The 70,679-nt window shown below is 47.5% G+C and overlaps 1 protein-coding gene, 1 non-coding gene and 1 pseudogene across 2 annotated transcripts; 1 reads left to right on the top strand and 2 right to left on the bottom strand.

The window, feature by feature from the left end:
* Positions 1-12,936: 12,936 nt before the first annotated feature.
* Positions 12,937-40,849, top strand: LOC137843569 (zinc finger and BTB domain-containing protein 40-like). The gene is given in 11 exon segments (XM_068658962.1): positions 12,937-13,099; positions 23,212-23,345; positions 30,628-30,823; positions 31,402-31,469; positions 32,285-32,293; positions 35,771-35,783; positions 36,426-36,833; positions 37,308-37,514; positions 38,334-38,498; positions 38,931-38,983; positions 39,573-40,849. Coding segments are annotated over 11 exon segments (1,614 nt in total). The 3' UTR covers positions 39,771-40,849.
* LOC137843583 (U1 spliceosomal RNA) lies at positions 20,206-20,366 on the bottom strand. Its single transcript, XR_011089582.1, has one exon. It is a non-coding gene; the product is annotated as a U1 spliceosomal RNA (small nuclear RNA).
* Positions 40,850-48,426: 7,577 nt separating the features above from the next.
* Positions 48,427-51,145, bottom strand: LOC137843471 (ubiquitin carboxyl-terminal hydrolase 42-like; annotated as a pseudogene).
* Positions 51,146-70,679: the final 19,534 nt, after the last annotated feature.

Genomic DNA, 70,679 nt, shown 5'->3' with positions numbered 1-70,679 from the left:
CCCTGTTTGCCTGGTGGTGTCCTCTGTTCCCCATACTGTAATTTCAAGATCTCTTCTAGGCTTCTGTGGATGGATCCTGGCTTGCCAAAGGATGAGAAGGAGGTGCTCATACTGTCTCTGCCGGTGAGCTTCCCAAGGAGACTGAAGGGTTTTTACATTCAGGAATGGTTTGACTGGTATGAAAGTTAAAAATATTAATTTTCAACTGAGAAAACCTGAAATGACTAGTGGTGGCAAGAGAGAGATACTCCATCATCAGCACATGCTGACATGGTGGTAAGGCTGGGCTTGGCTTCTAGTGACGTTGGCAAAGGCAGACAAGCACAAAACAATGCTTGCTCTGTGTAAAGTCCTACCTGATACTGCAAAACTTCTGCTATTTGAAGCTCCCTTTTCTGGTACATTGATTTGGGTTGATTCTTTCTTCTTTTGGCTCAATGCAGTGCTGCTGGGAGCTTGTTCTGTATCTGGCAAACATCAAAGAATACTTTTTTTGCACCCACCCAATACTTTGAAAATGTACTTTGAAAAGTATTTTCATGAGCAGAAAATTCCTAGGAAGTCACCTATAGCAAAACTTCCCAAAATAGGAATGTTATGGCTGGGTTTGTTACAGTTCAGTTGCTCCTGCCCACATTCAGCACAGCTCTCAGCTTCTCTGCCGTAAACTGGCTGTAGCACTGCTCAGCTCAGCCTGACAAGGATGATATTCCATGCAAGATTTCATGAACTCATGGATTGTCACCTTGTTCTGTGTTTAAGTTTCTGCAGTTCTTCCATAACCCAGACCTAGACCTAGACCTAGACCTAGTCTTAGAACATAATGGGAAAGGAGAGGAGAGGAGAGGAGAGGAGAGGAGAGGAGAGGAGAGGAGAGGAGAGGAGAGGAGAGGAGAGGAGAGGAGAGGAGAGGAGAGGAGAGGAGAGGAGAGGAGAGGAGAGGAGAGGAGAGGAGAGGAGAGGAGAGGAGAGGAGAGGAGAGGAGAGGAGAGGAGAGGAGAGGAGAGGAGAGGAGAGGAGAGGAGAGGAGAGGAGAGGAGAGGAGAGGAGAGGAGAGGAGAGGAGAGGAGAGGAGAGGAGAGGAGAGGAGAGGAGAGGAGAGGAGAGGAGAGGAGAGGAGAGGAGAGGAGAGGAGAGGAGAGGAGAGGAGAGGAGAGGAGAGGAGAGGAGAGGAGAGGAGAGGAGAGGAGAGGAGAGGAGAGGAGAGGAGAGGAGAGGAGAGGAGAGGAGAGGAGAGGAGAGGAGAGGAGAGGAGAGGAGAGGAGAGGAGAGGAGAGGAAAGGAGAGGAAAGGAGAGGAAAGGAAAGGAAAGGAAAGGAAAGGAAAGGAAAGGAAAGGAAAGGAAAGGAAAGGAAAGGAAAGGAAAGGAAAGGAAAGGAAAGGAAAGGAAAGGAAAGGAAAGGAAAGGAAAGGAAAGGAAAGGAAAGGAAAGGAAAGGAAAGGAAAGGAAAGGAAAGGAAAGGAAAGGAAAGGAAAGGAAAGGAAAGGAAAGGAAAGGAAAGGAAAGGAAGAAAAAAAGAAAAACTGTTTTAATAAAGCAAAAGGTTGTTTTTCAGAGCAAAACTAGAAAAAGAGTTGAAAAAGAGTTGCAACAGTTTGCCCATAGCAGCTGTTGATGCCCAATCTCTGGAGGTGTTTAAGACCCAGTTGCATGAGGCCCTGGGCAACCTGATCTAGTGGGTGGCATCCCTGCCTAAGGCAGGGTGGGTGGAACTGGGTGATTTTTAAGGTCCCTTCCAACCTAAGCCATTCTGTGTTTCTATGACTCCACAATCCCAGTGATCTAGGTGTCAATGGGCAACTCAGCTCTGCCTCCCTCCACAAATGCACCTTGCCTAAGTTTACTCTTGGAAGTTCACTCTTCCCTGTTATACTGGAAGATTATAGCACATATGCAACTGAACAGACTCATCCAGCAAAAACATGCATCTGTGCCATTTGCTGGTTGCTATTCAGCGTCAATCTAAGCAGCCCAGTCGGGCATCATAACAAATAAACAATAAATGAGTGAAGAACTCTGAAAATAGCTTGAGGTTAAATATTATTTGTCCTGGTTGCTTGACCAAACCTCCTGAATAAGGAAGCCACTGACAGGAACTGAGATCAGCCTGGGAAGCATTCAGGAGAATGAATTCATCAACTGAAATGAATCAACTCCTTTGTCTCACTGAGCAATTAGCAGTGTTTGTCCTCTATCAGTTGTGTTTTGAAATGCAGTTGGATGTGGATGGCCTCAAGGCCTGGACATGGGCACAGCACATGCTCCCCCATCTATTTCTCCCTGTCTGTAACAGCTTGTCCTCACCACAGTGAGTGCAGAGGTTGCCCTTATGAGCACGTCCCTCAGCTCTGTGGCTGAGATGCCCAGTTAGATGAGCATTGACTGGTGGAGAAATCCTGAAGAACCTAAAAGGAGAACACTGGAACAGGAGAGGGAATAGGAATATAAGAGATGCCTCACTGTGTCAGAGCAACAGCCTATCTTAGCCTGTGTCCAACAGGGATGGTAGGAGATACTCTTTTTTGGTGAGTCTTCTACAGTCCAAACAGCTCATACTTTAACATCAACAGTCTAGACTCTAGCATCCACAATCTAATCACAGGAAAGCGACAGTACAGGACATACCCCTGCCCATTTCCTCCTTTATTCCCATTCATTAACTGGCCTAATCCCTTTTTGAGCTTGCTGACAGTATCTCCCTCCACAGCCTCTTGTGGCAGCAAATACCTGAAGTTTTACTAACTACGTGAATAAATCTTTCCTTTTCTCAACTTGAAAGTGATATCTTCCACCAAGACCCAAGTTCTTGTCCTTGAGATTTGATTTCATTTTCACCTAATTCACCACCTTGGGGATTTTGTAAATTTCAAACACATTCCTTCCAGCTTCCACCTTTCCAAAATGAATCCCAACCTTTTTAGTGCCTCTTCACAAGACTGCTCCAAACCCTCATTTTAATTTTTAATTGAATTGCCCTTCCTGTAAGAATGTTAAAGACACCAGATTTATTTCTATTCTCTGTTTAGTTCTGGAGATCTGGAGGGTCTTTTCTAAGGGCTGTAATTGTGCAGGGTGAACATTCAGCCACTAGGAAATATATCCTACAAATATTAAATGTCTTGTTTCTGATGCTGTCTTTAGTCTTTCCGGAATTATAGTTTCCTTATAGGATATTACTCTTGCTCCAAAAACCTGTAATGGTATTTGAAGACATGAGTGAGCTACAGCTAAAGAAAATCCAAGGAACTGCTTCAGCACTTGTGGAAAAATAATAATAAAAATAAAAAAATAAAAAAAGAGCTAGCTCTGTTGTGGTTTAACCTCAAGGCTTAGGAGCAGCAAAATCGTAAAGACAACCACAGACTGAGGTCAATAATCTCACAGGCCAAAGTCCCTGGTGGCTTACCATTAACATGCATTTATTTAACACTGGGAACACTGGGCTGCATGTAGTGCTGGAGCACTCTGAGAATAGTCACTTTGTCTCATTCTGCTTCCAGAACTGTCTGGAAAACCCAAGTCCTCACTCTGCAGAAGCACAGCTGTGCTTAAGAGTCTCTTAAGGTTCCCTGTAAAGGTTAAGCTATGTCAAAGGAAGCTGTTTTCCCAGAGGCAGGGTTGAATGATAGAACTCTGGTGTACCAGCATGTAGTTTGTGTGGTTGTGATGGTCCATCAGGACAACAGAAGACCTTTGGGATACAGAAGGCCAATGATTGTTTTTGTACATTTTCTGGTGTCCTGAAATACTTATTGGTGAATGAATGGATGAAAACTAACTCTTGATCATGTTTCATTTGCTTCACTTTCTCTAAAACCATAAATCTCATTCACAACTGAGCAGGTTAAGTTCACCTTGAGCAGAGTATCCACCTGAGCATCTCCCCTATTTCATGTCCACTCCATATCTGCTCCTTCCCAGCCCCATCCTCAGAGAGATCAGGCAGAGGTTGCACTTGGGTACTGAGCCTGGTACCTACTGTGGCAGCTCCCCAGTGAGGATCCTCATGGCAGGAGGACAGTCAGTCAGCCACAGGGCAGTGCCAGCATCCATGTGCCTGCTTTTTGAAAAAAAAAAAAAAAAAAAAAAAAAGTAAAAAAAAAAGTGCAGGCAGCAGTAAAGGACCATGGTACAGGGGCTGCGGTGAAGGGCCTCACCTGGCCAGGCACTGCTTTCTCCTGCCTAGCGAACCATCACAGACAAGCATGGAGTCAGGGGCTCTCTCCTCCTGGGGAAGGAGGTGTTCCAATCAGGTTTGTGATTTATGAAGACGAATAGGGAAAGGCCTCTCCTCCCTTTGCTGTGTCCACAGATCCCTGGAAGCAGAGGGTGGTGGAAAAGGAGATACCCTTCTACCCTGCTCTGCTGCTGAGACTTGTGTCCCACATGGGCAGATGCAGGCCTGCCCTTGGCTCAGCAGCTTGGCTTTCTTCCCACGGACCGTGTGTAGTGTAAGCGGGATGCTGGCCTCTCCCTGCATGTTGGCTCAGGAAGGCTGGACACTGTGGTCTGTGCTTTGGGACCCGCTGACTCATGCCTCTGACTCACTTGAAGGCTAAATTTCCATTGCCCCAAGTTACTCCATTTTGCTAATCCTTAGATCCCACCCACCCACAGGGATCCTGTCCCTGTGATAGGAAGGAACAGCTTTAGTGAGAGTCAGCATTGCAGTTGAGAAATGACAAAGGGGTTCGTGCTTTGTCTGTAGCATGTGCAGAACAGTGTCCTGGTGCACAGCTATCACCTGTACTTACTACCTGCTCACTAGGGCATGGCAGGGGAGTTCAGGAGGCCAACTCCAGCCACCTGTACCCAGGAAATCCAGAAAGAGGTTGCCCGGGACAGTGCTCTGTGTGAGTGTACTGATCTGCAGCCGTGTGACCTCTTCCCAGGGCTCCAGCCCTGCAGCCGTCCAAGTAGTTGGCCATGTGAAAACCTGACAGTCTGTGTGGCTAGTGCTGCCCAGTGCTGCAAGGCAGGCTTTTCTGCTTTCTACTTCAGCAATAGGGAACGTGGGGACACATGGAGCAATTTGTCTCCTTCCTTGGGAAGAGACGCAGAGCCTTGCTCATGTGGTAAAAGGAGCTGTGAGTTGCAGGGCTCACTAGAAAAGGTGAGACCAGAATGAGCTAGCCCAGAGCTTGCTCTGGCTGACTAGTAAGAGTGGCTTGCCTCATGATTTCCAGTGTGCCTTGTTCTCCAAAGCGCATCTCACACCGTCTCATGCTAATCCTGGTGTCTCTCCATGTTTCTTCTGCAGCCCTGACCAAGTCAGACACACTAGTCCAGAGAGATGCACAATCCTCCAGCATGATGGTCCTCCCACAGGGGCCTGTGCTGGCTGAAAGGTGCAAGAACCAGCTCTTCCCTTTGGGTCCAAGAAGAGGACCTGCCTGCGTCAGGGAGAGCAGCACTGACCTTATAGATGTCCCTAGTAGACACAGGAATGAGGTCTCCTCAGCCCAGTCTCCTCAGCCCAGCCCATGCTACAGCAGCACTGGAGAGCTGTGGTGGTATATGCCATGCACTTCATGGTCCTCCCAGTGGCAGCAGACACACTGTGCTCTGCAGGCTGGCAGGCTGGATCTTACCTAGTTGCTTTGCACTAGGTGGTGGGGTTCTCTGTTGGGGAATTATGTTGGGCCACTGCAATGAATGACAGTGGAGAGCTGGCAGCACAGATAGCTGCCTCCTGACTTGTGTGATGCAATGGATGAACATTTCTGTCCAAAGATGGTATGGCATTTCTTACATCTGACTGGCCAGTCACTAGTGAGGATTCCAGGGTTCCATTTTGGGGCTAGTTCTCTTCAGTGGTTTTATCAATGACCTGGATGCAGGGCTCTTAATGTCTACTAAGTAAATTTGCAGATGATACTAAATTAGGAGAACCTGTTGCCTCCCTCAAGTGTGGAGAGGCTTTGCAGAGTGATCTTGACAGAGTAGAGGGATAGGCAATCACCAGCAGTGTGAAGTTTAACAAGAGCAAGTGCCAGATTCTGTACATGAGAAGGGGCAACCCTGATTATACGTACACACTTCGGGATGAGAGGCTGGAAAATGGTGCCACAGAAAGGGATGTGTGTGTTCTGGTCCATCCAAGTTGAATCTGAGCCAGCAGTGTGTTCTGGCAGCCAAAAGGGTCAACCATACCTGGGGGTGCATCTGGCATGGCATTGCTAGCTGGTTGATTGTCCTGCTCTGTGCTGGTGCAGCCTCACCTTGAGCACTGTGTGCAGTTCTGGGCACCACAATATAAGAAGGACATAAAACTATTAGAGAGCACCCACAGGAGGCTACAAAGATGGTGAAGGGTCTAGATAGGGAGATACATGAGGAGTGGCTGAGGTCCTTGGGTTTGTTCAGCCCAGAGCAGAGCAGGCCAAGGGGAGGCCTCATGGTGGCCTGCAGCTCCTTCATGAGGGCAGTGGAGGGGCGGACGCTGAGCTCTGCTCTCTGAGGACAGTGACAGGACCCGAGGGAACAGCATGGAGCAGTGACAGGGGAGGTTCAGGCTTGGTGTTAGGAAAAGGTTCTTCACTGAGAAGGTGTTTGGGCACTGGAATAGGCTCCCCAGGGCAGTGGTCACAGCACTGAGCCTGATGGAGTTCTAGAAGTGTTTGGACAATGGTCCCAGACATAGGGTCTAATTTTTGGGTGGTCCTGTGTGGAGCAAGGAGTTGGACTCAATGATCCTTGTGTGTCCCTTCTCAGAGGATTCTGTGATTCTGATCAGGCCAGATCAAGGTTTCTGGTTTCTATCCAGATGTGTCTACCCAGTGACCCTCCACACAAGAGCAGTGTCCCAGCACGTGCCATTCTTTTGCAGCTTAACTAAAACAACTCCCAAAAGCAGCCCTTAGCGATTCATGGGCTGGAGTAGAAACGCTATCTCGGTCACACAAGCCACCCACAAACTTTCTAGAGCTTTGCAAAGCTCTGGAAACCTTTTGGCATCTTATTTTTGCGTCTCCCCTCCATTTTTGAGATGGCACAGATGCCTGGGTGGTACAGTCTGAGGAGGTGCAAGGCGGACATGGTGGTAGTTTTTGCAGAGGGTGACTGTAGCTACAGATGCCATGCACAAGGACAGAACATCGCATACAGCCATGCAGCATCCTGCTGCCTGGAGCCAGTCCCAGAGAGAATGGGTGGGTGGCACTGTACAGCCTGCCCCCAGAGTGTGGGGAAGGGGCTCCTTCAGTCAGAGGGCTAAATCACTTCTCTTGCAAAGAGCTGTCTGGCAGATGGACCTTTTCCAGGTCTTCCCTGCCCAGAGAGACCCCAGAATAAACACCTCCAAGACACCAAGCCCCTGCTGAAGTGCCAAGGGAGAGAGGAGCAGGAGCAGGCAGCAGTACTGGGCTGGTGTACTCAGCCCTGCATGCAGGGCAGCCACACAAACCCACACTGTTGACAGAGCCAAAAATAACTCTGACATCTCTTTTTAATGCTATTTAGAAAAGCCTCCCTCTCCAAAATGGTTAGCTTCCCCAAAGACAAGATCAATATTTATAAATGCCGTAACTTCTGTGACCTGGTGATTTATAGGGGAAATGGGCTGTCAGGCAGGGTTGTTGCAGCCCCAGCCATGTCTTTGAGCATTAGTAGTGTCAGTCAGGTTAGCTGTGCCCCAGGGGAGCTAATTGGGACTGGAGTGGCTGGAGGAAGATGGCTGGACTGTGTAGGGAGGTTGATGGGCAGCTCACACGATGGATGAATTTTCCTGACATGAAAACGTAACAAATTCTTAATGAAATTCAGTGCCAGAGCTGACCCAGTCATGCTGGAGATGCCAACTACCACTGGCTAGTGGTAAGCTGGGGGGGTCATTTCCTGTGTCAGTAAGGGCTGTGGGCTCCTCTGTGACAGCAGACAGGGAGTATGGGGCACCCCTGCTGAACAGTGACTGTCCCCACTTTCCTGTGTCCAGACAGATCAACTTTCCTCTTTTCAGGAGCATGCCCTGCCCACACAGAGAAGAGGCTTGTGTTTAGCCTCTTGTGTGTGTCAGCACATGGTAGGGACAAGCAGCTGTGGCATGATGATAGAGAGATGATTACCAGCAAGTCCGTAAACCAATTTTCCCTGATAAAAGAAACTGCTGTGCAACACCACTTTCCCAAGTGTCCTGTCAGGCATTTGGACTAGGATACCAAAGGTATAGCATGTGGGCAGCTGGTTGCTCTGCCTGCATCAGCTAGGGGTAGGTCCCACCTTGTTAGATGCCACCAGCAGGATCTCTCCCACTGGTCCTTCATTGATCCCAGGGGCCAGATCCCAGTCCATGAGAAATGACCCTTTTGAAGTGTTTGAGGCACTCCAGTAAAAACCCTCCTCTGTGAAGCCTGGAAATGGGACTCTTCCCAGGCAGGTGCACAGGGCACAGATTTACCCGTGTGGCTAAGCAATAGAGAACACCAAGCCATTCTTTCTGCAGTTCAACCCTGCCAGCTGGAAAGAAGACCGTGAGCCAAACTGTGGCACTACCTCTGCATTTGGCACCAGCAGAAGGTTGTGTGAGTCTCCATGCTCTGCTTGTCCACCAAAGAAAGCAAAATGTGGTTGTGGGAAAGCTGAGCACGCTTTCCTCTTCCAGGCAGCACCAGGCATTGGCATGCAGCAGCCTGTGTGTGATGAGGGCTGAAAAAGGGACTGGCAGGAGTCTCTGCCCTAGCAGGAACATGGTCCATGCAACAACTGGGTTGGGACGTGCAGAGGGACATGTGCCACGGAGGTCACTTTGGAGGAAGAGCTGCTAAGTCAGCATGCGAGCACATGGCTGGAGCCCTGCCAGCACCTGCCACCTCTGGAAATAGCCCTTACAGAGAAGCGGGTTACAGGCATGAAGTCCCCTTCCCTTGTGTTATTATGCAGCATGTGATACATGAAATGCGTTGGCTGCAGTCAGTCTAGGGAGAGTTGCAGGGAGGGAGGGAGATTATTAGGAAAACAAATCAGTATCTAGAAACAGAACAAATGGACAACTGTAGGGACCCAGACCACTGAGGATGCTGAATCACGGACAAACCCATGTACATGTATGGAAGGTAAAACAGGCTGTGTGCAGGGCTGGCCACCAGGATAAAGACATGAAAATGAAAGAAAACCCCTTTGTTATCTAAATGGGGATATGATTTCTGGAAGAATAGACTCCTCAACCCTGGAATGGTGTGTGAAGCACGAGAACAGCTGAGAGAAGTGTTGATGAGTGCTGTCACCAGAAAAAAAAAAATAGGAAAAAAAAAAAAAGAGTATAGAGATATAGTTTTTTACTCAAAGCCAAGACATAGGAGAAGAAATAGATACTTGATTCTGTAGCAGAGAAGTCTGCATCAGCATGGGCCTACAGAGGTAATAACAAGGAATGTGTAGGGGTGATGCCGAGAGAGGGAGCTCTAACAAAAAGGAAATGTCACAAGACTAACAGTTATGAGAAATGATTGACAAGTGGTAGCTGCTGGTGTTGAGACACAGTGGCTGATTGCTGTGCAGTAGACAGAAGGGAATAGAATGGGTAGAAAAGTGTGTGGCCTCTGGCCAGCAATGTTGGAGGGAGGGACTGCTCTGTACCCAGTGCCCAGCACAGCTTGTGGCTTGCAGACAAAGCAACAGGGATCCTGCTGAGCCATAGCCTTTGCTAGCAGAGCATCCACAGATAAGAAGGAAATTGTGCTTAGATAGAGAAGAAGCTGCTGACTGTGTCCTTTGGAAGGCACTGAATGCACCAGCTCACCACAGTGCATACACTGAGTGATCCCTGAAGAAGCCCCTATTGAGGGGCTTTGGAGATCACCTCTGAGATCACAAATACAAGTAGGTTGATCTGGGCATACCTTGTGCTGCACATGCAGATAACTCTGTAACTTGTTAGAGCACCAGCAAGGCCAGAAGGAGAGGCTCAAGAGATGCTACAAAGATCCCAACAGAAGGAGGAACTGGAGATGAGACAGTAATTTGTACTGCAATGTTGGTGAGAAGACAAATAATCAGTGTGACAGATAACAGCAACTCCTACCAGCACGTGAGGGGTGAGTTCTGGGCTACATTTAGGGTGGGATTTTGATTAAAGGAGGCCAGGCACTAATACTATACTGTAGGACTAAAGAGCTGACATCATGGACAGATGCCTAGGCATGTTGAGTTGAGAATGAAGTCATGCCTGGAGTGGCACCAGGGCTGAATACTGATGCCCAGCTAAAGATAAGGGCTGTGCCCCATCCTGAAAGAAATCTCTGCAGCCTCCTGAAACTCTGACCTATCTGTGAAAAGATAGGAAAAAACCTGATCACATTTAGTAATAGATCACAGGTGTGTGATCTTCCGCAGAGCCTGGGATTTGGATTTTCTAGAGATGATTCCAGTCAGATATCTGATGGAGAAGCTGAAGATGCTCTTTGCAAAGTCTGATGGCATGTTCTTGGTTATGTTCTTGGCATGTTCTGCTCAGACAGTGGGCCATCACACTCAGTAGAGAGGGTGCAGTCCAGCCTCCTGGATGCAAGACATCTTCCCCTACATACCACACAGAAGGGAGCAGGCATGGCAAATGCCAAGGAGATTATCCCCCTTATAAATCATTGCAATAGATTACAGTGAAGCCCAAAGCCCAGGAAGCCGGTGGACCAGAAACTACAAGCAGGCATTAGGAAATTAGTATAGGCGCACAAAGTTGTGCTAGTGGTCCACCTCTTAAGTGAAAATTCAGTTTGGTTGGAGAAACACAGAAGTGAAATAATAAAAAATCAATTTTACAGTTCCAACTTCTTAATATGAATGTTGTCTTCCCCAAAAGACCTCATCAGACTGAGTTTTGTGTGTGATTTACCTGGAATAACAGTGCAACTTACAGACTCTGAGCACAACCTTGGGTTGTGCTGGCAAAAGCAAGAGGATAGAGCCAAAAGGGGTGACAGAGACTACTCTGCCACAAAACAGCTGGTCTTGTGGGAGGAGCGGGAAGGACTGACATGGGAGGAAATGTGGAGTTTGGTACACGGAGAGTGCACTTTGCTCAGTACCTCCCAGTGTCTCCTCCAGGACAGCTTGGAGGGGTTGTGCATGGTGTTCTGCTCCATTAGTAATTACTTTATACCAGCACATGTAAATAATTATTCTGGCACAGCTTCTCAGCAGAGTGCTGTGTGCAGTCCTTTGGAGCCGTCGAAGCATTGACCCTGGAGCACAGCCTGCTCTGCTGGCTCCCTTGGAGGCTGATAGCAGAAGCAGATCTGTGTTTGCACACAAACAGGCTGCAAGTCCTTGCATGAACGGCACTTAGGAAACATATATTGTATATGCAGGTGAAGCATATTTCCACGTGATCAAACTTGCTGCCTTTTAAGGTCCACTTCCTCCCAAGAACTGACTGTACAACCGACTCCTTTCCCTAAAATCTGACCCTCAGGGGAAGCTCTGGGGTTAAAAAAGATGGAAGGGAGAAATGCTTACAGAAAAAAAGAAGGTTGAAGAAGTCTTAATTACTTGATCACAGAATCACAGAATCATCTAGGTTGGAAGAGACCTCCAAGATCACCGAGTCCAACCTCTGACCTAACACTAACAAGTCCTCCACTAAAACATATCACTAAGCTCTACCTCTAAATGTCTTTTAAAGACCTCCAGGGATGGTGACTCCACCACTTCCCTGGGCAGCCCATTCCAATGCCTCACAACCCTCTCAGTACAGAAGTTCTTCCTAATATCCAACCTAAAACACCCCTGGCACAACTTCAGCCCATTCCCCCTCATCCTGTCACCAGGCACGTGGGAGAATAGACCAACCCCCACCTCGCTACAGCCTCCTTTTAAGGTACCTATAGAATGTGATAAGGTTGCCCCTGAGCCTCCTCTTCTCCAGGCAGAACAACCCCAGCTCCCTCAGCCACTCCTTGTAGGACTTGTTCTCCAGGCCCCTCACCAGCTTCGTTGCCCTTCTCTGGACTCGCTCAAGCACCTCGATGTCCTTCTTGCAGTGAGGGGCCCAAAACTGAACACAGTGTATTTTCTGAAGAATCAGTTTTTGCCTGAGACAGTACACTCATGCCAAAGTTATATTCCCCTCTGAACAGGAAGGTTTCCAGTGGAAGCCACAGTCCTTGCAAACTGATGTGCCTCTGCATGGTATGACTGGAAACAGATCTTTCACCCCTGACATCTGCCTCTTTCCAAATTCCAACAGTGCCCTCAAGCGCTCAAAGTAGAAGCCACAAGCAAGGGATAAAGCTTGCTGCCATCCAGGCTCCACTGCACAGGAGAGATTATGTATGAGCTAGGAGGGGGAAGATGCAATTGCACAGCGTTGAGCTTGCACTCATGTCACAGAGTCACAGAAACCTGTTCTCACTGCTGTCCCTGCCTGAGCTAAGCCGAAATGGCTGCATCTCTGTCTCATTGTTGTTCCCCTCTGTGGGGAGAATTGCATGATATGACAGCCCAGCTGTCACCAAGAGATGCTCTAAGAGACCTGAGAGGCCAAAGCAGATTTGTGGGCTGTGCTGCCTGAAAAAGGTGCACGTCAAAATTTGTGAAAAAAGCATGGTTTGGATGTGGCCACTGGAGAAATCCCACTGAGCATCATATCCTGGATCTGTCCCTCTGGAAGACATGACTGCTGGAGAGGAGAGGGCTGAGTTTTAGTGACAGATTCCCTGCTTTGGAGGGGAGGTTGTTTCACCCCATGTCTCCCTGCCATGGACCTTCCAACGTGTGAAGACAGATTTGGCACAGCAAGGTGAGGCAGTACACCCATTCCTGGGTTGTGCTATTCCAGTGAACTGTGCCTTAGCAAGTGGAGCTTTCAGGGAACAAAAGATACACCTGTTCTGATCTGTGGAACCTCTGCCTGCTCCCAGGTAGCCAGAGGGAGTTGGAACCACTGTCCTGTGACACCTAAGTGATCCCTGACTGGATGGTGCACTTAAAAACACATCACCATGGTCAGGTCTTCCCATGAAGGCTCCCTTGCATGGCACCTGGTGGAGCTTTATCCTATGCCCCTACACTTTGGGGAAGTAAAACTCCTGTGGTACCTCACCGCTCAGCACTACTTGCTGGACAAGAGACAACAGGGTGTTACTGTGATGGGAACTAACACAGGTACATTGGGACACTGCTGTCTCCTGTTTCCTCACCTTTTCCTCATTTGGGGAGGTTATTCTTAGTCTGGATTATGACATCAGTTTGATTTGCAATGCCCCCAGACCAGTTCACTCAAGCAGCAGAGGGGACAGAAATAGGCAGATGGGGAAGAGAACTTCTAGTTGGCTTTTGTACCTGCAGCCTGAATATCATGGGACTGTCCCCTCAGACCATCTTCCTTCATCCCTTGTGAAAACCCTGTCTGGTTTCAGAGATACTCACTGTTCTCTTCCATCATGCTACAGCTGTTGTCTCCATACACCATGTATCACCACCAAGGCAGAAAACTGTAGCTGCTCTCTCAGCAGGCTGCCATCATCCTGCCAGTCCACCTTGAATCAGATACTACCAAGCAAACATGAATTTCAGCTCCAGAGGATCCAGAGCTGGTTTCAGCAAAGAGCCATCCCGTTGTCATCTGTTGCTGCAGTGCCTTGATATGGGTAGTGATGGGTGTTCAGCTTTCTCCTCTCTGTAATCTTGGTGAAAAACTGCTATCCCGAGGCACTGCTCCCTGCCTCCCACACCTGCTCAAGATGTTCTCTGGAAGTACTGGAGCACAAAGCAGACGCTATACAGACAGGCCCACAGACAAAACGCCAAAAACCTATCCCTCACCAGACCCCTGTTTAGTGCCAGTTCTCATAGTATCAGCAATATCAGGGCTCTTCTGTGTCATCATAGACTTTGCATGAAAGGTTTTGCTGTTCCAGAGAACGCACCTACCTACAATGCACAGCTCTTACTCTTCTCTGGTTCATCATGGCCTCAGATGATGGCAGTGATGTTGTGATGCCTGGTGTGCTGGGCAATGCCTGCTGCCCTTTGTCTCATGGATGGTTGTCCTGGTATCAGTTAGAACAGAGTTAATTTTCTTCCTAGTAGCTGATAGAACGCTATGTTTTGGCTTAGGATGGGAAGAGTGCTGATAACACCCCGATGTTTTAATTGTTGCAGAGCAGAGTTTATACTAAGCCAAGGACGTCTCAGCTTCTTGCTCTGTCCTGCCAACAGGCAGGCTGGGGGTGCAGCAAGAGCTGGGAGGGGACAGACCCAGGACAGGTCATCCAAACTAGCCAAAGGGGTATTCCATACCATCTGACGTCATGCTAAACAATAGATAGGGGTGGCTAGCCGGGGGAGGGGGACCGGACTGCTCGGGGTTAGACTGGGCATTGGTCAGCGGGTGGTGAGCAATTGCATTGTGCATCCCTTGTTTGTACATATTATTATTAGTAGTACTATTATCATCATCGTATTATTATTATTGTTATTATTATTATTGTTATTATTATTTTCTTGTCTTATTAAACTGTCTTTATCTCAACTCACGGGCTTCACTTTCCATTTCTCTCCCCCATCCCAGAGAGGGAGGGGGAAGGGTGAGCAAACGGCTGTGTGGTGTTTAGCTGCCGGCCAGGTTAAACCACAACAATGGTGCCTGGAAAGTGCCAGCCCCTCACTGCAGCAGACGGGGAGCAGGTTTTTCATCTGACACACCTTTATCATCTTCAGGTCAGCAGCCATGGAGTGAGAGCTACTAGGGACCTGTGAGCACATCAGCATCAACTTGCTCTGATCACCACTGGTCTGTGGATAAAAATAAGCAGACCTAGGTTCAGTGCTTTTTCACAGATACCTCTTCAGTTTATAAATAAGAAGTCTTTTTTTTTTTATCATGCTACTGGCGGAGCTGGAATTGACAGCTCTAACAAAACAACTTATTGCATGAGACTGGCAAAGGACTGCAGTCTGAGCAGGAATCTCTCTTTGTAGCACTGCAAGAAAACAGCCAAGCCTGCCTTTTCTGTATCCTCCAGAAGTGACCTTGAAATCTGCTGTAGTGATGCCATTTGTATTCTAATGGCCAGAACAGTTGGCTGTGCCATTCCTGGCTGATGATCCCAGCCAAAAACATTTCCCTGGCAGTATGTAGAGGCCCCAGAACCGAGCAGGTCTCATCATGTCATTATGGGTTTCTAATTAATATCCATTTGTTTACAAGATGATCTGTCTGACCACATGCCAGCACCAGAATTTCATTCACATCCCGGCAGAGACAGCTTGACAGTAGACAGCACCCATAACCCCTGTCCCTGCCCGCCTACTGCTCTTTACCAGGTAACACATAGCCTGGTATCAAAGCTACACAGCCGAGGATATTATCCCCTTGCCCCATGCATTTATCCAAAAATTAACACTGGCTTATGCAAATATTGGCATATATTTGCATATATGCATATATTGGCTAATATTAGGTCTTCCCCTCAATCCATCAATTAGATGGCAGTGCATTGCCAGCTTCCAGAACTTGTTCAGGTATTGTTCAGTACTGTTTCAATATTATTCAATACCTGAACTTGTTACTCCCTGCACTGTTTGGCGATTTTTCGCACTCCTTTTCATTTTTTCCCTCTTCATTTTTTTTTTTTTCGTGCAAAGTATGGCCAAACTCTTTTGCTTCCACAATGACACATCAGACAAAACTTTCTGAGAGCACTGTTAGAGATGTGTGCAGAGGAATCAGCAGTTTTCAGGTGTGCAAGTCGGTACTATGTAATGGTTGATTAAGAATCCACAGTGTCGCAAACAGGAAAGGTATTACATCTTTGTTGGCTGGTGGGTCTCCTGTGCAGGCAGGGTGTGATCAGTGAGCAGCTGTGCTTTAGTGAGGCTAGCGGGGCCACTCTGTGGCCTTCTGCTGTTTAAGGTAACTCATTGGCCCATTCCTTGTCCACAATGAGATCTGACAGCACTGCTCTGGTGGGGTCCCATTTCTTTCCTGAAGGCTTTGCTTTAGTTGAAGTAAGAACCAGTTCAGGGCAGACCTATAGCAGGTTATACTTAATTATTGCAAACGATACTGCCCTCACACAGGGAGGCTGTGGCAAGGAGTCACCTGTGTTATAAATGAGGTCTCAACTCAATCTGAATTTTGTACTATTTATAAAACAAATATTTCTAAAAGGTATAAAAAGGCAAGTAAACAGTGCTGTGTGTGCGGGGAGTCTACGCTCCACCAACATGCACACACAAACATCAAACATTCTAAATATACAGAACATTGCTTTACATACTAAACCCGAGTATGCCTATACATATGTACAATCAGGAAAGGTAACAAACAATCCTTTCAGTTCCATGACTTAACAGTCTCCATTTTCCATTCCTTTTGAACAATATGTCTCACTTTAAGTTGTCAAGCAACTCAGTCTTCAGGCCTTATGTATCCTGTTCTTCCCGGATCGAAGAAAAGCATATCCATCTCCTTTTCAAGGCCAATGAGGCCTGGGTCAAAAGGCACATTCAGGTCAACAGGGGGCGTAACAGCAAAGGCATTGGATGGCTGTAGCAGCAGAGGGGCCCATGGCGTAGCAGTGGGATCAGTAAAGGAGCCCGCAGCTCCCTCACTGTTTGGCAAACCACACGTTTCTGACTGTGGTCCCACATGGCTCTTTAAGGCCTCAGAGACTGCTCGCCAGATGCCGAGCAATCCCGCTGCAACCTTGTCGTTTTTAGTTGCAGAGTCCCACACCTTGACCTAAGTTTGGTCCCATATTTCAGGCTCATAAACTGTCCAATTGGTAATAAGGAGAATAAGCTGTAAGGTTACCAGGACAGTCTTTGTTCCTAAGGACGTATGATTCCCCATAATGCACAACTGCTTACCAGCGAGAGGCAGTTGTGTGCACAGGTCCACTTCTCTCAGCTCGAGCTTCTCTCCAGCTCCAGTGTGCCTGTTTCCAGCGACTTTCTGTACGAGCTTCTCTGAGCAGTCTGCTGAGTTTGTCCGAACCTATCTTCATGAGGCAATCAAAGTGCCTGTTCCCGTCCTGGTCTCCATTCTGCCAGCCTGTTCCTCTTCACTTCTTTTTTCCTGCTTCTTTATTGATGTAACTTCATCGTGCTGCCTTTTTCTTTTTTCTCTTTTCTTCTTTTTTCTTCTTCTTTCTTGAGGGCAGGCTCCCCTCTTATACCCTTCTCTCCACAGCAGTTCTTTTCAAAACAACTTTTCATTGGTCAAACAACATTGAATGTGACAACAGCAAACACCCAGAAACATCCATGCCTTAATGGCTGGAGAACAAGAGAACCATCTGGAGAACAAGAAATCAGAGACTGCATGGAGTGTCCTGAATCACCCTTCTTTGTTCCCTCTAAACTATTTTATATTCCTGATGGCCTCGTTGTTAAGAGTCTAATGTTATCTCAACCATGGGGCTTTCCAACCCCCATGGCCACATTACCAAATCTCCCCCTTCTTTATTAATATCAACCATTTTCTCGACACGAATTACCACTCCATATATAACACCTGCAAAGCCAGCTCCCACCTGTCAGGACGAAGGCCACTTGGAAGAGCAGACACCTTCTTCTCAGTGCACCAGGCTCAGCAACTGCATATTTGAGTGACTCTCACAGGCTGCTCAGCTTAGGCACGGCCCCACAGTACAACACTGGCAGGTAACCCAGTCCTCTCCTCCATCCTGTCTTACTGGGGCCATCTGGAAGCTCTCAGAACTTGCTCAAGCTAAGTGCACCCTGAGGCCCTGTTTGAGCTATGAGCTGGGTCAGGTTACTGATGGACAGGGAACGTAAACCAAGGCCAGACTCTTTGAGAGGAACAAAGGGCAACCCTGGTATGCCAGTGCAGCTCCACACAAATACAAATTGAGGTCTCATCTCCTCTGACCCAATAGTAGGTTGAGAGCCCACACGCTCAGTGAAGACAGTGTGTTCTCACCCCACATACTGCTGTATGTAGGCCAGTGTACAGCACATGTGCACTGAGGACATGCATGGCCTTGAGAAGCACCGCAGTTTTCAGTGACTTTGTCCCTTGTGTTTCCTTGGGTCAGCCTGACACCTGTGGAGTCACAGCTGGGACCGTATGCGACCCCTCTGGCTCAGCCTCTGCAGATCTGCTGAGCCAGGTGAGTTTCCTGCTGCGGTGCTGGATCCTGCCTGGTGGCACTGCCCTCAGGAGAGGTGCAGGACTAGGGGAGCTGAGACGGTCACTGGGACAGAGCAGGCATAAACCACACCAGCCGTGTGCTGTGAAGCGAAGGGTTGGCAACTGGGCTGAGGGCAGAGCACGAGGACCTGGACGCACTGCCAGGACTATACGGTCCTGTGCCCCCCTCTCCCTGCAGGGCCTGCCTGCAGAGCACTCATTGACCTTCCCTCTGCGAGGCCCACAGGGACCCAGGCCTCCCCCCCGTCAATGTGGAACGCAGGTGGCCCACAGCCGCCTCTCTCCCCACCCCGCCACTCCTCCGTCACATGCCGCAGGAGCCGGCCCGCTGCCGCCTCAAGATGGCGGCCCACCACCACGGAGGGAGGGGCAGCCCACCTCCGCGGGGGAGCCGGGGTTAAGGGGACACTGCCCTGCTAAGTGGGGCGGGGGGAGTTGCCGTCTTCAGCGCTCCCGGTCGGCCCGGCCTCAGGCCGTGTCAAGAAATCAGTGGTCTGTTCCAGTTTCTCTTGCGATCACCAGTTTAGGAGAACTGTTGCAGAGGAGATGGGTGGAAGGGAGAAGCAAGGCTGCAGAGTCAGAATCAGCCTGTTCACAGGCTGGGTTAGATGTGTTATGGAAATGAAATGTGCTGTGGTGGGTCCTGGTTGATAAAACCCTTCTCCCCAGAGAGAGACAGGCTTACAGGTGAGTCTTGAGTAATTTCCTCTGGTGGAAAGGATGGCAACCTGATATATTGACCCAAAGATAAGGTAAGGCAGCAGAATTCTGCTGCCTTCTGGTCAGAACTTGGACCGTTGCTTTGGGTTTGTGATACTCTTCCCCTCTGTGATTTCCTTATCTCATTGGAGTAGCCCTATTCCAGGAATGAATGGCAACAACCCTTGCTTTGAAGGGTAACGGAAAACTTGCTGTTAAGAACTGTAGCACATCTATTTGTTTTTCAGTGTATCATATTTCCATTTAAATTATCAGCGCAGATAGCCAAAATGTTGCTTGTTTTTGTGATGCATATTCTGCTGCCTTTAGAGACCAGGGAGCACTGAATTTAGTTAAAGTGTTGCTTGTTTTCCTCTTACCTGTCTGCACTGATGCTCTGAACTAAAATTAAATAGATCGAAAAACAAATTGGTGTGCTCGCGAGTTCCTTATACAGGATTTTACATTATCTTCTGGGAATTCTGCTTGCTCTGGCCCTTTGGAGCGCCCCAGAGAATGGTAATGACCTCTCAACCTCTTTCAACTCTTCAAAGACAGTATTACTTTTGGTGTGAGAGGTAAGAAAATTGAATTGCGGTATATAATTTTCTGGCTTCCTAATAACCCTTCTTCTAAGGTCATCATCTTCTGTACTTCTGCATTGGATGTCGTAGGCTTTGTTGTGTGTGTGTGTTGCATTGTAGTGTGTGCTGAGCTGAGTTGGTAGCCAAGTGTGTCAGCAGAGGGAGCACAAGGCTGTGGGTTTGTACGTTTAAAAAGTGGTGTTATGGTATTGCTTAATATCTCGACATTGCAGCAATCTTTTCTTTCTTTTTTTTTTTTTTTTTTTTTAAGTGAAAAAAGCCTGTTCCAAGTGTATGTCAAACAAGAATTAACAGATGTGGAATACATCCTCATGTTGGTCACTGAGATCATTGAATCTTACAATCACAGAATGGCTCAGGTTGGAAGGAACCTTAAAGATCATCCAGTTCCACTCCCCTGCCCTAGGCAGGGATGCCACCAGTGGATCAGGTTGCCCAGAGCCTTGTCCAACCTGGTCCTGATCACCTCCAGGGATGGGGCATCCACAGTTTCTCTGGGCAACCTGTTCCAGTGCCTCACCACCCTCTGAGTGAAGAATTTCCTCCTAACTTATGATCTAAATCTCCCCTCTTAGTTTAAAACCATTTCCCCTTGTCCTGTCATTATCTGACTGAGTTGTTCTGTCATTATCTGAATGAGTTGTTCTCTATCCTTTTTATAAGCTCCCTTTAAGTACTGAAAAGCTGCAATAAGATCACTTCTGACTGACCCTTCCCTTCTCTAGGCTGAACAGCCCCAGCTCTCTCAGCCTTTCTTCATAGGAGAAGTGCTCCTGCCCTCTGATAAAAAGAGTGCAAATGGAGTCCCACACTACCACAAATCATGCATTTGGGTTTCCCACATTTGGAGAAGTCTCAGGGACAGCCCACCCGGAGTGCAGGGGATGAGCCTTTTCCTGGGAAAGCCACCTGCCTGATCACGGTATCTCTCTGGCCGGGTAAGTAAGATATCTTACTAATCAATGCAGAAAGTAGGTTTGGCCATTATTTTATTAAGATCAGCAGGTGTGTTGGTCAGCTCGTTGTAACAGCCACTAATTAGGGCAGCAAGCTGCATACAGGATCCTTTTGCAAAAGCTGAGGTGGCAATAACATTCTTGCAGTGCTGCTGATAGTGTCTTTGTAAAGGATTGAGAGTATCATGACAGCCTCATATCTATGAGGGAAGGGTGGTCACCAATCTTTGTAACATCTAATTGCTGAAGTGTTTAGTCCTAAATTTCAATTCACTTTTGGTGAACCTAGTGCCATGTAAAGCTTTTTGATCTGTTGAATCTGGATAGCAGAAACCTTACAGCTCAAAAAGAAGCAGGATATAATATGGGGATAACATATTTTGGGGGCCTCCCAACATTTTAAACATTTGCCTTTTGGGAGACTCGGTCAGCAATGACTCTCTCTGCCCAAGAATTAATCATTGTGTAGCAGCCGAGAGGTCAGATGCCTGCTGTCTGGTTGAGAGAAGTGACTGTCCTGCTCTGCGCTGGTGTGGGACACACCAGTACTGTGTATGGTTTTGGGCACCACAGTATAAAAAGTACAATAAACTATTAAAGAGTGTCCACAGGAGGCTACAGAGATGGTGAAGGGTCTACACTGGGAGATGTATGAGGAGTGGCTGAGGTCCCTGGGTTTGTTCAGGCCAAGGGGAGGCCTCATGGTGGCCTGCAGCTCCCTCATGAGGGCAGTGGAGGGGCAGGCGCTGAACTCTGCTCTCTGTGGACAGTGACAGGACCTGAGGGAATGGCATGGAGCAGTGACAGGGGAGGTTCAGGCTTGGTGTTAGGAAAAGGTTCTTCACTGAGAAGGTGTTTGGGCACTGGAATAGGCTCCCCAGGGCAGTGGTCACAGCACTGAGCCTGATGGAGTTCTAGAAGTGTTTGGACAATGGTCCCAGACATAGAGTTTGATTTTTTTGTGCGGTCCTGTGCAGAACCAAGAGTTAGACTCAATGATCTTTGTGGGATGATTCTGAGTTGTGACTCTGGATAGTCTATGATTCTGTGATCCCAGTCTTCCCTGTCTACTTGTCGTCCTAGAAATTAAAGCCTGAGGGGAAGATGTGGACCACATCATGTCCCTTGTAAGTCAATGTATTAGGACTGTGGTGTGCTAAGAAAGGAGGTGCTGACAAACCCAGGCTGCAAGCAGTCATCTATCTTCACTGCTCAGATGCTTCTGCTGATCTTAGCATTGATGTGGGGAGAAACTTAACTGCTCCCAAACTGCTTAGTGCTTTGTAGGTCAAAACCGACACTTCACATTCTCCTCTGCATTTAATAGTCCGAGCAGGTCTTCCTGCATTGGTTCCTTTAGTTCTTGGGTGCAAGTGTGTGGCACTGCAGTGCTTGATCTGAAGAGCACTCACATCTTAGAGCTCTGTGGCAGGAGTCATGTCTGGGAGTTTTTCTCCTTTTTGGAACTCCTGGCAGTTAATTTTCACACTTAAGGTCTTTCTGAAATATTTGTTTGAACAGTGTCTGGACTCTGCAGCTTTAGTTGGGTAAGTTGATGAATTTTGCTGAAATTTTCTCAGTTAAGAGTGGAGCCTCTTCTTGCTGTAACCACTAAACTGCAGTGTAATAAACTACTAGGGGCTGTAAGCTGAAAACATGATTTTTGCTTCCTTTTGCTAGTAGCATCCTTTGTTTTTTCTTTAGCTGGACCTTTAGCTCCCCCGATAGCCAGGACTGTTGATAAATGATGGTAAGCGGCTTGGCCAGCTCCTCTGCCAGTTCTCTCAGTACCCTTGGGTGGATCCCATCCGGCCCCATCGACTTGTGCACATCCAAGTGCCGTAGCGGGTCACCAACCAGTTCTTCGTGGATAGTGAGGGCCACATCCTGCTCCCCATCCCCTTCCACCAGCTCAGGGTACTGGGTATCCAGAGAACAACCGGTATTGCCGCTAAAGACTGAGGTGAAGAAGGCATTAAGCACCTCCGCCTTTTCCTCATCTCTTATAACTAAGTTTCCCCCCGCATCCAGTAAAGGATGGAGATTCTCCTTAGTCCTCCTTTTTGTGTTGATGTATTTATAAAAACATTTTCTGTTATCTTTAACGGCAGTAGCCAGACTGAGCTCCAGATGAGCTTTGGCCTTTCTAATTTTGTCCCTGCACAGCCTTGCAACATCCTTATAGTCCTCCCTAGTGGCCTGTCCACTTTTCCAAAGATTATAAACCCTCTTTTTTCTCCTAAGCTCAAGCCACAATTCTCTGTTGAGCCAGGCTGGTCTTCTTCCCCGCCAGCTCGTCTTTGGACACGTGGGGACAGACCGCTCCTGCGCCATTAAGATTTCCCTCTTGAAGAGCGCCCAGCCTTCCTGGACCCCTCTGCCCTTCTGAACCGCCTCCCAAGGGACTCTACCAACCAGTGTCCTCAGGAGCACAAAGTCAGCCCTCCAGAAGTCCAATACAGCGGTTTTACTGGTCCCCTTCCTGGCCTCACCAAGAATAGAGAACTCCACCATTTCGTGGTCACTCTGCCCAAGACAGCTCCAGACAATCACATCCTCCACCAGTCCTTCTCTGTTTGTGAAGAGAAGGTCTAGTGGGGCGCCACCCCTGGTAGGCTCACTAACCAGCTGCGTCAGGAAGCTATCTTTTCATTCAGGAAGCTATCTTTGCATTCTTTTCCTCCGGGCTGCGTGATATCTTTAGAAGAGATTTGTGAGTCACAGTTTTCATATTGCAGCCAATGTGTTGGTTACAAATTGATGCTTTTCAATCACATCATGCTTTTTGAGAATCCCTTCAATTAGCAAATAACTCATCTTGTTTCTCTCACACAGCAGCAGAAAGCAAAAGCTGTAAACTGGATTTCTTTCTTCGATATGAAAGTGTTTTCTCTGAGGCCCTTTCTGATGCCTACGCTGTTCTGAGAAGATTAGAAGAGTGCAGAGAAATTGATGCCTCTCAAAGGGAGGTAGGTATGTTTATTGGAAAAATAATACAAGTATTTTCTCCTCTACCCTGCTAAGGGCTAGAATAGTTTGGGCCCTGTCCAACAAATCTTTACATGGGGAATCTGCTTTGTTGTTTGAAGGGCAAATTGTGCTCACCTGAATGACACCCTTGAGAAGCATCTGTAAGAGCAAGCTGCTCATGCGTGTAGGTAAGGAAGTATATGTCCTGCCCGAAGGCATCTTCAGGGCCTGGTAGGAGAGTTCTGACACTCCTGTTTGTGGTATTTGCTTCGGGAGCTGTATCAGCACGGCAATGACTGACACATGAGATCCCAAAACAGACTTCCTGAGCCCATGGTGGTAGCTTGCTGTGGAGCATCTGCTCTGCTCTGCTTTGTAGGCTGTGCACCAGGAGTGTCACAGGTGGTGACGGATGTGTGGCGTGTTGGCCTGCTGTCCTATGACGCTTCTCCTGGTGGCATGCCACTTTGAAAGCAATCATTTCAGGTGAATTATGCTGAGGTGGGTGTTGGAAGATAGTTGAGTCTAGTGTTTGGTTAACGCTGAAGGGTACTGTGGGCTCTGAACAACAGATGCCAGCCATCATAGTAGCTCAAAGCCACCAAAGAATCACAGAATCATCTAGGTTGGAAGAGACCTCCAAGATCACCGAGTCCAACCTCTGACCTAACACTAACAAGTCCTCCACTAAACCATATCACTGAGCTCTACATTTTAAACGTCTTTTAAAGACCTCCAGGGATGGTGACTCCACCACTTCCCTGGGCAGCCCATTCCAATGCCTAACAACCCTTTTGGTAAAGAAGTTCCTCCGCTGGCGTAACTTTAGCCCATTGCCCCTTGTCCTGTCACCAGGCATGTGAGAGAATAGACCAACCCCCAGCTAATAAAAGGTTACACCTGCAGTGGCACTACGGGAGTTCCTGTATTTGTGTAGGGACCTGGGGGCACTGCTTGAGCACAGTGTCTGGCTGTCATGCGCTTGCTCTGCAAGCTCACTAGGAGGGAAGCTGTCTGGGTTTCAGTCACCTGGGCCCAGCAGTACCAGTCTGCCAGTGTGACAAGGGATGTTTTGGCCAAGGCAGCTTTCTACTTTTGGAAAACAAAGTCAACATCTTTACTAGAAGAAAAAAAAAGTATGACAGCAGGTACGCGAATCCCCTTGAGTCAGGGAATACAGATTTATTTTCTGATGAGCCTTTGAATGTTCATGGGAGCGAAGTCTATGTTCCCTTAGTGACTGACCCCTTTGATGTTCAGTTTATAAATGCTGGAGCTTTAGGAGGGAGATGTGGGTCCTAATTTGTGGTTGTAGTTGCAAGTCTGGCCAGGTGACGAGCACCTTTGAGTGCATTGCTCTCTGCATGCCTGCAGAAAGATTACATTTTTGTGTGTTGGTCCATCTTCCAGATTAGAAAACAACGTCAGGTTTAAGGTTTTACCGATTCCACACATTGGTATTTGCAGCTCGACTGGAGCAGCACCGCAGAGAGGGTGCCGTGCTCAGGGGTTGTGGACAGGTGCTGCCAGAGGGCAGCCTGTGCCAGTGTGTCCCCCTCACATGCTAACACCCTGTGCTGCAGGTAGGCAAGTACACTGCCTTGCTTCTGTAATGGCCTAGGAAGCCCCATTTTCTGTTGCTTTGCAGTAACTATAATGTTTGGAGTTTCTTCCAGCCTGGCAGATGAGGTTGGTGGGCCATGTTCGTTTTGCTCCCAAATGATTTGTTGCTGTAGGGCCCAAATGGGAAGCTGCAGAGCTCAGAGACAGTCTGGGTATCTGACTGCAGAATAGCACCTGCACAATTTTTCTGTAGCTGTAAATAAATGCTAAGTAAATGAGAAATGGATTTTCTTTAAGCCTTACAGAAAAATCAATTCTTATCTGCAACAAGCATGAAAACTGTCAGCCCCAAAGGCAGGGGGGAGGGGGAATGCAGCTCAGTGTAAGTCAGGGCTTAGGTGAAAAGTCTCAGCTCAGCCTATTCCGTTGCTCTCTGAGCTCCTGCTGGAATAAGCAGGATCTGTCGGCACTGGCACCGGTCTGGGCTCTGTTTTTAGCAGAGGGTGTCGCTTTTTCCCATAAGAGCCCTGCATTTTCTTTGGAGCCACCATACAGTGGTATATTTCATGCTTAAAATGTAAGTTCAGCTCAGAAGAGCCCCACTCAAGATATGTAATTAGGGCTGAAATTGTCAGTGGTAGGAAGTCATTGTTTTTTTGTTTGTTTCCTTTTTGTATTTTACCAGTTATTTGCTTGAAGTCTCGGGTGCCTCAGGGCAAGTAAAGTCAATTTGGAAGCCAGTGAAATGGCTGTAGATGCAACCATGGATGCAACCATGCAACCATGCATTGAGAGGAGCTGCCTTTTCTTCATGCTATGTTGTCTGGTGGGGGGTGCTTGGCGTGCTGCAGAGGAGAGTTCCCATCCCTCGTGCACGTCCTTCTGCTTATGAGTCTTTTGTGGGTATATTGTCTCAAAGCAGTGGCAAGCAGTATTGGGTTTTGATGCACAGCACTGGGGCTTGGGAGTGTTGGTGGGGGTTTTGCAAGCTGCTTTTAGAGCCAAGGCTGCTCTGGCTTTAAGCTCCTTAGGTTTCAGTGAGAGTTTGCATTAGACATCTCCCTCTGTTTCTGTTCCTTTGCTCATGAGCTCATCTGTGAATGGGTGCCTTGTTTCCTGTGGTGGGCTAGTAGCCCTGTGTTCTATGGGGTTGTGCTGTGCTTCCTTCAAGTGTTGCTGCCTTATTGCCAGGTACATCCAGTAGAAGTTTAAGTTGCAGGATTTTTTGCCAGTGAGGCTTGATTTTGTCAGAATTTTTACTTTTCTCTAAGTTTGTTGCTACCTTCTGCTCCCTGGGCTGACAAATGCAGATGTACCCTTATAAGTTGGTTTTCTATTTAAGATGATGTGTTTTTTTGGGGGGGTTGTTTTTGTTTTGAAGTCTCTGTGTAACTCACATAAACTATTCCTATCTAATTTGGTTCTGGACTGGATGAAACCTGCTTAAAAATGAGAACAGGACTCAAATTGCAGTAATTTGGGGAAGCATAGAAGAGCTTTGCTGGTGTCAAGTCTTATCTTCTTGTGCTCTCTTAGAGAAACACAATTCAAATTATTGCACAGCTCATTTGTTCCCTCTATTATTGGTTTCAGATGAAGTGGGGGAGTGTTGGTTCTCTAGTTCAGAATAAATGTCACTGTGCTTGTGGATCATATCCACTGCATATGGGCCTGTCCAATTATTGCTGTCCTTTGCAGTTGCAGGAACTTCTGGATTGCGGCATAAAAAGGTTTGCTGTTATTTTCTGTATCCTGATTAGGAGTGTGAGCTTGCAAGTTTGTCTGTTTTCCTGATGGCAAAGCTGTAAGAACATTTTCATTGCTTCATGGCTTTTTGCAGAGATCTCTTGCACCTAAGGCATGTGTCACAGTGGGAGCAGAAGCATAGATGAGATTTGAAAATCCACCTACAGGGAAAAGGCAAGGCTGTGGATTAGTAGCCAGCTGGATTTGTGGTTGCACTGCCTGCTGCTCTGCCTCTCTCCCCACATCCCTGTGTGAAATCTGCAGGCATGGTTGTGGGCCTTTGCACTCCCAGCATGGGATATGCACTATTTGCCCACCTGGCTTACGTGTTCTCCAGGTCAGTCAGCAGCTGGAGCTGCCAAATGCCTGCCTGGGACTGCACATGAATTTAGTTGGCTCATCTCTTGCCTCAGGCTCATGCCCTGTAGGGCTGGCCCCCAGCCCCTCCTTAGGCATCTCTGTCCCCACCCCAAAACCCTTACTCTCACAATCCTTTCCAGCTGTCCTCCTATGAATTTTGTGTTTCCTGTGAGGAGGGGAGTTGATGCCTTGCTGGAAGGTCACAGCACTTTTGCCCATTTCAAAAGCAAGTTGTGGCATGGCATGAGCAGCCTTGGGTGTCTTTGTGGCCAAAGCTCCAGGGAACGTTAGAAGAAGCAAAAGAATTTGGAGCATGAAGGAGCAATAGGGAAGAGCAAGAAGAGATCCTGCAGTGGGATGAGGGGATGTAGCAGCACAGGAACTGAAGACATTAGAAAAGAAATACCCCAAATATGGAAGATAACGTGGAGATAGGTCACCTATCTCCTGTGGTGTTTCTTACCCCGGGGTTGCTGTGGAATGGAGGAGTTTTAAGATGAGCTGGAGGGACATTCTCATGGTGTGTGATCATTGAGGTGCTGGTAAGACTGTGAGTAGCTGGGGTGTTGCAGGCACCACAACTGATACCTATAGTCAGGGCTGAATTTCTCAGTGGACTTTGATGCCATTTGGTGGTACAACTCAAGCTGAAGTCAGTTCTTAGTGACTTGGTTTGCCTGCCCCCAGGGAAACTGCCCCAGACTGTCTCTTGCCCCAGTCTGGAAGCTGACTGCATGCTGCTTTGTGCCGATTTGGCCATGAAGGGTTTTGCAAGTGTCCTAAGCAGTGAAAGCCTAATAGATAAGGCTATAACATGTGGGCACCTTACTACTGAATGGAAGCTGGGATTCCAGCTTAATATCACTATTTTTCCAGTTCTTCCAGGTTCTTTAGGAACTGTTTTTGCATCAAAGTAAGTCTTAAATGCACTGTGCACTCTTTCAAAATAATGGTAAAAGGCTGTTGCTCCCACTGAGCAATGTGTCTGAGGAAAGGTCTTCCAGAAACACACTATAACTAACAGAGCCTTTCAGTTTCTGAAAATTCATTTCCATTAATGAAAACCATGCACTGTGGAAGGGATGTTAAGTGGATCTCTGGGTAGTAATGCTGTGCTGATTTTAATTAAAAAAAAACAAAAACAATAAGAAGTTACAGCAATGCAAGTTACATTTCATACATATTAAAAACATGTATTTGGCAAGGTGCTGAGCACTTTTAGGAAGGTTAGATTTGAGATATTTTGCAGGATCAGTCTCATCTGGTAGGGGTGTTGTGTTAAGGGGTGTGGCTAATTAACTATTATGGGTCTGGTCAGATTAAGGTACTGACCTATCACAATCAGATTCACCAATAATGCATTAACCAATATGGGTTTAGTTGAATTCAGAGCACTGAACTACCACAGTCATGGATTCACCAATAACATGTAACTGCCCTTATTCTAGCCGTGTTCAATGAGAACTATCACAGCTAGGAACAATGCAGTTAAGTGCAATTTATTACAGCAACAGGTACACAAGTTCTTTGGATTGCCAGTGATAACTTACTGTCTGCAAAAGCAAGCTAGCATGCATGAAATACACAGGTGTGCAGCCTGGAAATTAACATGGTAAAAGGCACAAAGACTCTAAAGAGATTTCTAAGTTTCTGTGGAGACGCATGGTATAACCAAGTGTTCAGATCTCACCCAAAGGCATCCCAATGAAGGAGGAAGAGAAGCTCAGCCTGTTGACTGATTCCAAGAGTCAGGAGGTCCTCAGGATACTATCTTCCCTGACATCCTCTCTCTCTTAGGCCAATTTATATTATTTTCTATTTTTAGGTGGAGCTTGAAAAGCATGATTGGTGAAAAGTTTTCCTGTCTCCATTTAAAGGTATAGGCTCTGAGAAATACAGATTACATGCTCAGTGAGGGGTGGTTGTGCCTTGGAGGTGTGTAGCTTTTGGGATGGAGGTGTGTTTTGGTATTATAATGAGCAAAGGTGCGCTAGAGTACAGCATTTGTCAAAACATGACAGGTCCTTGACTCAGGATAGCAAAAGTGTGGTTTATTGGTCTTGATGTGCACAAGAACAATCGAGTCCTCACCTGGTCACAGAGCCTTGCCGTGGTGTCTCCAGTCCACTCTGTGCTATGTATGGTTCCTTAGAGCCAGCACACCAGGTTCCCCCACTGTGATAGCATCTAATGTTGGACGCCTAGGGAATGCTCAGGTAATGTAGCTACACCCTACCCTGAAAGCCTCTTCAATGCTGTACATTTTCTTTAAAATGTGAATGTTAGTTTTATTTTCCTAGTTACTTTAGGCAATTGCACCACAAGGGACCAGACATACAAACCTTGAGAACAAACATGATCTGGTTATCAAGTCTTATTAAAAATGGATGCTTGGATTAAAAAATACCTTTAAGCTTGTTCTTTGGCACATCTGTTACATCTTTTTTTTTTTTTTTTTTTTTTTCCCTCTGTAACAGAGCCCTTCATGTCCATGTCTCTCTGTCTGGCAGGAAAAATGTCGTTAGTGGGAGTCCTGCAGCTCCCCTTCTGTGAACACTCATTGTAATAGGTTATTGCATTGTCATGCTGCCCTAAAATATGAGCATTTACACCTGCCAGGAAAAGAAAGTCCACCATCTCCATGGTGTGTCCTTAAGCAATTACATTCAGTCTTTTTATCATAGAAATAAAAATGACAATGACAGCAGAAAATGGCCGTTATCTTAGGAACTGGGCTAAGTTCTCCACTTCAAAGGTACTTACAGCATCCCTGGAGTCTCTAATAAAGAATGCCTGCTCTGAAAGGCTGTTATCCCTTGTGGAGAGCTGGGGAGTGTGTATCTTTAGGGACAATATTTACATCATTAAAGGGCTCCAGAGAAATGGAAGCAAGAGTTCCAGCTTTTTTCTTTTCATTCATTTCCATAACTGCACATACACATTCTGGTTCCTATTTTGGGTCACTGGAGTAGATTTTGGAGCTCTGAGCTTGATAACCAGGTGTGCTGAGAGCCCACAACAGACAGCACTTGTGTGCCTAATCTCCAAAGCTTGCGCCCAAAGCTAGGAGATGTGACTCCATTGTGATTTGGGAATGGGAATTACTAAAAGTCCCACCTAAAATGCTCTCTGCTTTCTATGCAAGTGCTGTCCTTGTTCTGCACTGAAGTCTTATATTCTCTGCTCTAGTCATGGGCTTCTTAAATAAGTGTTTACAGTATGTTTTATTAGGTCAGTTAGTTATTGGTATTTTACTGTTAGGAGAGCCCTGGTCTGAAGAGGTGTGTTTGGTGCTGGAACGGGGCCATTCACCAGCTCCCACTGGCAGAGCTCACTGAAAGTAGAAGAGCTGGCAGGCATGGCTTTTTGCCCTCCTTGCTGGGGCTCATGGCCAGGTGGCCACAGCCTAGACATCTCCTGGGGCTGAATTCAATGCAGACAGGGCCTCAGTGAGCTCAACCTCTGTTGGTGTGCATGTGTATATGGGTTTCTGTGTTTTGTCTATTTTTTTCCTCCCCTCAACAAAACCCTCAGGATTCTTCTGCTTTTTGCTTGTATCAGATGGTTGGCTGTGTTGTTAAACCTCCCCTGAGCCTGTCTGTTCTCTTGTAGGCTCTGGTTGCCTGTCTGGCAGAGGCAGGGGAACAGTTGGTGTTCACAAAGCTGTTGGGCAAAGTGAAGGATGTGCAGCCCCTGGATGCACAGACCCTTGTGTCCTTACTGAAGCTGTTTCAAGATGTGAATCCCAACCTGAGAGCAGCCTTGCTGGAGAAGGAACAGGACAGTGGAGAAGCTCTGCAGCAAACAGGTAGAGAACTGGGCACAGTTATGGCAAAGTGAGTGGGTAGCCATACAGACAAAGCACCTTCAGCAACCTGGTCACGTCCCCCTGGCAGGCTGTAGTGCTCCAGCATTTGTTCAGTCCTTGTATCCGTACTTAGATACAGGAGGCTTATTACATGCTGGGTAAGATCCTGGAGTGTTTCTGTTCCACAGCAGTGGGTTGCAGGCAGCTCAGGGCTCTCTCCATTGTTGCCTGGAGGGTTGGATCGAAGGCTGCAAAACCAACGTGGGCCAGAGCACAGCTGAGCTTCAGGATTGAAAGCTCCTTTCTTAGTGGACTTTGACACAAAGTAGTGGCTTTGCAAACCTGGTGTTAACCTCCAGCTTGCTTTATGTCTTTGTGCTCTGTTAGATAAATGAGACGTTTTCCTTTCACAGAGTTTAAAGAGACTTGTAAAGTAGTTTTTCTCTGCTGTTTGTGCTTGGGATGAGCTTTGCTATTCACTTATATCTTACACAAAGTCTCACTTGCTTCAGGAGCCTGTCAGTCCCTTCAGACTGATTTGTTTTTTCTCTTGTATTTCTGAATCCCTTTCCCCCCAGAGAGCACGAAAGAGGGAGAGATGCTGACTGCTCGTTTGCTGGGATGCAGAGAGGAGCTGATCCAGAGCGTAACTTGCAGCAGAATTCCCAGGGGTGATCTCTGGATAAATGCCTTGGAGTGCAAATTTCTCCTGCTGCTAAAGTGCATCAGACAAACGTGTCTGCTTCTTGAGAGTTGTGGAGACTAACTGACTGGTATTCTTTAAGTGTGCTTGCAATTCTCCATGCTAGCCTTTGCTCTGGAGACATTTAAACAACTCATTTACATTGTTTGTATCTATGTTAGGCTATTTCTCAGAATTTTTATCCATACTTATTGGGTGTCTTTGATTCTTCTTGTTGCATACTGTTGGATCTATGTGAATTTGGAATTGCATTATAATCTGTTGACTTTGTATATATGTGGATGCTTCACAGGCTGATTGTGAAAAGCTCACATCTGAGTGCACTTATCTTGAGAAGGATGACAGTGATGGTGCAGTTTGTAGCCCCAGACTATTTTCTGAGTTAATTGTCTCACCATGCCTTAATTTGGTTTCGCTTCACAAAGCAAATGATCCCCTAGGAGAGTCCCACAGCAGTAGGGAAATGTTGCATACTGTACCAGTTTGACAAAGGTAATTTCCTGAACTCCAGAAACAAATGCATAGCAATAACAATGTGTGATGGAGACCCTGCCCTGAGCTGTGGGATGCTTTCCAGCTGAGCTGAATTGTGCCTCTGCATCTGTCATTTGAAGGAAGAATGCTTAACAGGATTTGGTGCTTTAATGGAAAAGAGGAGAGAACTAGAAAAGTAACTGCAGGTTTGCATTCTCTTGAATGCAAATGTGACTTGCTTATTCTGTTTTCTCACTATGTTTTTATGCCATTATGTTTCCCAGTTCATCCAGGTACAGATTTTTGGGGCTGCATAGCCTGATGGATGTACACAGTGTGTTTTTTATCCAAGCGCAGACACCAGTTCAGCTCAGTCTAGTTAGAGTAAATGTCTTTTAGTAAACTCTTGTCTTTTTTTTAGGGATAGGAAGTGTAATTGGTTGGTTTGAAAATTTACGTCAGAGCCATGATTGGTCTTTATGAATGAACATAAGCCTCCTGGCTTTGATACTTGCCATTGTTTCATGTTTGTCAGTAACAAGCAAAGGAAATGTTCCCTCTGTGCCAGGAAGGGGTAGAGAGAGAGCAGCCATTCATTAGCTTGTCTCATTCTTGAGCAATAGGGAAAGATTATTAGGGTGGTAGGTGGGATTGGGTGGCTCAGAGCAGTGCATGCATAGAAGAAATCAAGGACTGGGTTTACTGCTCCAGCCATAGGGCTCGGAAGGTCACACATCCTGCTCCTCTTCCTCAACTTCCTCCTACGTATTGACTTCTTTAGCCTTAATCATCTCCGGAGAGATGTCCTATACTGTAGATCCATTATTCATGCTCAGTTCAGATTTAGGTTTCCTCTTACAATGCCAGAAGAGCTGCTGCCAATCCAGTTGGCTTTCTTGCCTGGTCACGGCTCTGATGAAAATTTCCAGAATAAAGTTGATTCCTTCTTACCTGCCGTTCCTTCTCTGTTCCCTGCTGAAACTGTAGTCATCTGCTACACTTCTCTTGACCATGTCTAACCATGAGATCATAAAATCATAGAAAGGCTTGGGTTGGAAGGGACCTTAAAGATCATCCAGTTCCAACCCCCCTGTCATGGGCAGGGATGTCACCCCTAGATCAGGTTGCCTAGGGCCTCGTCCAACCTGGTCTTGAACAACTTCAGGGATGGGGCATCCACAGCCTCTCTGGGTAACCTGTTCCAGTGCCTCACCACTTTCTGAGTGAAGAATTTCTTCCTAACATTCTAGAGGATGTAAGCCAACAAAAATTGCATGTGTCTTTGAACATGCAGACCACCTTAGCTGTTTGATACCTTGCAGAGGGGAGTCAGCAGAATCGCTCTGGCAAATGCCTGTTTCTCTGGCCCTGATATCAGACAGCAGACTGCTGTTAGTGTCTTTGCAGGGCTTCAAGCCAAGGGAACAGGCTGCCCAGGGAAGTGGTGGAGTCACCATCCCTGGAAGTCTTCAAAAGACGTTTAGATGTAGAGCTTAGGGATATGGTTTAGTGGGGACTGTTTGTTTTAGGTTAGAGGTTGGACTCGATGATCTTGAGGTCTCTTCCAACCTAGAAATTCTGTGATTCTGTGAGAGGTTGAGACAAAATCAAGCAAGAAGCAACATGAAAAATAAGAGCCCTGGAAAAATGGTATTTATTTGGCAAAAATGTTTTTGTATGAATCAAACAGAGAAGAGTTGCCAGTTACCAGTCTCTCTTTGGCATTCTATTGATCTTTTACAATGAACTTCCTTACCTTAATTTTTACACTAGTCTCCTTAACTCTGGTATCACAGCTTACCAGCCCTGAATGTTGCAGATTGCAGTTATGGATCAACAACCATGTGGCTCATAGCATGAAATGTGAATGACAACTGAGAGCCTCATGGTTGAGAGATGTGAGCTTCCACTAAAAACAGAGGAAATCTCACATTTCTGAAGAACATATGTACCCCATGGAGACGCATGCGGTTTGCATTTCCATTTTAAAGCTATGGGGTTTTTTACATCTCTATCACAGAGAGAAAGAAAAAATATTTCTAATACCTAATGTAGGTGAGCTGAACCACATGACAAGCATCAGGACTTTCTGTGGAGGAAGCTTCATCCTTTGATGCTGCACTCAGCATCATCAAAGTAATAGGTTGGCTTCTCTGGCGGAGGTACACTGTGAAGTTTATTTTTTTTTTTTCCTCAGGTCTCTTCTGTAGCTGGGTTGCTTTTACTATTGGCAGCTGGTGCTTAAAAGGACAAGGTTTGTCTGTTCCAGCCAGCTCCACAATCTCTTCACTAGATAGCTGCTTTTCAGGTCTCTGTAGAGTCACTTCTTGGGACATCTTGTTTGTAAAAATATGTGTATGTGTAATTTTCAGATCTAAGAGATGTGTCAAGAACTCCAGACAAGAGGGTTTTTGTCTGCATAATGCTGTGTTTAAAAAAGACAGTTGGCATTTAACTTAGGCCTGAGTCAGCCATTGCAATTGTTAAATTGGAGGGTCTGCAAGTAAACTTCCATGCTCTCCTGTATAAGTTTTGTACATGGCTCCATGCATGTCAGCAAACATTTGAATGACCTTCATGTGCTCACTGGCACATGCAAAATGTAGGTGGGTTTTTCTTCCAGCTTAAGCTAAGAAATGGGAGACAGAATGGTCATACATCAAGAGGGTCTTTGCTTCTGGGGTCATGTACTCCAGTCAGCCACCAGAATGACAAACTCAGCAGACTACTTATGAAAGAGAACTTGCTGTGAAATATGCTGTAATTAACAGCAGGATTTTTCTTCCAGTGCTGAATGTCTTTGCCATCAGAGAGCACAAAGAGAAAAGTGTCAGAGTCCCAGAGGACTGCACAGTCAGCAGTTCCTGTCTCAGGCATTGCTGATGTACACAGGCTCTCTGGATCTGTAAGCCCCCCGGAGGGTCTGCCAGGGCATGGCCAAGGCAGTTTTGGTTCTGGCATGCTACATTCGTGTAAGGTCACGCACCCTAAAAGGTAAGAGGGTGTCTTGAAGATTGGTGTGACTCTGAAGTCACTTCTGAGGTGCTTCTGACAGCTTTAGCATGCTGACATCCCTTGTAATCCTGAACAATGCATCACAGGCATAAGAGCAGGAGGGCCAGGGGCTGGCTTGTAGCCCACTGGAGTCTGTGGCAAAACTCTTGTTTGCTTCAGTCTGACACAGGTTACACTCCTGCTGCCATAGCACTTCTAGACATATCCAGTTCTGGTTTCCTTAAAGCTGGTATCTTCATGTGCATTTATCTCTTTTCAATGTTCAATATTTCTGGGAGGTTTAAAGATTCTTATTTGTTAGATCAGTAAAACTGACTGTGTTGGTCACAGGAATGTTCAAAGAGACATTGGAGGTAAAGGGTGCATAGTGCTGTTTTGACAGAGGAGGGCAAACTGGAAAACAATCTTACGGTCTGTTTTTCTCCCTTGATATATTCAGGGGTTAGTGGGTCACTGCTTGACATCTTCAGATTTCTGAATCAGTGTGCATTGAAATTATGTCAACTGGTTTCTAGTTGTTTGGAAATTCGGGGTGATATCACCATGCAGGGAGAAAACTTTTCTGAGCTCTTCCCATAGTGAGGAAGGCAGAAATGAAGTTTTTCAAATACAGGGTGAACTTCCTGTGCATTGGCAAAAGAAGTCTGCAGTGGTTTCCATGGCCACACAATGCATGGTTCTCATTATAACAAAAGAAGCCAAATATATCTGTTTGTATTGCGATTTCTTCCATATGTGTATTCCCTTTTCTGTAGACTGAGATTGTAGGTGAGTTTTCCTGCTATTGCTTTTTGAGATGATGGTGTTACAGGGACGCAGAAAAGCATCAGAGTTTGTAAGAAGTGAATGTGATTTAAAATACCTCAGGCCCCTAACCAGAAGACTCAAAAAGGTTGTAGCAAGATTGTGTTCTCCTTCAAAGAGTTTGTGTTTGGGAAGTGTTCCTGAGGTTTCTTGTAATGAATGGCTGTATATCCACTCTCAATGGCAGAGTTAGTGAGGCAGTATCATCAGATACTCAGATCTTCAAATGTTTAAGCACGGCCATAACTTCATGTGTTTGAGCAAGAGGCAGACTCTTAGAAGCAACAGTTGTTCCCGTTCTCACCAGGTGAGGACCAAGCTCTTTGGAAAATCTGGTTGTTGCTCTTGTCACCTAACCCAGCCCCTAGTACGTGTGGTTGGAAAAGTTAAAGGACTGCTTCTTCGTGCCTCGTACCATGCATTGCCACAACTGCTTTTGGGCAGAGCCATGTGCCACCAATGTGGTGTCTCCAGTGTGTCCATTCATGCCCATTCCTGCTGTGTAGGGGTGACGCCCTGCATGGGAGAATTCAGGAGATGAGGAACCGGGGGTCTGGTGTTCAGTCCTGCTGGTCACCACTGAAACAGTTGCTGTTTTGTACACAGGGCTCTTGACAGAAGGAAGTGGAGAGGATCCTGGGATCAGGAAGTGGAAGGTGAACAGTGAGTCCCAAGTTGAAGCTCTGGGCAACGAAGAGGACAGGGCAGGAGGTGCTGGGACCAAGGAGCCAAAGGAACCACGAGAGAAAGCTTCTTCCAAGAAGAGCTTTATCTGCAAAGCTTGTGATAAAAGCTTCCACTTCTACTGCCGCTTAAAGGTGCACGTGAAACGTTGTCAGGTGGCCAGAGGAAAGCAAATCCCGTGTAAGGAGTGCACTGAAGTGAAATCCACAAAGAAGGAGCTGGAGAAACATCAGCTGGAGATCCATGGAGCAGTGGGGATAGCCAAGAAAAAGACTAGGCGGCTCCCTGTGTCATGTGACATCTGTGGCCGAGAGTTTGCTCATGCCTCAGGTAGGGTTGGTGATAACAGGATGGGAAAAGGGGGTATTTATTCTGGAGCCCTGTGCACATACTGTGAAGAAGCCTGAACAAAACAATAAAGTGATAGTCTGAAATCTCCTCCACCCTGCAGCTCTGTGAGTGCCACATGCAGGAAATGCAGCTCAGATTCTTTCTCCTTCCCCACTGAACACAACTACTTTCTGATTAGTTCTTCCCTAATTGGTTTTCCACTTGGCTCATCAAGGAAAAGTGGGGCTACTGGCAAATTTAAAAGCCTCCAAAAATAACTGAGCTGTTCCAATTCTGTGGCTGGCACAGCAGGACCGATAAGAGGAGTTAAGTCTCTTCACCCTCATTGTGGCCAGCTCGTGGTGCCCAGGTGGGCTGGGATGAAGCTGCGGGAGGTGCCTAGCTGTCAGAAGCTGTCACTGGGTTCCTGTGCTGGGCACTGGTACTGCCCTGCTGTCCTGTCCATGTCCCCAGAGATGCAGTACCACAAGCTGACGGAGCATTTTGATGAGAAGCCCTTCTCCTACAAGGAGTGCGGAGCCAAGTTTGCGGCCAACTCCACGTTGAAGAACCACCTGTGGCTGCACACAGGGGACTGGCCCTTCATGTGCAAGCACTGTCTGGTGACCTTTATGTAGACCTCGGTCCTTGCCTACCATACCAAGAAGAAGCACTCTGAGGGTGAGCCTTCCCCACAGGAGCCTGTCCCCAGGGGCATGAGGCTCAGCATGCTCCATTCACCCCTTTCTGCCCTGCTTCTCCATCTGCCTCCTGGCTGCTGGCCTTTTTCTCCATCTCTTGGGAGAGCCGTGGGCTGCTGGCCATTCTCCCAGCTCCTTCACCTGCATGTTTTTGGCTGGTGTCCCTACTCATTCCCAGTTCTGCTACTGCTCCATCCCCCTTTCCCAGGTTCTCCCACTAGCCACCCAGTGAGAAGATTGCCCTCTGTTAAGGGGATTTCTCTCTTTCTCTGCTTTTCCTTGTTTTACTACTGGTCTGTCCCTTCAGATCTAAACAGTGATGTGGTTGCCTCTGTCTGGTTCACCTGCTCTTTCCCATTTGTCCCTCTGACTGAATTTCACGTAGTGTTTCATGTCAATGTTTCTCCTGTCCTGGCACTCAGCCCCTTCCACAGACAGGGCTCAGACATGCCTCTTTCAGCTCACGGGTGCAGAGGATGCATCACTGTAATAAATATGCCCAGGCATTACAGTGTTGCATGGATGTGATGCAGTAGGGCAATTCATTTTGAATATGAGACATGCCAGTGTGTAATATCTCCAGATGCTTGAGGTCTCTAGTAATTTGATACTCCCTGTGCAGGTGTGGTTTTCTCCAGGGCCTCTAGGATCTTTTTGACCTGATGTTGAGTTGATCTGGCTACCCCAGGAAAGCCTGTGCAGTCTACAGTCTTTTTCCTCTCCCTTGAAATTAGGCATTGTCCTGGCAGAGGTCCTGTCCCCTGTTAGGCACAGGTTTTCACTTTGGATGTCCCTGCAGGAAAGATGTACGCATGCCAGTACTGTGATGCTGTGTTTGCCCAGTCCATTGAGCTCTCATGCCACATCTGGACCCACATGGGGGACAAGCCGTATGTCTGCCGGGAGTGTGGGAAAGGCTTTTGCCAAACCAATGGGCTCTCCATCCACCTCCGCACCTTTCACAGTGAGTGTGACTGGCCATCTCCCTGGCTTAGGCAGCCCAACCTGTGAAGCACAGCTTCTGCAGGGTCATGGCAGACCTGTCCCTGCAACTTGTGTGGGTGTTGTTAGTGTCCACAGACTGGCTGGGTGTCTCGTGGTGGGATTTTCCTCCAAGAAAAGCAAGACCATTTAGTGGTTTGATGCTGTAGGTTCCCTTATTCCAAAGGAAATGTTGGGGTGGCTTCCAACACACCACAGGCCACCATCAATCCACCAAAGGAACCTGTAAGTGAGTGGCAGTAGCGACGTGTAGGCTGAAACCTAGGTATTATTTTTCACTTAAGAAGTAACAAGCACTACTTTACCTTCTATTTTATCCCTCTATGAATTTTCCTCTCCATTTCTTTCTTCCCTGCTTTGTCTCTGGTGTTTTTGTTGTATCCCTGGTCACCAGACATAGAAGATCCCTATGACTGCAAGAAAAGACTCCAGCCTAGCTGGATGCAAGTCATCACATCACTGTCCCTTTCTTTACCTCTGTGCCTTCTTCTTCACAGGCTGCAACTCACATTCATAAACTGTTTTTTGGGAGCCGAGGGAGAGGGACTGACAGTGTGTGCAGAGGTGCCTGGTTACTCAGAGACTATTAAAAGCTAGATGACATACCCCATGAGATGATAGCTGTTTTCTTGGAGGCCAAATGCTAGGCCTGAACCCAGACTCTTTCTCTTAAGACCTCAGCCATCAGTGGAGAATAGCTCCTTGGATAAGGAAGCCTAGTTTGTAAGATCCCTTGGGCTGGCATTCCTCTAGTGTATAATCATAGTGTGTTTATTGTCTATGACTGCTTATGGAGCTAAATTATAGCAATTTTTTGGAGAGAGATTAAATTGTTCTGTTTTCTCTTTTGCATCATCAGTGTGTGTGGCTTAGAGTTTACCATTAGTCTCACACCTATTGTAATTGCAGTTCTTTGGTGTGAAGCTAAATGTTAGTGCTGGAGCAAGGCCAGGAAAGAAGGAGAGATGTGTGTGGCAAAGCGATTGTAAAAAAAGTGATGCTGTAGGTGTCTCACTCCATTTTGTCTTCTACACAGGTGATTCAGACATCAGAGGAAGGAGCAGCAGAACACATCATCTCTTTTGATGAAGCCCATGTCACTGTCTCCCAAGTCTTTGTGACGTTGCCTGAATCCCAGGTTAGCCAAGCTGGCTCAGAGCTGGTGACAGTGACTATGGAGGACTTGTTTGATGACAAAGCCACTCTGATTTGTGAAGAAACCAAAGGAGAGTGAGCAGTGGGTGCCCATGTGTGGCACCTGGTATCCACTGGACTAGTTCAGGAGACATACCTAGTCATGGTGCTCTAGCTGGGACATTCTTGGTTTCTGTGGAAAAGCAAGTCTGGATGGCACGTAGCAAGCACAGCATGGCCACAGGAAAGGTTTGTAGACTTTCATAAGGACCTGGGAAGTCTCACTGTCCCTGCAGTCAGCAGCTGCCAGCTTGGGTGAATGGGACCAGCCATCACTCCCAGCTCATGACAAATAAAGCAGCAGGAAGGAAGATGGGAAATGGGTTTTCTTCATGTATGGTCCTCCACTGCCCTGAGCAGGGTGGAAAGGAGGAGACTAGTGCAGCCTAGAATAAAGTTGAGGTAGGGTGGGCTTGTGAAACCAAATAAAAAGGTGTCCTGAGAACCTAGAGTAGAAGAAAGGGAGTTTTTTTATGTCTGGGTCAGCGATATTCTCACAGATGCCAGTTACTCTGCAGGGTGAGGAAGGGCTGCTTGTTTTGTCTGTTTCTCTTCCCTTTATCGTCTTGCTGCCACTGAGTCAGCTGGAAAAGTCCCCTAGTGCAGAGATGCTGTTTGGGCTTTTCTACTTGAGTGGAGTCGTCTTTGGGAATTGGGTTAAATGGCTCTGCAGCCATTTAGGTAGTACCTTGTGCAGTGCAGGTCTAATCTCATCCACACTTCAGAGGTGACTGTGTATTACAAAGAAGGGTCAGAGCACGGGCTGGGCAACCACATCCTCATTCTGAGCGGACAACAGCCCTGAGACCTTCCACCCTTTCTCTAATTCAGGGAGGAGGTGATGAAGATGCTACATCCAAGGAAGAAGAAGGTACTGTGCCTGTAAGCTAGGGCCCCTTGTTGCTTGGGTGTTTAATACAGTTACCAAGGGATTGTTGCTAATGAGGTATTTCTGTCTGAGTGACTGCAGATAGCTGTCCTCGTGGCACACAGGACATTGCTTTGTAAAATGCATTTGGATACCTGAAGTAAAGCTTGCCTCTTTGGTGCCAGGATGATGTAACGAATTTGTTGCGGCACACTGGTCCCTTTAAGAATAAATTTCATAAAGCCTTTTCATCTGCAGTTTCCTAAAACATAATCTGTTAATTAGTGTTTGATGAATCCATTATGAAATGCAATTAGTAGATGCAGGGTTCCTGTGGCTCAGAGGGGACTGATAGCATTTATCTTCCTTTCCCTAATGCCAAAAGGTTGAACTCTGCCACTGCAATATTTACATACTGAGCGGTGATCCCTGCCCCATAGAATCATAGAATATCCTGAATTGGAAGGGACCCTTAAGGATCATCAAGTCCAACTCTTGACACCGCAGTGGTCAACCCAAAAGTTCAGACCATGTGACTAAGTGCACAGTCCAATCTCTTCTTAAATTCAGACAGGCTCGGTGCAGTGACCACTTCCCTGGGGAGCCTGTTCCAGTGTGCAACCACTCTCTCTGTGAAGAACCCCCTCCTGATGTCAAGCCTAAATTTCCCCTGCCTCAGCTTAACCCCGTTCCCGCGGGTCCTGTCACTGGTGTTAATGGAGAAAAGGTCTCCTGCCTCTCGACACCCCCTTACGAGGAAGTTGTAGACTGCGATGAGGTCTCCCCTCAGCCTCCTCTTCTCCAGGCTGAACAGGCCCAGTGCCCTCAGCCGTTCCTTGTACGTCTTCCCCTCCAGGCCTTTCACCATCTTCGTAGCCCTCCTCTGGACACTCTCCAACAGTTTCATGTCCTTTTTATACTGTGGTGCCCAGAACTGCACACAGTACTCGAGGTGAGGCCGCACAAGCGCAGAGTAGAGCGGGACAATCACCTCCCTCGACCTACTAGCGATGCCGTGCTTGATGCACCCCAGGACACGGTTGGCCCTCCTGGCTGCCAGGGCACACTGCTGGCTCATATTCAACTTGCTGTCTACCACGACCCCCAGATCCCTCTCTTCTAGGCTGCTCTCCAGCATCTCATTGCCCAGTCTGTACGTGCAGCCAGGGTTTCCCCGTCCCAGGTGCAGGACCCGGCACTTGCTCTTATTGAACTTCATGCGGTTGGCGATCGCCCAGCTCTCCAACCTATCCAGATCCCTCTGCAAGGCCTTTCCACCCTCATTCGAGTCCACAACTCCTCCAAGTTTGGTGTCATCAGCAAACTTGCTCAAAATACCTTCTATTCCTACATCCAGATCGTTTATAAAAATATTGAATAGTACCGGCCCTAAAATGGAGCCTTGAGGGACCCCACTAGTGACCGCCCGCCAGCCTGACGCAGCGCCATTCACCATAACCCTTTGGGCCCTGCCCGTTAGCCAATCGCTCACCCATCGTATGATGTTTTTATTTAGCTGTAAGGTGGACATTTTGTCCAGTAGGATCCTATGGGAAACCGTGTCAAAAGCCTTGCTGAAGTCCAAAAAAAATTACATCAGCTGTAATACCTCTGTAGTACCTCTACATCTTCCTCCATTTTCAATTTCTAGTATTAAAAGGTAGGTAAGGAATTTCACTACTTATTTTAGAAGGAATTTAGAACCTGTACAAAAACTTCTGTGGGAACTCAAGCACTTTCAAAGCAGTTGATAATAAACACATCTAGGTAAGACCTGTTCTCTTCCCCCAATAACTGAGACAAAATAATCGGAATGAGAACAGCGTGTTCCTGTTTTGGGCACCTTCCCTTAATGTAAACTCTCAGAAGTCAATGAAGTTCTGCATGTACTTTTACTACAGTTTATTTAGGAATACAACTAGAATTCCATTCCAAAGTTACTTTAGCAGAAATTGGAACTCAGCTTTCCAGCTTGGAAAGCTTTGGCCTATATGAAGAAAGAAACTGATTTTTTTTTTTTTTTTTAATCAAAGTGTTTCAATTCTCTACTAAATTGCATTATTAGCAGTTTACCCAACATAGCATGGAATGGCAGACTGTCAGAAGAAATCTCTTCAGTAAAAACATCTTCTTGTCATTTCAAGCACTGCATATTCTTGACTGAACCACTTTGTAGCCACCAGAATTATTGTATTAATTTATTATTTGCATGCATGAGAAGGGGGTGAAAGTCACTTGCTTGACTCAGAAAAAACCTTAAGCAGATGCTTTCACAGTATTCTTTTTCTCTAAGCAAATTTTAAGTGATTTGTTAGGGTGCCTGAGTAATAACAGTAGGCGTTTAAGAAAGCGCAGCATTTTGATGCTGAAAGCATTCATAAATTACAAGACACTGAAGAAATAGTAAGAAAAGTATTTGTCAATACCTCTTCTGGGAGATCTGAGTGACGTACATCAGACGTAGCAAGCAGCAAAACTGGCGAAAATGCTGGAAGAGTTAGAGTTAGAAAAGTAAGTTTCAAGGCAGGTCCAACGTTGTCCCACCATAAATGGATATCTGGGACATAAATTATGCTTGGTGCTGTCTTCTGAGCATTTCGGATCAGCTAGTGAAAAGGAAAGCTTGGGTAAGAAAACTAAAACACATAGAATAACCTGTTAATACATAGCTACATAGCCACCTGACTGCCCCATGAAAGGAAACTATGTGAACAGAGTGGCAAGCATCCTTTCACATAAGGAATTTCTCTGTGCACCCTTTCAGATTACCAGTATTCGAAGAACTCTAGTCAGAAGATGGGAAGGATATATTCAGGCAGTGGCTAGACACCGTAGCTATATGGCCACAGCCACAATCATCGCATAACAAAGAAAGGAAATGTCCCTCTTATGGGACACATCAGTATTCAGTCGTGTAACATGTCTGTCCTTACTTGTATGGCTCTCAAATGTTCCCACTAAAGGTAAAAATATTTAAAGGTAGTGATGCCAAACAATAAAATGGATTTCCTGCCTAAAAGTAAAAACACCAGATCTGTTTATTTTTTCTAGTTAAAACCACATCAGCGTGCAAATGAAGTGTTTAGTGAATGTTAATGCTTTTATTGCACATACTGCAACGGCACAAGTTGTGTATGTCCGTGTGAAAACAAAATAAACAGAAGCCCCAAACCTTGGTTGCCTTACTAATACAATTTAGAAGAAGGCTACAAAAAGTAGCTGACATGCAGTCTGATACAGAGCCATCTACTGGGAGCACACAGTCTTCGGAGGTAATGAGAACTACTTTCTGGATCCCAGGGAGATGAGCAGCATTTCTTTCCACAAAGAGATGTTTATTAGCAACACCGCCCAGCTTCCTGAGCTGCTAGCAACATCATCACTGTAAAATTGGGTATGGAAAATGTGGACATGTACAACATCCAGATTGTTTGTGGTTTTGTCTAAAAGAAAAGGGGATTTTCAGACAGAAGCAAACATCCCAGCACATTAAAACAAGGCCACCTCCATTACCAATGAATTTTGCTCACCTTACTTGCAACTCGATTGATCCTTTACATACAGTCAGTGAATCCGATGAGAATAAAAAGAAAAAAGGTACCTGTCTGCAGATCTCTTCTGGCGGTGCAACGTTTGTAAGCAGAACAGAAAGGTCCAGGGTGTGAACGGGAAACTTCTCCAAAGCGTGCAACACCATGGGTGCCACGTAAGAAACCTGGCTGTACCCTTCTTTTCCTACTATTAGCAGACGGGGCCGGCGTGATGTTGGTTCACAGAAAGCACTCCTAGAACAAGAGTTAAGAAAACAAGTTTATAAATGAGGTGCTGAATAGACACACACAGATGTTCCAAGTAATTTTCCTATAGAGTGTCTTTTCCCTCCCCAAATAATCCAAATGGTAGCGGTACATTAAATACATGTAAGATTTCCAGTTAAGTTATTCAGTCATTCCAATTGTTTCATCTTCTTCCCTTGTGTTTCCTATTCTTTACTGAACCAAGACTGCAAATTAATATCCCTGCAATCTTGCTTTACTACTAGGAAATAAATTTGTGAGGAGCATTTGTTTCCCCACTACAATCAGGCTGTACCTTTGCTGGCTTAAATCAAAGATGCTAGAGACTTAGCCTTGCTCTAGAGGACAGAAAATCTTCTGGACAGCACAGCAATAGAAACTGAGAAAAATAACTGATCCAGCTGTGACAACATGATCTAACTTTCCAACAGTGGGCTTGCATGACTTCCATACTAAAATACCACAAGATTAACACAACTTGGTGGCTTAACAAATAAAGACACCATTCAGATTTTTCTCAAGGTGTTTTAACAAGCCATTTCTCAGTTTTCTTTCTGCTACATAATTCACCATTGGTTTAAGAATCCTGGAAAACAGAAGGGCAAAAGGTGGCAACACAAACCCATAAAGTTGGGGTATTTTTAGCTAAAAGGACAGACAGGACATTTATGTGGTCTTGAGTCTTTCAAAGAATGCCATGGATTAAGTCAACGTGTTCTGGTAGTCTACAGATCACTTTGGCTTAGGAAGAGAAGCCTGGGCTTTTCAATTTGGTCATTCAGAGCAACTTCATTACCACTTTAGTCCCTTCACCCTTTCTCCTTGTGAATACCAAGCACCCCTTCAACACACAAACTTGATGTTACCCCTTCGTCTACCACCCCTCACACTTTTAACAGCTGGAACTGTTTACAAAGACTCAGCAGTCCTGAGAATTTAAACATAACAGGGATCTATCTTTCTTTACCTGCTGAAACAGAGGCGTTTTTTCTCTGGTCTGTCAGGCATTCCATCTTTTAATTCATCTCCAGAAACCAAGGATGCATCGTCATCACTGTCGAACATATCATCTTGTAAAATAGGATTTAAATGGTCTGAAAGACAAAAGAGGTTTGTTAACTTTCCTGAATAGCCTTTGTCTCTTTCTCTTACATTAATACAGCTTCTAAATCAGTGCCAAAACCCTTTCTTCATTTGAGAGCACACACTGAAAGCTATTTCCTAGAGTTCATCCCACCACAGATCTAAGGAGATGGCACAAGGCCCTACAAAGCTGTACTAAGTCCCACTGATGTGTACGTATAAGGTACGCTACTCTTGGTGATTTTTTTCTCCCCCTTAGAATAAAGGAGATTACAAACAATTTCCGCAGTTGCTAAATAGCTAAAAACAAAAACAAAAACAAAAAAACAAAACAAACAAAAAAAAACAAGACCATTTCTTTCTGGAGGAGGTTCCCACAATGAAAGCACGGGGATTAAGGATGTGATGGCCACAGAATTCCATTCATCTAGTAAATATCAGTGCTAATTGATCTCACGTGCACATGTATAGTACGATCTACAAACATTTAAATTAGGAGACTGGTTAAAAACGATGATAGCTAAAACAATATTTAGCTTAGACCAGTTATACTTGTATCCTGGTCCCGACATTCTTCAGAAAGGAATTAGAAACATTGACCTAGAAATGCTTCCCCTCCAAATATCTGAGTTTTGATTTTTTAAAGAAAAATAGGTGCCTTATACTTCAAACCTCAAGTCAACCTCTACAAATGCTAATTATCTTAGCTGCCGTAAGAAGCAGGATGCTTCAGTAGAGAACGCATCGTCCTTTACTGTGTATGGAGTCATTCAGAGCTTCCATTTGGCATTTCAGTTTCGAATCCAGAATAAAACCTATGCGTTATCTTCCAGACATGCCCAAAAGAAAGACATGCACATGCAAATAATAAAATTCTACCATCATTATGTCTGAAAGGTTTAAGTTGATTGCACAAACCACAAGTTTTTGCTTTAGCAGAATTATAAAGACGTGGATGCTGTGGTTATACCTTGCTGTCGGTCCTCCTTTAGTGCAAGCTGTGCATGCGGGAAGATCTTCTGCACAACTTGTAAAATATTCGCTCCTGATCTTTTAAAAAGTGGCTTGAAAATGGGTGATAGTGCTTGTCCGGGTGAAGCCACGATCCTGTTTGATGCCGGAACAACCTTCTTCAGAGCCATGAAAAAGTCCTTTGCTTTTATTTTAATAGAATTAACGTCTAGTAGCAACTTCTCCCTACTTGCATAAATCTGAGGATAGCATCGACGTAGAGAGCACAGCGCAGCTTCAGTACATAAAGATTTGATATCTGCACCACAGTATCCTAACAAACAAAAATCAAACGTTACATCAGTCAAGGCCCAAGTTTACAACATGCACCATTTAAAGAATTTGTAATGCCAAAACCAAACAGGCTAACAGGGAATTCAAAGTGCTACCGCTCTGCAGGGAAGTTTCATGTTGCTCACTGCCTGATATCCTGCGCTTATGCAGCTGAAGCAGACTCCTCATCAAAAACTATACTCTTGAGGAAGATGCCCCAGAACCATTTAACGTTTTCAGACAACAAAAAGAACGACAACAAAGAGTAAATAGATGAAAGCATCTAACTCTGATTGCTATGAAGGCGTGCCAGCTGCCTTGTTGACTAGTTGTGCAGCAAGGCACAAGAGCTTGGGTACTGCCTGGTACAAGCTAAGGTTCTTTACAACTTGCTCACAAGCAAGAATCCATTTTGGTTTCAGTCTTACCAATGCATTTCTCAGCTAGTTCATCAAGCAACATGTCCGGTGGCTTAGGGGTCCAGTCACGAGTATGAATCTTGAAAATTTCTTTTCTAGCCTGGAAGCAAAATCATTGCGTTTTAGCTTGTCCCAAGTTTTCCTTAAAAATACCAACAAGAAACAAACAAACCAAAAAGCAAACAAACAAACAAACAAACAGTCCTCCCTGAAAACCCCTCATCTATTAATACACTTTTCTTACTTGCTCAACTTTCAAGTATTTTACAGTTATTTAATATACACTCTGCATTTTCAACCAGGAAATTGAATATTTCTTATTTGTTATACTGAACTTTTTCTAGGAACCTACCATGAAAGAAAAGGCATTTATAGCTTCAATAACAAGTTTCCAAACTACGAGACCTAATGACCCAGAGGAAAATACTGTAATGAAAAATTTATCCAGAAACATTTCTTTGTTGTCCAAAAAACTTCTCTAAAACTTAGCAAGCTTTCATTGTGACAGTCTCATTACTTCATCACATTTGCTTTTCAGTCAGTAAATGCACAGAAAGCACTTCTGGCACAATGCTTCAAATTGCTACAATTACTATAAAGAAGAAAATAATTATGACTCAAACTACTACCACTGATCCGGGGCACAATCAAATGCAAACACGTCCCCTATTCATTCATAAGTGAAGGATTGAGACCAAAAACACAACTTCATGATGAAAACACCCAAGTGGACTAAATAATTAAGCAAACAGGTACAACTTTGCAGTGTCTCCACATATCACTCTTTTGTTCAAGTTGTCAATTATTTTTTTTTCCTATAAAGTTGGACTTTGCCATGGTAGCACTAACATTCAATTTAAGTTCTCACCTCTTTATTTGGCAAGTTGAAGAGGAACTCTCTGCCAAAGCTTCCTGGTCTTCGTAAAGCAGGATCTATAGAATCCAGTCTGTTGGTAGCTCCGATTACCACGATCTCCCCTCTGTTATCTATGCCATCCATAAGCGTCAGAAGAGTTAAAACAATGGAACTAATAGAAAAATATAGTTTTTATTTACTGGTTCAGTAAATTTTATTACATTCCACGTGACTTTCTTGATGCCGGAACAACCTTCTTCCTAGTAGTCATTCAAAAGTAAGAAAAAAATAGTCTACCAAGTCGGGTTTTTTTTTGGTTTGATAATAAATCTGCAGACTGGTAAGTCATCAAGCACTTCAAGACTGTTTGATATAATCTCTACAGGAGGAACAGCCAGTGTTGGAAATGAAAAAAAGCAGCCCGTTTCTTCAGAGTCTTAAGCCTATGCTACTAGGAAAAAAAAACAAAACAAAACAAGAGGAGAGGAGAACAACAGCGGGAAATTTACCTATTCTCCAGGTGTTCAATTGCAAAGCCTCCTCTGGAGGATCAACAGCTGTGAATTCAGCGTGCTTAGGAGAAATCAGATCTACGTCTGAACCACAACTATTTCAGTAGCATCACTAACTTATGTTACTCTGAAGAAGCAGTCAGCACCGTTTCTATGTTAGGAAATAGCTGAACACAGTCTGTTATTCACAGGAATTATTCAGGCAGGCTTCTTTAGGAAGGCTGGGTTTCACTAGAGCATTACTAGCCTGTAAGCCTCATGGCATCACCTTCCATCTTGACTGCTAAACCTCCTTGCTCCCTACTATCTTCTTTGCCAAGATACAGCTGTCCACGTTTACTTTTCCTACTTGGCTGGACTGAATTTAAGAAGGGATCTTGCAACTCTTCCTCTTGTTTGCCACTTAATCATCACACCAAATGAAAACTATTTGCCTTTCACCTCTTTATTTCAGGCCTTCTTTCCTAGTGGTCATTTAAAAACGGAAAGAAAAAGTCCATCAACTTTTTTTTGTTTTAATATTCAGCAGACTCTTAAGTCATCAAGCACTTCAAGACTGTTTGAAATAATCTCTACATTAACAGAAAAGGAATTCCTCAGACACACTGCGGCCGCTTACCTTTCATACACTCGTTGGATGAGACGGAGCTGTATTTCTTGCTTTCGCCTGCACTGGAAGGCTTCCCTTCCTTGTAAGGTTGTTTACTGCTCTCACTTGTGCATTGCTCACATGAAGAGCCATCTGGAGGATGGGATTCTTCCTTCTTCTCCCGCGTTATCTTCTGGAAACGAGGATCTAAGTGTTCCAAGGAGCCCTTCACTTTCCTGGTGTTTCTCTTTTTTCTTCTTTTTCTTCTCCTTTTTCTTCTTTTTTTACGCTTGCGATTGGCATTGTCAAAGTGGAGCGCACAGAAACACAAATCGTGAAGTCTGAAAGAAACATGCAAGTTTAAAAGAGAAAAAAAGATGTGGCACTTGTTGCCTATATGAAACTTTATTTATTTTACCACAGGTGATGATTTACAGCATGTCAGCTATTTTGTGGTGCTTTGTGCACACGCAACTTACTTTAGATGTAGCAAACTTAAGCCCTCAGATTGAAGGACCATAGGTCCTGGTTGTACACAGATCATTACCAATGGCTAGCTCTGGAATACGTGCAAGCAGAAAAAAACTTTTAACCTAATCCAGAATGCTGTACGGATGTGTTTCCAACTATGTGGTCCAAAGCTAGTGCTCTGACACAATTCAGCAATAGCTTTCCTATCTTCACTGATCAACCTAACAACATGATCCCCGGCCAGCTGATGCTATCTAAGTAACTTGGAAACTACCAGAAAAAAAAAAAAAAAAAAAAAAAAAGGAATACATGAGAATCACCCAGAAAAGAATTAGGATAAAAAATGCGGAGTATGCTGGAATCCTTGCTTACTTGGAATCCTTCTCTCCATGTTTATCCTTAGACTTCTTTTTCTTCTAGAACTTGTGATATTTTTGCATTTTTTTCACCACCTAAAAGCTCCTTTTCTATCTTTCTGTCTTTCCTTTCTATTTCACTTTCACTACCTTCTGCACGGGTATATTTTCTTTTTCTGTTTCCTTCTGTTTCATTTTTCTGGCGACAGTTCTCCAAATGAGCTGACACAGGTGGAAGCGCAAGTCTTTCATGAGAATGTCTTCCAGAATGTTGCTGAGATACCGAGCAACGATGCAAATCTGCTCGGGGTGTGCTAAAGCGACGTACATCTTCATCTCTCAAGAGGGAACCGTGAGGCCATCCACTTTTGTAATGATAATGCTTATGTGACCTGCCGTAGTAAGTTGCAGTCCATTTGTCAAAGGCTGCATCGCCGTGAGAGAACTTTCTCTCTCTACTGTCTCCTGTCGCATGAGGTGAATAGTAATCATTGTAATAGCTACATCTTTCCCATCTCCGTGCTTCATCTCGATAGTATCTTTCTCTGATCCAACTTCTTTCCCCTTTGGATCGCTAATATCTATTGCTACCTTGTTCTGATCTTCCAACGCTGCCAGATCTGTACCTTGAATATTTGACTGCTCTTCTGCCATTCTCAGGGCTGTTTCTTTCACCAGGGAAAGATCTGCACCTGCTTCCCTCCCAGTGCTCCTGCTTGTGACGCTTTTGCTCAACAACTTCCACGCTCTGAGAACACCTCCTCTTGCTGGAAGGACCTGCTTTTTGACTCTCCTTCTCTTCACTAGGAACATGTTCCCTCTTGCTTTGGTAATGCTCTTTCTCAGTGTTTTTAGTCTTGTCCTTTCTACCTTGGCATCTCTCTGCAATAGCTGAGGAGGAAAGCTTTTTAGAGCTACATTCAGTGTCACACTTGAGAGAGGAAGTTTGCCGCAATTTCTCACCAGGCTCAGAAGACTCTTTGCCGTACAAAACGTTTTCTTTTGAAATGAGGTCACGTTCTTTTGATCTTCTTGGTTTCTCCTTGTCTCCACCGTCATCACATTGGTACTGTGCGAGGTATTCATCATTCCCAGTAGATTTCAGAGGGTCCGCGACACTGCACAAAATAAAATCACATTTCTCACTTCTGCTGAAGGACGTGAAGATTAACAGTAAAACCTTCCAAAGGCAAACAAACAAAAACCTCCAGACTACAGGAACACTCGCAAAGATATGCCATTTAGAAACCTCTCCTGCGATTAGGACACCTTCTCCAGCTCCCAGAGAAAGTGTTTTTTCCCCTTTTCCTTCTGAAGCCATTGCACTAAAAAAGCAAACGTATCCGTCTGGGGCCATATTTTGAATGCCTTTCTGATTCCAGGGAGGGCTATGTTTCGGGTTGCAGAAAGAGCGAAGACAGCGGGTCCAGTTGCATGTGGGGCTGCGTGAAGGCTCCCCTGGGGAGTTTAGTTGTACCCAAAGCCTTCCTTTGGGGGCACTTTTGGATGTGTGAAAGGGGCTTTGAACACTTTTTCTGGGGCCCTATTTTGAATGCCTCTCTGATTCCAGGGAGGGTTATGATTCGGATTGCTCAGAAAGAGCGAACACAGATGGTCCAGTTGCATGTGGGACTGCGTGAAGGCTCCCCTGGGGATTTCAGCTGCACCCAAAGCCTTTCTAAGGGGGCACTTTTGGATGGGCAAAAGGGACTTTGTACGCGTTTTCTGGGGACCTCTTTTGAATTCCTCTCCCATGCTGGGTAGGGCTATATTTCTGGTTGCTCAGAAAGAGCGAAGACAGGGGGTCCAGTTGCATGTGGGGCTGCGTGAAGGATCCCCTGGGGAGTTCAGTTGTCCCCAAAGCCTTTCTAAGGGGACACTTTCAGATGGGCAAAAGGGGCTTTGAACACATTTTTTCGGGCCATATTTTGAATTCTTCTCCGAAACCGGGGAAGGATATATTTGGGGTTGCTCAGAAAGAGCGAAGCCAGAGGGTCCAGTTGCATGTGGGGCTGTGGGAAGGCTCCCCTGGGGAGTTCAGTTGTCCCCAAAGCCTTCCTTTGGGGGCACTTTTGGATGGGCGAAATAAAATTTGAAGGCGTTTTCTGGGGACCTCTTTTGAATTCCTCTCCCATGCCGGGTAGGGCTATGTTTCGTGTTGCTCAGAAAGAGCAAAGACAGAGGGTCCAGTTGCATGTGGTGCTGCGTGAAGGCTCCCCTGGGGAATTCAGTTGTACCCACAGCCTTCCTATGGGGCCATTTTTGGATGGTCGAAAGGGGATTTGAATGCGTTTTCTGGGGCCCTATTTTTTATTCGTCTCAGATTCCAAGTAGGACTATGTTTCGGGTTGCTCAGAAAGATCAAACACAGAGGGTCCAGTTACATGTGGGGCTGTGTGAAGGCTCCCCTGGGGAATTCGTTTGTACCCAAAGCCTTCCTTTGGGGGCACTTTTTGATGGGCAAAAGGGGCTTTGAATGCATTTTCTGGGGCCCTATTTTGAATTTCTCTCCCATGCCTAGTAGGGCTATATTTCGGGTTGCTCAGAAAGAGCGAACACAGTGTCCAGTTGCATGTGGGGCTGCGTGAAGGCTCCCCGGGGGAGTTCAGCTGTACCCAAAGCCTTCCTTTGGGGGCACTTTTGGATGGGTGAAAGGGGATTTGAATGCGTTTTCTGGGGCCCTATTTTTCATTCGTCTCAGACTCCAGGTAGGGCTATGTTTCGGGTTGCTCAGAAAGAGCGAAGACAGAGGGTCCAGTTGCATGTGGGGATGTGTGAAGGCTCCCCTGGGGAGTTTAGTTGTACCCAAAGCCTTTCTAAGGGGGCAATTTTTGATGGGCGAAATAAAATTTGAATGCGTTTTCTGGTGCCCTCTTTTGAATTCATCTCCCATGCCGGGTAGGGCTATTTTTCTGGTTGCTCAGAAAGAGCGAACACAGAGGGTCCAGTTGCATGTAGGGCTATGTGAAGGCTCCCCTGGGGAGTTCAGTCGTACCCAAAGCCTTCCTTTTGGGCACTTTTGGATGGGCAAAAGGGACTTTGTACGCTTTTTCTTGAGCCCTATTTTGAATTCCTCTCCCATGCAGGGTAGGTCTATGTTTCGGGTTGTTCAGAAAGAGCGAAGACAGAGGGTCCAGTTGCATGTGGGGCTATGTGAAGGCTCCCCTGGGGAGTTCAGTTGTCCCCAAAGCCTTCCTTTGGGGGCACTTTTGGATGGGCGAAATAAAATTTGAAGGCGTTTTCTGGGGACCTCTTTTCAATTCGTCTCCCATGCCGGGTAGGGCTATGTTTCGGGTTGCTCAGAAAGAGCGAAGATAGAGGGTTCAGTTGCATGTGGGGCTGCGTGAAGGATCCCCTGTGGAGTTCAGTTGTACCCAAAGCCTTCCTAAGGGCACTTTTGGATGGGTGAAAGGGACTTTGAACGCATTTTCTTGGGCCATATTTTGAATTCCTCTCCCATGCTGGGTAGGGCTATGTTTCGGGTTGCTCAGGAAGTGCGAACACAGAGGGTCCAGTTGAATGTGGGGCTTTGTGAAGTCTCCCTTTGGGAGTTTAGTTGTACCCAAAGCCTTTCTAAGGGGGCACTTTTCGATGGACGAAAGGGTCCTTGAATGCGTTTTCTTGGGCACTCTTTTGAATTCCTATCCGAATGCGGGGAAGGATATTTTTGGGGTTTTTCAGAGAGAGCAAAGACAGAGGGTCCAGTTGCATGTGGGGCTGTTTGAAGGCTCCCCTGGGGAATTTAGTTTTACCCAGAGCCTTTCTAATGGCGGACTTTTTGATGGGCGAAAGGGGCTTTGAACGCCTTTTTTCGGGCCATATTTTCAATTCCTCTCCCATGCCGGGTAGGGTTATGATTCGGGTTGCTCAGAAAGAGTGAAGACAGAGGGTCCAGTTGCATGTGGGGCTGTGTGAAGGCTCCCCTGGGGAGTTCAGTCGTACCCAAAGCCTTCCTTTGGGGGAACTTATGGATGGGCAAAAGGGTCTTTGAATGCGTTTTCCGGGGCCCAATTTTTCATTCGTCTCAGATTCCGGGTAGGGCTATGTTTCTGGTTGCTCAGGAAGAGCGAAGTCAGAGTCCAGTTGCATGTGGGGCTTTGTGAAGGCTCCCCTGGGGAGTTCTGTCATACCCAAAGCCTTCCTTTGGGGCACTATTGGATGGGGAAAAGGGACTTTGTACGCATTTTCTGGGGCCCTCTTTTGAAATCGTCTCCCATGCCAGGTAGGGTTATGTTTCGGGTTGTTCAGAAATAGCGAAGACAGGGGGTCCAGTTGCATGTGGGGCTGCGAGAAGGATCCCCTGGGGAGTTCAGTTGTCCCCAAAGCCTTTCTAAGGGCGCACTTTTTGATTGGGCGAAAGGGGGTTTTAACGCCTTTTCTCGGGCCATATTTTGAATTCCTCTCCGAATCCGGGGAAGGATATTTTTGGGGTTTCTCAGAAAGAGCAAAGACAGAGGTTCCAGTTGCATGTTGGGCTGTGTGAAGGCTCCCCTGGGGAATTCAGATACACCCAAAGCCTTTTAAGGGCGCACTTTTTGATGGGCGAAAGGGACTTTGAACTCGTTTTCTCGGGCCATATTTTGAATTCCTCTACCATGCCTGGTAGGGCTATGTTTCAGGGTTGCTCAGAAAATGCGAAGACAGAGGGTTTAGTTGCATGTGGGGCTGTGTGAAGGCTCCCCTGGGGAGTTCAGTCGTACCCAAAGCCTTCCTTTGGGGGCACTTTTTGATGGGCAAAAGGGGCTTTAAACGCATTTTCTCGGGCCATATTTTCAATTCCTCTCCAAATCCGGGGAAGGATATTTTTGGGGTTTCTCAGAAAGAGCGGAGACAGAGGGTCCAGTGGCATGTAGGGCTGCGTGAAGGCTCCCCTGGGGAGTTCAGTTCTACCCAAAGCCTTCCTTTTGGGCACTTTTGTTTGGGCAAAAGGGGCTTTGTACGCGTTTTCTGGGGCCCTGATTTTAATTCGTCTTTGATTCCGGGTAGGGCTATGGTTTGCGTGTCTCAGAAAGAGCGACGACAGAGGGTCCAGTTTCATGTGTGGCTGCATGAAGGCTCCCCTGGGGAGTTCACTTGTACCCAAAGCCTTCCTTTGGAGGCACTTTTGGATGGGCGAAAGGGACTTGTAACGCGTTTTCTGTGGCCCGAGTTTTCAGTCGTCTCCAAAGCCGGCCAGGGCTATATTTAGGGTTGCTGTGAAAAAGCGAACACGGAGGGTCCAGTTGCATGTGGGGCTGCGTAAAGGCTCCCCTGCGGAGTCCACTTGTACAGAAAGCCTTCCTTTGGGGGCATTTTTGGATGGGCGAAAGGGGCTCAGAAATCCTTTTCCGGGGCCCGATTTTTCAGTCGTCTCCGATGAAGGCTTGGGATATGTTTACGGTTGCTCGGAAACAGCGATACTGGAGGGTCCAGTTGCATGTGGGGCTGCGTAAAGGCTCCCCTGGGGAGTTCAGATGTACCCAAAGCCTTCCTTTGGGGACACATTTGGATGGTCCTAAGGGACTTGTAACGCGTTTTCTGGGGCCCATTTTCAGTCGTCTCCGATGCCGGCCAGGGATATATTTAGGCTTGCTGTGAAAGAGCGTACACGGAGGGTCCAGATGCATGTGGGGCTGCGTAAAGTCTCCCCTGCGTAGTTCAGTTGTACCCAAAGCCTTCCTTTGGGGGCATTTTTGGATGGTCCTAAGGGACTTGTAACGCGTTTTCTGGGGCCCATTTTCAGTCATCTCCGATGCCGGCCAGGGATATATTTAGGCTTGCTGTGAAAGAGCGTACACGGAGGGTCCAGATGCATGTGGGGCTGCAAAAAGTCTCCCCTGGGGAATTCAGTTGTACCCAAAGCCTTACTTTGGGGGAACTTTTGGATGATCCAAAGGGACTCGCAATGCATTTTCTGGGGCCCGAGTTTTCATTTGTCTCAGATGCCGGCAAGGGATATATTAAGTCTTGCGGTGAAAGAGCGAATACGGAGGGTCCAGCTGTATGTGGGGCTGCGTAAAGGCTTCCCTGGGGAGTTCACTTGTACCCAAAGCCTTCCTCTGGGGGCACTTTTGGATGTGTGAAAGTGGCTTGTAACGCGTTTTCTGGGGCCCGAGTTTTCAGTCGTCTCCGATGCCGGCCAGGGCTTTATTTAGGGTTGTTGGGAAAGAGCGAACACGGAGGGTCCAGTTGCATGTGGGGATGCATAAAGGCTCCCCTGGGGAGTTCAGTTGTGCCCAAAGCCTTCCTTTGGGGGCACTTTTGGATGGGCAAAAGAGGCTGGGAGTGATGGTGGACAGTCGGCTGAATATGAACCAGCAGTGTGCTCAGGTGGCCAAGAAGGCCAACGGCATCCTGGCTTGTATCAGAAACACTGTGACCAGCAGGGCTAGGGAGGTGATCGTCCCCCTGTACTCAGCTCTGGTGAGGCCGCACCTCGAGTACTGTGTTCAGTTTTGGGCCCCTCGCTACAAGAAGGACATCGAGGTGCTTGAGCGGGTCCAGAGAAGGGCGACGAAGCTGGTGAGGGGCCTGGAGAACAAGTCCTACGAGGAGCGGCTGAAGGAGCTGGGCTTGTTCAGCCTGGAGAAGAGGAGGCTCAGGGGTGACCTTATCGCTCTCTACAGATACCTTAAAGGAGGCTGTAGCGAGGTGGGGGTTGGCCTGTTCTCCCACGTGCCTGGTGACAGGACGAGGGGGAACGGGGTAAAGTTGCGCCAGGGGAGTTTTAGGTTAGATGTTAGGAAGAACTTCTTTACTGAAAGGGTTGTTAGGCAGTGGAACAGGCTGCCCAGGGAGGTGGTGGAGTCACCATCCCTGGAAGACTTCAAAAGACGTTTAGATGTAGAGCTTAGGGATATGGTTTAGTGGGGACTAAATCATATGGTTTAGTGTTAGGTTAGAGGTTGGACTCGATAATCTTGAGGTCTCTTCCAATCTAGAAATTCTGTGATTCTGTGTGATTCTGTGGCTCGAAACGCGTTTTCTGGGGCATGACTTTTCAGTTGTCTGCCATGCAGGCCAGGGCTATATTAAGGATTGCTGTGAAAGAGCGAACACGGAGGGTCCAGTTGCATGTGGGGCTGCGTAAAGGCTCCCCTGGGGAGTTCACTTGTACCCAAAGCCTTCCTTTGGGGCACTTTTGGATGGGCGAAAGGGGGATGTAACGCCTTTTCTGTTGCCTAAGTTTTCATTCGTCTCCGATGCTGGCTAGGGCTATATTTCTGGTTGCTCGGAAACAGCGACCACGGAGGGTCCAGTTGCATGTGGGGCTGTGTAAAGGCTCCCCTGGGGAGCTCTGTTGTACCCAAAGCCTTCCTTTGGGGGCACTTTTTTATGGGCAAAAGTGTCTTGTAACGCGTTTTCCTTGGCCAGATTTTTCAGTCGTCTCCGCTGACGGCTAGGGCTATATTTAGGGTTGCTCGGAAACAACGAATAAGGAGGGTCCAGTTGCATGTGGGGCTGCGTAAAGTCTCCCCTGGGAAGTTCACTTGTACCAAATGCCTTCATCTGGGGGCACTTTTGGATGGGCGAAAGGGACTTGTAATGCGTTTTCTTTGGCCCGATTTTTCAGTCCTCTCCGATGCCGGTCACGGCTGTATTGAAGGTTGTTGGGAAAGAGCGAACCCGGAGGGTCCAGTTGCATGTAGGACTGCAAAAAGGCTCCCCTGGGGAGTTCAGTGGTACCCAAAGCCTTCCTTTGGGGGCACTTTTGAATGGGTGAAAGGGGCTTGTAAAGCATTTTCTTTGGTCCGATTTTTCAGTCGTCTCTGATGCCGGCTAGGGTTCTATTAAGGCTTGCTGTAAAAGAGCGAATAAGGAGGGTCCATTTGCATGTGGGGCTGCGTAAAGTCTCCCCTGGGGAGTTCACTTGTACCCAAAGCTTTCCTATGGGGGCACTTTTGGATGGGCGAAAGGGGCTTATAAAGCTTTTTCTTAGGCCCGAGTTTTCAGTCTTCTCCCATGATGGCCAGGACTGTTTTTAGGCTTGCTGTGAAAGAGAGAACCCGGAGGGTCCAGTTGCATGTGGGGCTGCGTGAAGGCTCCCCTGGGGATTTCAGCTGCACCCAAAGCCTTTCTTTAGGGGCACTTTTGGATGGGCGAAAGGGGCTTGTAACGCGTTTTCTTTGGCCTGATTTTAGAGTCGTCTCTGATGCCAGCCAGAGCTCCATTTAGGGTTGTTGGGAAACAGCGAATTCGGAGGGTCCAGTTGCATGTGGGACTGCGTAAAGGCTCCCCTGGGGAGTTCACTTGTACCCAAAGCCTTCCTTTGGGGGCTATTTAGGATGGGCGAAAGGGGCTCGAAACTCGTTTTCTGGGGCATGAATTTTTAGTCATCTGCCATGCGGGTCAGGGTTATATTTGGGATTTCTGTGAAAGAGAGAATACGGAGGGTCCAGCTGCATGTGGGGCTGCGTAAAGGCTCCCCTGGGGAGTTCAGATGTACCCAAAGCCTTCCTTTGGGGGCACTTTTGGATGGGCGAAAGGGACTTGTAACGCGTTTTCTTTGGCCCGATTTTTCAGTCGTCTCCGATGCCGGCTAGGGATATATTTAGCCTTGCTGTGAAAGAGCGAATAAGGAGGGTCCAGTTGCATGTGGGACTGCAAAAAGGCTCCCCTGGGGAGTTCAGATGTACCCAAAATCTTTCTTTGGGAGCACTTTTGGATGGGCGAAAGGGACTCAATCTCATTTCTATGGCATGAGTTTTCAGTCGTCTGCAATGCTGGCCAGCGCTATATTTAGGGTTGATGGGAAAGAGCGAATACGGAGGGTCCAGTTGCATGTGGGGCTGCGTAAAGGCTCCCCTGGGGAGTTCACTTGTACCCAAAGCCTTCCTTTGGGGCTCTTTTGGATGGTCCAAAGGGACTTGCAATGTGTTTTTTGAGGCCCGCTTTTTCAGTCGTCTCCCATGACAACTTGGATTATACTTAGGTTTGCGGTGAAAGAGCGAACCTGGAGGGTCCAGTTGCATGTGGGGCTGCGTAAAGGCTCCCCTTGGGAGTTCACTTGTACCCAAAGCCTTCCTTTGGGGCACTTTTGGATGGGCGAAAGGGGCCTGTAACGCGTTTTCTGTTGCCTAAGTTTTCATTCGTCTCCGATGCTGGCTAGGGCAATATTTCGGGTTGCTCGGAAACAGTGAACACGGAGGGTCCTGTTGCATGTGGGGATGCGTAAAGGCTCCCCTGGGGAGTTCAGATGTACCCAAAGCCTTCCTTTGGGGGCACTTTTGGATGGGCGAAAGTTGCTCGAAACCTGTTTTCTGGGGCATGAATTTTTAGTCATCTGCCATGCGGGTCATGGTTATATTTAGGATTTCTATGAAAGAGAGAATACGGAGGGTCCAGCTGCATGTGGGGCTGCGTAAAGGCTCCCCTGGGGAGTTCAGATGTACCCAAAGCCTTCCTTTGGGGGCACTTTTGGATGGGCGAAAGGGGCTTGGAATACGTTTTCTGGGGCCCGATTTTTCAGTCATCTCCAATGCCAGCTAGAGATATATTTAGCCTTGCTGTGAAAGAGCGAATAAGGAGGGTCCAGATGCATGTGGGACTGCAAAAAGGCTTCCGTGGGGAGTTCAGATGTACCCAAAATCTTTCTTTGGGGGCATTTTTTGATGGGCGAAAGGGACTCAAACGCATTTCTATGGCATGAGATTTCAGTCGTCTGTAATGCTGGCCAGGGCTATATTTAGGGGTGCTCAGAAACAGCGAACACGGAGGGTCCAGTTGCATGTGGGACTGCGTAAAGGCTCCACTGGGGAGTTTAGTTGTACCCAAAGCCTTCCTCTTGGGGCACTTTTGGATGGTCCAAAGGGACTTGCAATGCGTTTTTTGAGGCCCGTTTTTCAGTCGTATCACATGACAACTTGGGCTATACTTAGGTTTGCGGTGAAAGAGCGAATACGGAGGGTCCAGTTGCATGTGGGGCTGCGTAAAGGCTCCCCTGGGGAGTTCACTTGTACCCAATGCCTTCCTCTGGGGGCACTTTTGGATGGGCAAAAGGGGCTTGTAACGCATTTTCTTTGGCCCGATTTTTCAGGCCTCTCCGATGGCGGTCACGGCTGTATTGAGGGTTGTTGGGAAAGAGCGAATTCGGAGGGTCCAGTTGCATGTGGGACTGCATAAAGGCTCCCCTGGGGAGTTCAGATGGTCCCAAAGCCTTCCTTTGGGGGCACTTTTGGATGGGCGAAAGGGGCTCGAAACGAGTTTTATGGGGCATGAATTTTTAGTCATCTGCCGTGCGGGTCAGGGATATATTTAGGCTTTCTGTGAAAGAGAGAAGACGGAGTGTCCATCTGCATTTGGGGCTGCGTAAAGGCTCCCCTGGGGAGTTCACTTGTACCCAAAGCCTTCCTTTGGGGGCACTTTTTGATGGGCGAAAGGGACTTGTAACGCGTTTTCTGGGGTACGATTTTTCAGTCGTCTCCCATGCCGGCTTGGGCTATGTTTAGTGTTGCCCGGAAAGAGCGTACACGGAGGGTCCAGATACATGTGGGGCTGCGTAAAGGCTCCCCTGGGGAGTTCACTTGTACCCAAAGCCTTCCTCTTGGGGCACTTTTGGATGGGCGAAATGTTCTTGTAAAGCGTTTTCTTTGGCCCAATTTTTCAGTCCTCTCCGATGCCGGCTAGGGATATATTTAGGGTTGCTCGGAAACAGCGAATTCGGAGGGTCCAGTTCCATGTGGGGCTGCGTAAAGTCTCCCCTGGGGAGTTCAGTTGTACCCAATGCCTTCCTCTGGGGGCACTTTTGGATGGGCGAAAGGGGCTTGTAACGCGTTTTCTGGGGCCCGATTTTTCAGTCGTCTCCGATGGCATTCATGGCTGTATTGAGGGTTGTTGGGAAAGACTGAATTCGCAGGGTCCAGTTGCATGTGGGGCTGCGTAAAGGCTCCCCTCGGGAGTTCAGATGGATCCAAAGCCTTCCTTTGGGGGCACTTTTGGATGGGCGAAAGGGACTTGTAACGCGTTTTCTTTGGCCCGATTTTTCAGTCGTCTCTGATGCCGGCTACGGCTATGTTTAGGTTTGCCCGGAAAGAGCGTACACGGAGGGTCCAGATGCATGTGGGGCTGCGTAAAGTCTCCCCTGGGGAGTTCACTTGTATCCAAAGCCTTCCTTTGGGGGCACTTTTGGATGGGCGAAAGGGGCTTGTAACGCGTTTTCTTTGGCCCGATTTTTCAGTCCTTTCCTATGCCGGTCAAGGTTGTATTGAGGGTTGTTGGGAAAGAGCGAACACGGAGGGTCCAGTTGCATGTGGGACTGCAAAAAGGCTCCTCTGGGGACATCAGTTGTACCCAAAGCCTTCCTTTGGGGGCACTTTTGGATGGGCGAAATGGGCTTGTAACGCGTTTTCTGGGTCCCGAGTTTTTAGTCATCAGCCATGCGGGCCAGGGATACTTTTAGTGTTTCTGTGAAAGAGAGAATACGGAGGGTCCAGCTGCATTTGGCGCTGCGTAAATGCTCCCCAGGGGAGTTCAGATGTACCCAAAGCCTTCCTCTGGGGGCACTTTTGAATGGGCGAAAGGGACTCGCAATGTGTTTTCTGTGGCCCGCTTTTTCAGTCGTCTCCCATGTCGGCTAGGGCTATGTATAGGGTAGCTCGGAAAGAGCGTACACGGAGGGTCCAGATGCATGTTGGGCTGCGTAAAGGCTCCTCTGGGGAGTTCAGATGTACCCAAAGTGTTCCTTTGGGGGCAGTTTTGGATGGGCGAATGGGGCTCGAAACGCGTTTTCTGCCGCCCAAGTTTTCAGTCCTTTGCCATGCGGGCCAGGGATATTTTTAGTATTTCTGTGAAAGAGAGAATACGGAGGGTCCAGCTGCATGTGGGGCTGCGTAAAGGCTCCCCTGGGGAGTTCAGATGTACGCAAAGCCTTCCTTTGGGGGCACTTTTGGATGGGCGAAATGGACTTGTAACGCATTTTCTGGGGCCCCTGTTTTCAGTAGTTTCCAATTCGGGTGAGTGCTATATTTAGGGTTGCTGTGAAATAGCGAATACGGAGGGTCCAGTTGCATGTGGGTCTGCAAAAAGGCTCCCCTGGGGATTTCAGATGTACCCAAAGCCTTCCTTTGGGGGCACTTTTGGATGGGTGAAAGGGGCTTGTAACGCGTTTTCTTTGGTCCGATTTTTCTGTCGTCTCCGATTCCGGCTAGGGATATATTTAGGGTTGATGTGAAAGAGCGAATACGGAGGGTCCAGTTGAATGTGGGGCTGCGTAAAGGCTCCCCTGGGGAGCTTAGTTGTACCCAAAGCCTTCCTTTGGGGGCACTTTTGGATGGGCGAAAGGGGCTCAAAACGCGTTTTCTTTGGCCCGATTTTAGAGTCGACTCTGATGCCAGCCAGAGCTCTATTTAGGGTTGTTGGGAAAGAGCGAATTCGGAGGGTCCAGTTGTATGTGGGTCTGCGTAAAGGCTTCCCTGTGGAGTTCAGTTCTACCCAAAGCCTTCCTTTGAGGGCACTTTTGGATGGGCGAAAGGGGATCAAACTCATTTCTATGGCATGAGTTTTCAGTCGTATGCAATGCGGGCCAGGGATATATTTAGGGTTGATGTGAAAGAGCGAATACGGAGGGTCCAGTTGCATGTGGGGCTGCATAACGACTCCCCTGGGGAGTTTAGTTGTACCCAAAGCCTTCCTTTGGGGGCACTTTTGGATGGGTGAAAGGGGCTTGTAAGGCGTTTTCTTTGGTCCGATTTTTCTGTCGTCTCCGATTCCGGCTAGGGATATTTTTAGCCTTGCTGTGAAATAGCGAATAAGGAGGGTCCAGTTGCATGTGGGGCTGCGTAAAGGCTCCCTTGGGGAGTTCAGATGTACCCAAAGCCTTCCTTTGGGGGCACTTTTAGATGGGCAAAAGGGGCTTGTAACGTGTTTTCTGGGGCCCGATTTTTCAGTCTTCCCTGATGCCACCAAGTGCTATATTAGGGTTGTTGGGAAACAGCGAATTTGGAGGGTGCAGTTGCATGTGGGGCTGCGTAAAGGCTCCCCTGGGGAGTTTAGTTGTACCCAAAGCCTTCCTTTGGGGGCACTTTTGGATGGGCGAAAGGGGCTCAAAACGCGTTTTCTTTGGACCGATTTTAGAGTCGACTCTGATGCCAGCCAGAGCTCTATTTAGGGTTGTTGGGAAAGAGCGAATTCGGAGGGTCCAGATGCATGTGGGACTGCAAAAAGGCTCCCCTGGGGAGTTCACTTGTACCCAAAGCCTTTCTTTGGGGGCACTTTTGGATGGTCCAAAGGGACTTGCAATGCGTTTTTTGAGGCCCGCTTTTTCAGTCTTCTCCCTTTGCGGTAGGGCTATATTTAAGCTTGCGTTGAAAGAGTGAACCGGGAGGGTGCAGTTGCATGTGGGGCTGCAAAAAGGCTCCCCTGCGGAGTACACTTGTACCCAAAGCCTTCCTTTGGGGGCACTTTTGGATGGGCGAAAAGGGCTCGGAAAGCATTTTCTGGGGCCCCATTTTACAGTTGTCTCCGATGCCACCTAGGGCTATATTTAGGCTTGCTGTGAAAGAGCGAATACAGAGGGTTCAGTTTCATGTGGGGCTGCATAAAGGCTCCCCTGGGGAGTTCAGTTGTATCCAAAGCCTTCCTTTGGGGGCACTTTTGGATGGGGGAAAGGGTCTTGTAACGCGTTTTCTGGGGCCCCATTTTTCAGTCATCTTCAATGCGGGCCAGGGCTATATTTAGGGTTGCTGTGAAAGAGCGAATACGGAGGGTCCAGTTGCATGTGGGGCTGCGTAAAGGCTCCCCTGGGGAGTTCACTTGTATCCAAAGCCTTCCTTTGGGGGCACTTTTGGATGGGCGAAAGGGGCTTGTAACGCGTTTTCTGGGGCACCATTTTTCAGTCTTCTGCCATGATGGCTAGGGTTATATTTAGGGTTGCTGGGAAAATGCGAACCCGGAGAGTCCAGTTGCATGTGGGCCTGTATAAAGGCTCCCCTGCGGAGTTCACTAATACCCAAAGCCTTCCTTTGGGGGCACTTTTGGATGGGCGAAAGGGACTCGCAATGCGTTTTCTGAGACCCGCTTTTTCAGTCTTCTCCTTTTGCTGCTAGGGCTATATTTAGGCTTGCGTAGAAAGAGTGAACCCGGAGGGTCCAGTTGCATGTGGTACTGCAAAATGGCTCCCCTGGGGAGTTCACTTGTACCCAAAGCCTTCCTTTGGGGGCACTTTTGCACGGGTGAAAGGGGCATGTAATGCATTTTCTCGGGCCCGATTTTTCAGTCGTCTCCAATGCCGCCTATGGATATATTTAGGGTTGCTCGGAAAGAGAGAATCCGGAGGGACAAGTTGAATGTGGGGCTGCGTAAAAGCTCCCCTGGGGAGTTCACTTGTACCCAAAGCCTTCCTTTGGGTGCACTTTTCGATGGTTCAAAGGGACTCACAATGCGTTTTCTGAGGCCCGCTTTTTCAGTCTTCTCCCTTTGCGGCTAGGGATATATTTAAGCATGCGTTGAAAGAGTGAACCGGGAGGGTGCAGTTGCATGTGTTGCTGCAAAAAGGCTCCCCTGTGGAGTTCAGTTGTACCCAAAGCCTTCCTTTGGGGGCACTTTTGGATGGGCGAAAAGGGCTCGGAAAGCATTTTCTGGGGCCCGATTTTTCAGACTTCTCCCATGCCGGCTAGGGATATATTTAGGTTTCCTCCGAAAGAGCGAACACGCAGGGTCCAGTTGCATGTGGGGCTGCGTAAAGGCTCCCCTGGGGAGTTCAGTTGTATCCAAAGCCTTCCTTTGGGGGCACTTTTGGATGGGCGAAAGGGGCTTGTAACGCGTTTTCTGGGGCCCGAGTTTTCAGTCTTCTGCCATGCTGGCTACGGTTCTATTTAGGGTTGCTCGGAAACAGCGAACCCGGAGGGTCCAGTTGCATGTGGGACTGCGTAAAGGCTCCCCTGCGGAGGTCATTTGTACCCAAAGCCTTCCTTTGGGGGCACTTTCGGATGGGCGAAAGGGGCTTCTAACGCGTTTTCTGGGGCCCGATTTTTCAGTCATCTTCCATGCGGGCCAGGGCTATATTTTTACTTGCGTAGAAAGAGTGAACCCAGAGGGTCCAGTTGCATGTGGGGCTGCGTAAAGTCTCCCCTGGGGAGTTCACTTGTACCCAAAGCCTTCCTTTGGGGGCACTTTTGGATGGGCGAAAGGGGATTGTAACGCGTTTTCTGGGGCCCCATTTTTCAGTCTTCTGCCATGATGGCTAGGGTTATATTTAGGGTTGCTGGGAAAATGCGAACCCGGAGAGTCCAGTTGCATGTGGGCCTGTATAAAGGCTCCCCTGCGGAGTTCACTTATACCCAAAGCCTTCCTTTGGGGGCACTTTTGGATGGGCGAAAGGGACTCGCAATGCGTTTTCTGAGGCCCGCTTTTTCAGTCTTCTCCCTTTGCTGCTAGGGCTATATTTAGGCTTGCGTAGAAAGAGTAACCCGGAGGGTTCAGTTGCATGTGGTTCTGCAAAATGGCTCCCCTGGGGAGTTCACTTGTACCCAAAGCCTTCCTTTGGGGGCACTTTTGGATGGGCGAAAGGGGCTTGTAACGCGTTTTCTGGGGCCCCATTTTTCTGTCTTCTGCCATGCTGGCTAGGGTTATATTTAGGGTTGCAGTTAAAAATCGAACCCGGAGGGTCCAGTTGCATGTGGGGCTGCGTAAAGGCTCCCCTGGGGAGTTCACTTGTATCCAAAGCCTTCCTTTGAGGGCACTTTTGGATGGGCGAAAGGGGCTTGTAACGCGTTTTCTGGGGCCCCATTTTTCTGTCTTCTGCCATGCTGGCTAGGGTTATATTTAGGGTTGCTGAGAAAATGCGAATACGGAGGGTGCAGTTGCATGTGGGGCTGCAAAAAGGCTCCCCTGGGGAGTTCATTTGTACCCAAAGCCTTCCTTTAGGGGCACTTTTGGATGGGCCAAAAAGGGCTCGGAAAGCATTTTCTTGGGAACGATTTTTCAGTCTTCTCCCATGCCGGCTAGGGATATGTTTAGGTTTGATCCGAAAGAGCGAACCCGGAGGGTCCAGTTGCATGTGGGGCTGCGTAAAGGCTCCCCTGGGGAGTTCAGTTGTACCCAAAGCCTTCCTTTGGGGGCACTTTTGGATGGGCGAAAGGGGCTTGTAACGCGTTTTCTGGGGCCCCATTTTTCAGTCTTCTCCCATGCCGGCTAGGGATATGTTTAGGATTGCTCCGAAAGAGCAAACCCGGAGGGTCCAGTTGCATGTGGGCCTGTATAAAGGCTCCCCTGCGGAGTTCACTTGTACCCAAAGCCTTCCTTTGGGGGCACTTTTGGATGGGCGAAAGGGACTCGCAATGCATTTTCTGAGGCCCGCTTTTTCAGTCTTCTCCCTTTGCTGCTAGGGCTATATTTAGGCTTGCGTAGAAAGAGTGAACCCGGAGGGTCCAGTTGCATGTGGTTCCGCAAAATGGCTCCCCTGGGGAGTTCACTTGTACCCAAAGCCTTCCTTTGGGGGCACTATTGCACGGGCGAAAGGGGCATGTAATGCATTTTCTCGGGCCCAATTTTTCAGTCGTCTCCAATGCCGGCTATGGATATATTTAGGGTTGCTCGGAAAGAGAGAATCCGGAGGGACACGTTGAATGTGGGGCTGCGTAAAAGCTTCCCTGGGGAGTTCACTTGTACCCAAAGCCTTCCTTTGGGTGCACTTTTCGATGGTTGAAAGGGACTCACAATGCGTTTTGTGAGGCCCGCTTTTTCAGTCTTCTCCCTTTGCGGTAGGGCTATATTTAAGCTTGCGTTGAAAGAGTGAACCGGGAGGGTGCAGTTGCATGTGGGGCTGCAAAAAGGCTCCCCTGCGGAGTACAGTTGTACCCAAAGCCTTCCTTTGGGGGCACTTTTGGATAGGCGAAAAGGGCTCGGAAAGCATTTTCTGGGGCCCCATTTTACAGTGGTCTCCGATGCCACCTAGGGCTATATTTAGGCTTGCTGTGAAAGAGCGAATACAGAGGGTTCAGTTTCATGTGGGGCTGCATAAAGGCTCCCCTGGGGAGTTCAGTTGTATCCAAAGCCTTCCTTTGGGGGCACTTTTGGATGGGGGAAAGGGTCTTGTAACGCGTTTTCTGGGGCCCCATTTTTCAGTCATCTTCAATGCGGGCCAGGGCTATATTTAGGGTTGCTGTGAAAGAGCGAATACGGAGGGTCCAGTTGCATGTGGGGCTGCGTAAAGGCTCCCCTGGGGAGTTCACTTCTATCCAAAGCCTTCCTTTGGGGGCACTTTTGGATGGGCGAAAGGGGCTTCTAACGCGTTTTCTGGGGCCTGAGTTTTCAGTCTTCTGCCAGGCTGGCTACGGTTATATTTAGGGTTGCTCGGAAACAGCGAACCCGGAGGGTCCAGTTGCATGTGGGACTGCGTAAAGGCTCCCCTGGGGAGGTCATTTGTACCCAAAACCTTCCTTTGGGGGCACTTTCAGATGGGCGAAAGGGGCTTCTAACGCGTTTTCTGGGGCCCGATTTTTCAGTCATCTTCCATGCGGGCCAGGGCTATATTTTTACTTGCGTAGAAAGAGTGAACCCAGAGGGTCCAGTTGCATGTGGGGCTGCGTAAAGTCTCCCCTGGGGAGTTCAGCTGTACCCAAAGCCTTCCTTTGGGGGCACTTTTGGATGGGCGAAAGGGGCTTGTAACGCGTTTTCTGGGGCACCATTTTTCAGTCTTCTGCCATGATGGCTAGGGTTATATTTAGGGTTGCTGGGAAAATGCGAACCCGGAGAGTCCAGTTGCATGTGGGCCTGTATAAAGGCTCCCCTGCGGAGTTCACTTATACCCAAAGCCTTCCTTTGGGGGCACTTTTGGATGGGCGAAAGGGACTCGCAATGCGTTTTCTGAGACCCGCTTTTTCAGTTTTCTCCTTTTGCTGCTAGGGCTATATTTAGGCTTGCGTAGAAAGAGTGAACCCAGAGGGTCCAGTTGCATGTGGTTCTGCAAAATGGCTCCCCTGGGGAGTTCACTTGTACCCAAAGCCTTCCTTTGGGGGCACTTTTGCACGGGTGAAAGGGGCATGTAATGCGTTTTCTCAGGCCCGATTTTTCAGTCGTCTCCAATGCCGGCTATGGATATATTTAGGGTTGCTCGGAAATAGCGAATCCGGAGGGCCCAGTTGCATGTGGGGCTGCGTAAAGGCTCCCCTGGGGAGTTCAGTTGTACCCAAAGCCTTCCTTTGGGGGCACTTTTGGATGGGCGAAAGGGGCTTGTAACGCGTTTTCTGGGGCCCCATTTTTCAGCTGTCTCCGATGCCAGCTAGGGATATATTTAGAGTTGCTCGGAAAGAGCGAACCCGGAGGGTCCAGTTGCATGTGGGGCTGCGTAAAGGCTCCCCTGGGGAGTTCACATGTACCCAAAGCCTTCCTTTGGGGGCACTTTTGGATGGGCGAAAGGGGCTTGTAACGCGTTTTCTGGGGCCCCATTTTTCTGTCTTCTGCCATGCTGGCTAGGGTTATATTTAGGGTTGCTGGGAAACTGCGAATACGGAGGGTCCAGTTGCATGTGGGGCTGCGTAAAGGCTCCCCTGGGGAGTTCATTTGTACCCAAAGCCTTCCTTTAGGGGCACTTTTGGATGGGCCAAAAAGGGCTCGGAAAGCATTTTCTGGGGCCCCATTTTTCAGTCTTCTCCCATGCCGGATAGGGATATGTTTAGGTTTGCTCCGAAAGAGCGAACCTGGAGGGTCCAGTTGCATGTGGGCCTGTATAAAGGCTCCCCTGGGGAGTTAAATTGTAACCAAAGCCTTCCTTTGGGGGCACTTTTGGATGGGCGAAAGGGGCTTGTAACGTGTTTTCTGGGGCCCCATTTTTCAGTCTTCTGCCATGATGGCTAGGGCTATATTTAATCTTGGGTTGAAAGAGTGAACGCAGAGGGTCCAGTTGCATGTGGGGCTGCAAAAAGGCTCCCCTGCGCAGTTCAGTTGTACCCAAAGCCTTCCTTTGGGGGCACTTTTGGATGGGCGAAAAGGGCTCGGAAAACATTTTCTGGGGCCCGATTTTTCAGTCTTCTCCCATGCCGGCTAGGGATTTGATTAGGTTTGCTCCGAAAGAGCGAACCCGGAGGGTCCAGTTGCATGTGGTTCTGCAAAATGGCTCCCCTGGGGAGTTCACTTGTACCCAAAGCCTTCCTTTGGGGGCACTTTTGGATGGGCGAAAGGGACTCGCAATGCGTTTTCTGAGGCCCGCTTTTTCAGTCTTCTCCCTTTGCGGCTAGGGCTATATTTAGGCTTCCGTAGAAAGACTGAACCCGGAGGGCCCAGTTGCATGTGGTTCTGCAAAATGGCTCCCCTGGGGAGTTCACTTGTACCCAAAGCCTTCCTTTGGGGGAACATTTGGATGGGTGAAAGGGGCTTGTAACGCGTTTTCTGGGGCCCCATTTTTCAGTCATCTTCAATGCGGGCCAGGGCTATATTTAGGGTTGCTGTGAAAGAGCGAATACGGAGGTTCCAGTTGCATGTGGAGCTGCGTAAAGGCTCCCCTGGGGTGTTCAGATGTACCCAAAGGCTTCCTTTGGGGGCACTTTTCAATGGTACAAAGGGACTCAAAATGCGTTTTCTGAGGCCCGCTTTTTCAGTCTTCTCCCTTTGCGGCTAGGGCTATATTTAAGCTTGCGTAGAAAGAGTGAAACCGGAGGGTCCAGTTGCATGTGGTTCTGCAAAATGGCTCCCCTGGGGAGTTCACTTGTACGCAAAGCCTTCCTTTGGGGGCACTTTTGGATGGGCGAAAGGGACTCGCAATGCGTTTTCTGAGGCCCGCTTTTTCAGTCTTCTCCCTTTGCGGCTAGGGCTATATTTAGGCTTCCGTAGAAAGACTGAACCCGGAGGGCCCAGTTGCATGTGGTTCTGCAAAATGGCTCCCCTGGGGAGTTCACTTGTACCCAATGCCTTCCTTTGGGGGCACTTTTGGATGGGCGAAAGGGGCATGTAATGCGTTTTCTCAGGCCCTATTTTTCAGTCGTCTCCGATGCAAGCTAGGGCTATATTTAGAGTTGCTCGGAAAGAGCGAATCCGGAGGGTCCAGTTGAATGTGGGACTGTGTAAAGGCTCGCCTGGGGTGTTCAGATGTACCCAAAGCCTTCCTTTGGGGGCACCTTTCAATGGTCCAAAGGGACTCACAATGCGTTTTCTGAGGCCCGCTTTTTCAGTCTTCTCCCTTTGAGGCTAGGGCTATATATAAGCTTGCGTTGAAAGAGTGAACCCGGAGGGTGCAGTTTCATGTGGGGCTGCAAAAAGGCTCCCCTGCGGAGTACAGTTGTACCCAAAGCCTTCCTTTGGGTGCACTTTTCAATGGTCCAAAGGGACTCACAATGCGTTTTCTGAGGCCCGCTTTTTCAGTCTTCTCCCTTTGCGGCTGGGGCTATATTTAAGCTTGCGTTGAAAGAGTGAACCCGGAGGGTGCAGTTGCATGTGGGGCTGCAAAAAGGCTCCCCTGTGGAGTACAGTTGTACCCAAAGCCTTCCTTTGGGGGCACTTTTAGATGGGCGAAAAGGGCTCGGAAAGCATATTCTGGGGCCCGATTTTTCAGTAGTCTCCGATGCCACCTAGGGCTATATTTAGGCTTGCTGTGAAAGAGCGAATACAGAGGGTCCAGTTGCATGTGGGGCTGCGTAAAGGCTCCCCTGCGGAGTTCACTTGTACCCAAAGCCTTCCTTTGGGGGCACTTTTGGATGGGCGAAAGGGGCTTGTAACGCGTTTTCTGGGGCCCCATATTTCAGTCATATTCAATGCGGGCCAGGGCTATATTTAGGGTTGCTGTGAAAGAGCTAATATGGAGGGTC

This window comes from Anas acuta, chromosome 22 (genome assembly GCF_963932015.1).
Source record: "Anas acuta chromosome 22, bAnaAcu1.1, whole genome shotgun sequence".
NCBI lineage: Eukaryota > Metazoa > Chordata > Aves > Anseriformes > Anatidae > Anas > Anas acuta.
The sequence above is the reverse complement of the archived record's forward strand: the minus strand, read 5'-3'. Positions and strand labels throughout refer to the sequence as shown.